A 72,089-nucleotide genomic window follows, 5' to 3' on the forward strand; every position below is an offset into this window, starting at 1 on the left:
AGCAGGGCGAATCAACGCTAGGGGCAAAGTTAGTAGCTATCTCGATGACTTTTTCTTGCCATAACGCAATATAAATCATGAGGTGATACTACGTCTATTTCCTATCGGTTATCAGCTATCAGACTCAGCTGGTTTTCCTCTTCCATATTCAATTAGTCATCCACAGCCGACCACACTGGAAATACCATATTTTTTCAAAAAGCTACCAATACTATACACTGTTTAAATCATAACAAATTCGTACAGTGACGATTATGAAAAAATAAAACTGAAAATCACAATCTGGTATCCATAATTCATTTAGCAGACACCTATACTTTGCCATATTGCAAAAACATAATTGACGTCTCCCGACCGGCTTCTACCAGGGGCTCAAGCTCTAAATCAAAGGAGCTATTCTGTTTGACTATTGCGGAGAAATCAAATGAGTTACATATGCCTGCAACTAACACAACGCACAAAAAGATAAAGTTATTTGCATAGATGGCATTGTCCTATCAATGCTCTTCATTGCCACATCGATATGACTGCTTCATCACCGCAAATGATAGGAACTGGCTATTGAAATTATAAATTTTGGAAGCTTACGACAGTTTGAACCATTTGATCTGTATCGATTGTTAGCTTCGGTGCATGACAGAGTGTTGTGAAGATTTTAATAGAGAGTGACAATGTGGAGCTGTGTCACGTTACTCATATTGAGTATAGCGGTCCATAGAGGTACAGCTTTCAATTCCTCTAAACAATGTATCTTTCCAAAGTGAGAATTATTAAGTGATTAGGAATATTTCTTCAATTTAGTGAATCCTCAACTGATGTGCTACGAGTGTTTCGATTGCGACATAAATGCAGCTATTTTGGTGGATTGCAGTGAAGAATTTATAACAAGTGAGCAACCTTCTTCTCCGGATACTTCCGATTTGACTACTCCTGAACCGACTATCAATCCTACCTTGCCTACCACTCCTGATCCTACGTGTGCTGATTGTGAAACAGATACGTCTGCCACACCTACTGTACCAACAACTCCAGATTTAACAACTGCTTCTACATTACCCACTATACCAACAACGCCGGATTTGACAACTGCGTCTTCATCGGCCACTGTACCAACAACACCGGAATTAACAACGGTTTCTACGCTACCCACCGTACCAACTACTCCGGATCTAACATCAGCCCAAGAGTCAACATGTCCAACGTGTGCAACAGGTGAAACATTTACTCCTACTTTGCCAACCGGATCGGATTTAACAACCATTTCTACTGTTTCTGAAGATACAACTTGCCCAACATGTGCTCCAGAAACGGATACTACGCCAACTTTTACACCAACTCTTCCAACAACTCCTGAGCTTACTACTGAATCTACTTTACCAACGAGCGCCGATCCTACATGTCCTACGTGTGGGCCAGAAACCGATACCACTCCTGTATTCACACCAACATTACCGACTACGCCTACACTTACGACATCAACTGAAACCACTGCAACAGATACCGACACATCTTCACAGTCAACATTATCAATACCAACAAGTCCAGCTCTAACTCCCACGCTTACTGATACAACTCAACCACCAACGTTCACTAGTCCAACAACAGTGACTACTGATACAACTCCTACTCCGACGATTACCGTACCTACCACGCCTGAACCAACGTGTCCAACATGTGGCCCTGAAACAGATACAACCCCTGTTTTTACTCCGACATTACCAACAACTCCAGAGCTAACTACCATATCGACCGAGCCTACGGATACTGTGCCAACCTGCCCAACTTGTGGCCCTGAAACAGATACAACGCCAGTGTTCACTCCCACTTTGCCGACCACGCCAGAACTAACTACTATATCGACTGAGCCTACGGACACTGTACCAACTTGCCCAACTTGTGGGCCAGAAACAGACACCACACCAGTGTTCACCCCAACCTTACCAACAACTCCGGAGCTAACAACCATATCGACAACACCAACCAGCTCGGAACCGACGTGTCCAACTTGTGGTCCAGAAACAGATACAACACCTGTGTTCACTCCGACCTTACCAACAACTCCGGAGCTGACAACCATGTCGACGATAGTAACCGACACAGATCCTACTTGCCCAACGTGTGGTCCAGAAACAGATACAACACCTGTGTTCACTCCGACATTACCGACTACACCGGAACTGACAACCATGTCGACGATAGTAACCGACACAGATCCTACTTGCCCAACGTGTGGTCCATCAGAAACCACTCCACAGTTTACTCCTACTTTACCTACAGGTCCAGAGTTGACCACCATGTCTACACTACCGACGAATCCGGATCCAACGTGTCCCACCTGCGCGCCAGAAACAGGTAAAGTTTGAATCATTTTTGTTTAATGTGTCGAACATTCATCACAAACGCATCCAACCTTGAATCACGGTAAACATTTCTTTTTTGATTATTACATCTGACAAACGTTTGTGGATTTATACTTATGCAATGAATCAAATATATCGAGCTAATGTTTCTCGAAAAATTGGCTTCCTTATTTAAATGATAAATTATTTGTCCAAGGATGATTGGTCTTATCATTAATATTTCAGATAAAATAATCGATTTTTGATCGTTTTAGTTTATGTAAAAAAGTGAAAAATTACCAGATTTTCTTATAGAATTATATTGCTAGTGATTCGACCATTAATGCGAAGAAAACAAGTACCTTATTCATTGTACATATGCGCATTCCCGAGCAAAGCTTGAGAGAAAATCGATAACTTGTTTTGATGTTGGAAAATCGTCGCTTATGATTACTCAATTTTATATCTTTTTGGTCGTCGGTTAAAATTACAGAATGTATAGAAAAAAAAATACTTTGACATCAAAACTATTCCCGCTATCGATAAGATCAAATCGAAAACTTATTTGATATTGGTTCCTAATCTCATACTTGGTTCCTATAACAAAAGAAGTATACAGTTTGATATCAGATCATACAATTTGGAAATCTACAGCAAAATGAGATCAAAATATGTAATCAATCATCATGATTCATATTTGAAAACAAATTATGATTTCTATTTGATGTCAAAATCAAAATATGTTTTCTATATGCTCTCTTTATGTTTTCAGACTTTGCTCGAGTACACATTATCTATAGTTCATTATACACAATGAGTACCCTTGTCTCAAACTTATGGACCGTATCTTACTAATATCCGGCTGTCACTTTTCAGGCGATACAACTACTTCTCAGCTTACGACAGTCTGGTCAACGGTACCTACAAACACTGTTGGACCAACTACGCCTTCTTTCACAACCATTTGGCCAAGGTTCGGAGAAACCATCTTTTTACAACCCGAAGAAAAAGAAAGTCGAACTCTCTTTACAACAATTTGGCCTTCATTTGTTCAATCCACTTCACAACTTACAACAATATGGCCAGACTTTACGACATGCCCAACATGCGAACCGATACTCACAACCCCAAGTTTAACCACGATAACCCCATCAACTTCACAACTTACCACAATTTGGCCAACTTTAGCGCCCACTGTGCTTACCACACCTGATACTACGTGCCCAACATGTGGTCCAGAAATTACTCCATCCACGATAACACCTACGACTCCACAGTTCACTACAATCTGGCCAACTGTGGCTCCTACAACCCAGAGTCCAACGACAATATCGACGACGACTCCTCAATTCACCACAATCTGGCCAACGTTAGCACCTACAGTGCCTACAGCTCCTGATACGACATGCCCAACGTGTGGCCCCGTTACGGAGTCTACACAGACTTTGCCCACAACTCCGAGTCTGACTACGATAACGCCATCAACTCCTCAATTCACTACAATTTGGCCAACTGTGGCTCCTACAACCCAGAGTCCAACGACAATATCGACGACGACTCCCCAATTCACCACAATCTGGCCAACGTTGGCACCTACGGTGCCTACAGCTCCTGATACGACATGCCCAACGTGTGGCCCCGTTACGGAGTCTACACAGACTTTGCCCACAACTCCGAGTCTGACTACGATAACGCCATCGACTCCTCAATTCACTACAATTTGGCCAACTGTGGCTCCTACAACCCAGAGTCCAACGACAATATCGACGACGACTCCCCAATTCACCACAATCTGGCCAACGTTGGCACCTACGGTGCCTACAGCTCCTGATACGACATGCCCAACGTGTGGCCCAGTTACGGATTCTACACCGACTTTGCCCACAACTCCGAGTCTGACTACGATAACGCCATCGACTCCTCAATTAACTACAATTTGGCCAACACTGGCACCTACTTTGCCGACCACCCCCGATCCGACATGTCCAACGTGCGGCCCCATTACGGAGTCAACGCCCGTTTGGACACCGACATTGCCGACAACCCCCAGCCTGACTACGGTAACGCCGTCAATTCCGACAACTCCCGATCCTACGTGCCCAACATGCGGACCAGTGGAAACAGCACCGCAGTTTACTCCAACGCTTCCAACAACTTTTGCTCCAACTTGCGCAACGTGTGATCCAGTAACAGGTATGGCTAAACGGTGACAATTATCTTTTATATTCAATCGACAGCAGTAAACACATTTACGCACATACTCCCACATTCACTGCAAATATGCAATCAAAATTTTTGATTTTGCTTTCAAGCCCTGAGCATCCCATACTTCGGCTTTAATATTATTAGACATAATTGTTAGCATTTTTATCATTCATTTGTTGAGGTGCAGCGCATTCGAAATGTTTTGCTTCTTCTTAAGCTCTGGTGGTTTTCAATTAAGCAATCGCTCATCGTCTATTTTTCCATTTCAACTCATGAGCGGATACGAAACTACCACAACATTTTGAAAAAGCATACGAAGCCAATGGCGATTAATTTGCAGCGGAGATTGCCTTCAATCATGTGCGATAGCCATATAACATTTAACTAGCATTTTAACTAGCATTTTAACTTTGCAAACATTTTGACTTTTCACCAGGTTAGGTTTTGGTCGATCTTTTTATTTCATTATGGAGGCTACATCGCCATTAATCTCTAAGGTTGTCTTTGTTGTGATGTTCTGATGCATTCCAATCTACTAAATTTCCATTCTTGAACATTGTAAACCTAACCTCGAGTCACCACGAGTACGTTGGCTTCTACCCCTCTGTTACTAACTTCATAATAAAAGGATATTGATTGCATATTAAAAAGAACTATGGTTCTGTAAAGTATTATACACGCCTGAGCCTACCAAATAAGCGAAATTGAAAAAAAAAAACAACTTAATTCACCGTGTGGTGATACTGCCTTTCTCGCATTTGGCCAAGACACCAACCTTATATGGCGCTTATATAGTTCGATTCTATTTTCTTCATAACTTTTAAACGCAATGCTTTGTTGTACCAGAAAGTAAAAAATCTTCTAAATAGTTTGCCAATTTCGTTTCTGCCCTGTCCCTGCTCGAACTTTTCCTGAGTCCGGGTTAGATTCATTTTGTAGATTCATCGTTACCCAGTAACTTCGTAAGTAGTTACTTCCGAATTCTAATTTGGTGCTACGCCGACAATATTTTCAAGTGTTAAGGCTCCCGCTGACGTAAGCGATTTAATCGCCGCGACGGCGACAACTAGTCGCCACTATTCTATTATTGTTGCTGCAGGCAGTGTTCTATTTACGCTTCCATACCAACGGCGACAGAATCGCTGTCGCCAAGCGATACAATCGCGTCATGACTTTCTCGTCGCGTGTGTTTGGAGGAACCTTTAGTGGTCTGGAAAGCTTTTGGAAAATAAGTTTAAAGTGTGCGTTTCAATAGTATTTATCTTCGCCAAGTTTGGGTTTCGTGATATAACAGAGTCTGAGTACGCTTACTTGTCCCGTCGACACGAGCACCTCTCGTTTTTATCCGGAGCCCAGGGCTGGTAACGACCGATGCTGCTCAAAATAGTGACTTTAGTGACCAAATATGACGAAAAAAGGGACCAAACAGTGACTTTCAGTTGCAGAAAAAGTGACCAAATAGTGACTTGCAAGTTCGATGAGATGAAATCATGCATTTTTGGGTCAAATGAGAATATTTTTTTCGTAATTTGTGACGGAAAACATCTTTCTCTCACCGCTCTTTTCACTTAGGACGAACTCAGAAGAGAAACGAAAATCGTACACGCTAACTTTTATCTACCCAGTGACTAAGTGAAATTGTATTGCCCTCTCTTTTAATCCCACGGAAATTTTACTCAATATCAGTCAAAAGCAGGACTACTCAAAACTATGAGTAGTCTTGCAAGCAAATCAAATTTTAACGTCACTGTAAGTGAGCGAAATATGGTTATTGCTCATAAGACCTGTTTTTCTTTCCCGAAAAATGATTCCTCGGCAAAAATCTGCGTGAATGAGCGTTTTCTCCTCGTGAGAATAAGTGAAAATTACGATCACTGGATGAGCTGAATGATTTAAGAAAAATGCAGAGAACTCTACGTTTTGTCATAGGTTTCACGGAAGTTTTTGGAATTTTGTAGTGCGAAAGGAACAATAGTACGGATCGTTTTGGTAGAAAACAAAACAAAAATTATGAAGATTGTACTACTGCTTATAATGCAGGACCATGCTCTCTGAACTTTTAAATATTATAAAATACGCAGATTTTCCTACTTGCTGTGCGTATTCATGAACGATTTTTGCTATGGAATTCGACAGCGCATGCGATCTTCAAAATTGGAATGACGTAGTCTTTTTTCTATCCTACTCAATAAATATTTTTTGGAGCAAATCCTTCATTACATCCGTCAATACTACAAAAAAAAGCCGCATGAGAGCAAATTTTTGTATTTTGAGGCAACAAACCAAAATCTAAATTTCCTGAAATTGGGGTGGAATGCTGGCATTTTTATCAGTGAATAATAAGGGTATGCGATAACACACTTTTTCTTAACGAAACGAAATTTAAAATGTCTATGTTGATTCGGATCGATACGAAACGAAATAGAAATTTACTTTCGAGACTTCGAAACGATATGAAATCAAGGTTCATTTAATTCGAATTTTTTCGAAACGAAACGAAACTTTAATTTTTATTAAATTGGTCTTTCATTATGTACGCAATTCTGATTTCACAGTCAAATAACTGTTTTGCGACCAATAGAGTTATAATAACAGAAGAAGCAGTCTTTGGTAAATCACCGCATTTCCGCCGCATATACCATTGACGATAAGGCAATACCCCAGATTTTGTGCCGCTTTAAAGGAATATGATCATTATATCAGTAAGTATAAAAAAATATATATAAATTGTGGGATTTTTCATATGCGGATTCAAATTTCGTTTTAAACCTTAGTTCACTTAAGAATAATGTAATTATGCTGAAGCATACTTCATATTGTATTGTTAGCGTGATTTTATAGTATTGAGCTAAGTCAAAATTAGAAAATGAATGCTTAGAAGAATCCTGTGCAGCTTTCTAAAATCATAAAAACAATCTCAGAAATGCCCACAAATCTTCAATGTTCCTTACATATTGTGCAAATAGTCAAAGAAGAGCTTAGGTTGATTATCTGTACACGTCGTAGTTGCTAATCTTGATTGGGCGAGAAACAGCAAATATGCACAGCTAACCAATTAAATAATATTTTTGGGCTACAAAAAAGTTATTCTTATTGTATACTTGCTTCGGAGTTTCCAATTCATGGCCAATAACGATGCTTTTCACGTCCTTACAGTCAATTTAGGTTTAGGAGAGGAAAATTAGTTTAACACTCATTGTTATAAAAGACCGAGGAATGCTCTGCATATCCGTGAGCGCTACGGGAAAGGAATCATTGGTTAGTAGAGAAGGTAATTCATGTGAAACCCCTTGGTAAGCGACTAAATATTTACAATTAATTGCATATTATTTGGCAACTCGGCCGAACGAAAATCAATTTTTGTTAAATATCTTGGCTGTTATATATGATATTTAACAGAAAAAAATAGACTCAATATTTATTGTAAACGAAGATATTTTAAAAACAAGGAGACGAAAACTGCACACTTAGTTTTTATTTCTGCAGCTTGGCAAAAATCCGCACAGTCATGCGCCAGCAAAATAATAAACTGATATTCTGGTAAAAAATATGTATGTTAGCTGATTTTCAGCAAATCATTTGATGATTTCCAGCAATTGAGCGATTCCAAGCAACAGCATCAAAATTTAAGAAAATTTTTAATTCATGATTTTCTATTGAGTTGAAACTTTGCACAGTTTTTCAATTTCATCTAAATCGTCATTTTTCGATATCAAATCTTCATATTGAGTCACGACTAACTTTTCAAAAGGGTGTATGTGAAAATGGTTCAAAAATATTTAAAAAGCTGCACAGCAAAAACGGAATGTTCGATTGTTATGATTTTTTCAGCAAAGTTTTTTTGCCTTTAAAAATATCATTTTTGTCACAAAAACTCAAATATCTCAAAACCCTATCTTTTTTCGAACGTAATTTTTTTAGGGAAAACGGTCCATTATATTAGCTATCTACCATAAACATTTGGTGATGGTAAACTAATAAACAAAAAAGTTATGACATTTCAAACATTTCACAATTTTCACATATAGTAAACAAAAAAAAATTTCCGTGTATTTTTTCCAAGAATTGCAGTTTGATGCAGATTTTATTGTTAAGGGCCTTGTGTGAGTTAAACAAGTTGTTTGTATGATATTCCATATTTATGTATTCATCGATATTATGTATATTATATGTATAAATATTATATGTATAAATAAATAAAAATGAATTAATATTATCCTAAGTATTAAATTAAATGTGGCAGTTACACAATGTTGTTATAGAAACTCTAAGAGTTTTGGGTTTGAATTTTGGTATGGGTTATGATATCATGAAAACAGTTTATTAATACTTATTTTTTATTTATTTTTATTAAATTTTTTTAAAATATCGAACACTTTTGAATTATTATCAGCACAGTTTGAGTATAGTTTTGCTTTAATTTTATTTTCCGACAATGGAATGAAACAGTGAAATTGCTCGCTGAGCTCTGAAGCCTTTATTTCGTACTCTTCAGTAGTAGTAAAACAAAATGATAATTTGGTTAAATCTTTTTCTTTTCTACGATTTGCCCAATCAAAAAGTTCTTTCGCAGTTTTAATTGGATGCTCACGTTCTTTGGCTAAACTTGCTCTTGTGGCCATGCGCTTTATTGTTCCTCCAATAGCACCACAAGGACCTTTGCCATGTGATGTAGCAAAAAAATGCCATTCTGCATCAATTCCGTACATTGATTTAAATTGACATAGGCTCGAAAAATTCTTACGATTTTTGTACTGCGACGCTGCTCCATCAGACATGAAATATATCTTTTTGACTTCTTTATGCTTATCAACGCGTAAAAAGTTAATCATTTTTTCAATGAACAAGTTTACGGATACTGAATCGTGTCTTAAATCTTCGGAAATTATAATAAAACTGAAGTGTTCAATTTGCGTACTTCCATTAAAATAAATAACGAATGGATGAATTGTAGCTTGTTGTACGTTCCAGTGATGGGACTGCACTTCATCTTGCAATACAAATCTGTAATTTTCAGAAAAATCACAAATGACTAAAAATTCACCATTTTGTAATGTATTTTTCGTATTTTTAAAAAGCTGGATTGTTCTGTTTTAATGAAATCGTGAGGGATTAAACTTTCTAATTTCAAGCAAAAATATGACACAAACTCATCTACAGGTTTTACAATAGTTTCTATGTCACACCTATCCGTGGTCACCCATTGCTCAAATGATAACTGATCAATATATTTTTCTTCAAACTCAGCGAATAAAGTATTTTCCAATGATGAAGAATCTGGACAATCCGAACAAGATCGTAGATAGCAATTTGATGTTGTATTTTCACACAAAAGAAATTGATTCTTTTCAAACTATGTAAAATAAGATTAATATTCTCATGGGTTGTGCACACACACACATTATGTGTTCCTGAATTGGAAAGAAGCTTACATTGCCTTGGCCGAAGGCTTGCAAATGAGGAAAAACCTATTTTAATATTATCGTGAATTTCCTTGAAGCGTGTGTACGCTTCTTTCAAAGTCGTCATCATTAATCGTTTTTGGATTGCTTGACGCTTTCCATCTTTTTTTACTGATACATAATCTTTTTGACCAGGCATAGCTCGAATTGAACTACTATTTCTTTTGTCTCATCTGTTAATGCAGTACTAGACCTAGTATTTTTGGTTGAAAGACAGTTATTCTTCAATTGTTTTGCCTCTTTTACTGTATTTCTATTGGTTTTGAACTCATCAATGGCATCCTGAATAGACCACGAACTTGGCAGCATCGACAAAATCAATAATTTTTCTTTCCTTGTCGTGGCTGCATTCGAGAACCTTTCCTTCATATTTATAATTACCTCATCGTAGTCTGTATTTTCCACATCATCAGGTCCCTAATTTGAAGAGGTTTCTTCGTACAGCTTTGTTTATTTCACGGTATTTTTTCTCCGGGTAATAAACGTAGTCCATCTTCTCCATTTAATCAGGAGTCACTTTTATCCCAGCTATGCCCTCGTTAAAGCGTTCGATGTTGACCTTTTGGATACACTCATCTTCCGATTGATTTGTTGAAACAGATTTCGCTGATGGTACGGTGGCAAGGCTCTCAGCACTTAATACTTCTGGTAATTCCTCAGTTGTTGTCGATACATCTGGCAATTCCTCAGTTGCTGTCGTTTTCGAACTTCCTGCGCTCTGCTCAACCGATGATATACAGATTGCTCTTTTGTCAACGTTTAGACGGCAGGACGTGCAAATGCGTAAATTTGTATTCAATGTGGACATTGGAGCATAACCAGTCGCTTTCAGTTTATCTATGGTGCTTTCGGTGAGATTTCGTAACTCTTTTGAACACTTTTTTTCCATCAAACGGCCTACAACAGTTGAGAAAGCGGCTACTCATGTTGTTTGTAATATTTCAATAAACAAAATCACTTTTAAGTTTTTACTGACTAGTTTGGTGTCATTTGCTTGACTGAAGAAAAAAATTACTATAAGATCTTTAACAACCTTAGTAGTAGTAATTTTTGCTTTTTCGTGAGCATTGTCATGGTATGTACCTATCATGCATTTGTTGTTGTTGAAGATACCTGTTTCCTCCGATCATAAAGTCTATTCTCTAAGAGGTATATTTTTGCAGGTAAACTATAGACGTACACGTGTATATAAATCTTTGATTTTGCAGCTTTTGTCTTAAAAATAACATTTCTGATATGTTTCTATCAACGTTATTATCAACAGGTTTCAACACTATTAAAAGAATTTTTCGCCAGTCACGTGCAATGAAAATTATGACACTATCAATACTTTTGATCACAACACTGGATCGTGTCTAAGTTTCTTATAGATGCTTATATTTTGATCAAAATATCATGAAAACAACTTGTTTAAATCACGTCCCTTAACAATAAAATCTGCATCAAACTGCAATTCTCGAAATAACTTACACAGAAAAAATTTTTTTACTAAATGTAAAAATTGTGAAATGTTTGAAATGTCATAACTTTTTGTTTATTAGTTTACCATCACCAAATTTTTATGGTAGATAGCTAATATAATGGACCGTTTTCCTAAAAAATTACGTTCGAAAAAGATAGGGTTTTGAGATATTTGAGTTTTGTGACAAAAATGATATTTTTAAAGGCAAAAAATTTTTTTTACTGTGCACATTTTCTTAAGAATCACCATTTAGTTGTCTAACTTTGCTGAAAAATCATAACAATCGAATATTCCGTTTTTGCTGTGCAGCTTTTAAATATTTTTGAACCATTTTCACATACACCCTTTTGAAAAGTTAGTCGTGACTCAATATGAAGATTTGATATCGAAAAATGACGATTTAGATGAAATTGAAAAACTGTGCAGAGTTTCAAATATTTTCGAAATGGTCGCTCAGGATCGACTGACATGCCCCCGTGGAATGCCTCAATTTTGACAGAAATCTCGGCAAAAAAAATGTTTGCTATGGCACGGCTGCGCGAATCTCGGTAAAAGTTGAACATTTTGCTGAGATCCCAGTAAAAAAATTTAAGTATGTGTGTTTCAAATCTATCCAACGCAAGATCAATGTGCTTCGTTTAATAAGCTTCTTCAACATGATCGATTCCGCACTAAATAATTGTGTGCTCCTTGATGCAGACATTAGTGTTATCACTTCGTATTCTCCCACACTAGCTAGGAATTAACTGGTTAAACAAATTTTTGCTACGTGAGGTAGATTTTTTTCACTTTGCGTTCTCCCGGACTAGTTGCCGTCCCATGACACGATCGATTCCGCATTCATATTGTGCAAATAGTAAAAAATATCACAAAATATAAATTTGAATATTTGAAACACTGAAGACGTTTTATAGAAGAAAACTACATACGTATTCGTCGACTAAGAATGGGGTTATGTAGTAAGCGTTAACAGAAAAAATGTATAACCTAAAGTTTTGAAAACAACTTAACGGCGCAGCCAAAAATTTTGATAATATAATGTATGGTTTAAGTTCAAATTTGTTTCGAAATTCCGAGGAATTCCGTTAAATTTCGTTAGAAGCTAGTTTTTTCTATCGAAATTTTTGTAATTTTACAAAACGAAACGAAATCAAGAAATCAGGTTTCGCCATGCCCAAATTCCGCGGAATTTCGTTTCGAACCACCTGGAACGAAATTTTTCGAAATACCGCATATGCTTAGTGAATAAGATCACTAAATTTAGCACATTTATGGCTTTGTGCTGTGAAATTAAAATGATAGCATTTGGTCAGTATTGGGAAAAGTTGTAAAATTTTTGCATGGCCACTAAAAAACATCTTTAGGAGGGACAAAACACAGTTAATAATAGAGTAAATAAGGTTAGGCCGATACAAATATTTAAAATCTATTTTGTCTCCCTCCCCCCTCGGATTTTTTTTGGATAATTTTGAGGATTTTCAAAACATTCTTTAACAAATCCGAGGAATTTTTTGTTTTTTTTTTCATTTTATTATTTATTTTTTATTATCCCCCCCTTGACCTTTCGGAGACCAGTAGGACAAAAAATTAATTAAATATTTGTAACGGCCTTATCAATAAAAAAATAGCTCGCTACATAACGATCTTTAGTCTAGAAGATCTATTATAAAAATACACTATAACAATACTACTTTAGTTCTCGGTAAAACAGGCGAGCATCGAATCCCCCAAGGGGTCAAGTCTCTCAAAGAATCAAGTCTCCCCACCTTCCCTTACCGTAAAGTTTGAGTTTAAAAAAATCGAAATCGGCAAGTCTCCCACTTGCATGACTGTATAGCAATTATAAAAATTGTGACGTAGAATACCTTCAATTAGCTACTGGTGAAATGCCAATAAGAGCAGCGAGTTAAATGGCTGGCTAAGTTTCAGAGCGATAATTTTTCCAAGATCCGTAATTTCGTTTCCGCCATCAACAAAGCATCATCTGACGCATACAAAAAGCTTTGTTACAAAAAATCTTAGTCAATAGCTTCAAAATAGTTGAAAATAGTGACTTTAGTGACTTGAGGTCGAAAAAAGATACTTTTTAGTGACTTGCCCGAACTAAAAAGTGACCCGCTACCAGGCCTGCCGCAGCCGAATGTCATTAATACAGACTTAAACTCTGGATCCTCGGGCAATTTAGTTTTCTCCTCGCTCCTCTCCTGTTTTTGCTGGTCGTGATGGAGGCGTTCTTAAGAGTGACCATTGGTGTATTCGACTGGTAGTTCAATAACTACACGCAAAAAAATGTTGCGGTCGAAACTACCATTCCGAGGGTTAATTTAAGAATACGCACCGACGATTTTCAGCAGACAACAAACCCGTTTGATTTTACCATGCGCACAGTAAAAATCAACTGGGGTTCTGATGGAATGTTGTTGCATGAACTGAATCAGTGGTGAATTTGTCCAAATGCGTGGTTAATTTAACTGAAAATTTGTGGTTGTTTTAAAAACATGGCGTAGTCTACAAAATAGTAACCGTTACCATGGAATTTTCTTCTGTGTAGTATTTGGTTCAATGGTCATCCGAATTTCTTGTTATGCCGACAAATCCATGCAATGCGTAGGCGTATAGCCAGTAAAACCAGTTCGAAAATGAAACTTATCATTCGATAGATTTTGAGACAAACTGTTAAAAAGTACCCTACAGTTCAGTAAGTCAAAAAGCTAAATTAGCGAACTTACCGGTAGGTACTTCTGTTATTTAAAAAAAAAAATGTAAATGTCCCATGCTCTAATGATAGTTGTCATATAAAATAACTTTCAGAATGTAAACATGATCTCATTTGAACAAGATTCCACAAAAGTGGAAATAAGACTCCCCCTTGGGGGCATCCGGCACACGGATTTCGGGGAAGGGTCGATTGGTCGAAACTCATTCGACCGAAAGCCACTTGGCCGAATGCCACTAGGCCGAAAGTTATTTGGCCGAACGGGTCGTTTGGCCGAAAGGGCCGTTTGGCAGAAAGGGTCGTTTGGCCAAAAGAGTCTTTTGGGCGAATGGGTCATTTGGCCGAAAGGGTCATTTGGCCGAAAGGATCATTTGACCAAAAGGGTCATTAGGCCGACAGGGTCATTAGGCTGAAAGGGTCATTTGGCTGAAAGTGTCATTTGGCCGAAAGTGTCATTTGGCCAACAGGGTCATTTGGCCGACAGGGTCATTTGGCCGAAAGGGTCGTTTGGCCGAAAGAGTCATTTGGTCGAATAGGACATTTGAAAAGTGATAAATTATGAATGAGAAGAGAGACGACTCACTTCTCGCTCTTCATTTTTCTCTTCTCACTGTAAAAAGTAAGAATCGCGGAATGAGTAGTCAGACGTCTATTTTCTCACTCCTCATTTCTTACTTATCGCTGTCAAAAGTGAGTAGTGTGAAGTGGGTAGTGAGACGTCTCACTACTCATTCCGCGCTTCTCACTTTTTACAGTGAGAAGAGAAAAATGAAGAATGAGAAGTTAGACGTCTCATTTCTCTCTCCTCATTTATCACTTCGCCCTGTAAAATGTAAGAGGTGCAGAGTGAGTAGTGAGACTCACCACTCACTTCGTGCTCCGCATTTTTTACAATGAGAATTAGAAATTAGGAATGAGAATTGAGAAGTTACTCATAGTTTCACACTTTTCAAATGAACTATTCGGCCAAATGACCCTTTCGGGCTAATGATCCTTTCGGTCAAATGACCATTTCGGTCAAACGACCCTTTCGGCCAAATGACCCTTTCGGTCAAATGACCCTTTCGGTCAAATGACCCGTTCGGCCAAATGACCCTTTCAGCCTAATGACCCTTTCGGCCAAATGACCCTTTCGGCCTAATGACCCTTTTAGCTAAACGACCCTTTCGGCTGAATGTCCCTAATGGTCTGTTCGGCCAAATGGTATATTCGGTCAAACAACTGTCAGCCTAGTGGCATTCGGCCAAATGACTTTCGTCCAAATAGGTTTCGGCCAAACGACCCTTCCCCCAACGGGCTTTGGGACAGTTTGTCGAATGACATTTCGTCGAATGACGTTTAGTCGAATGCCATTTAGTCGAAAGTACATTTGGTCGAAAGGACATTTAGTCGAATGGACATTTAGTCGAAATGAAATTTAGTCGAACGTACATTTAGTCGAAGGGACATTTAGTCGAATGGAAATTTAGTCTAATGTTGAAACTGTTTAGTCGGTAATAGGTAATTAGTTAAACGGATAATTCGTCAATAGATTTTTGGTTGAATTTGAATAAATAATCCACAATTCAGTCGACGTGAACAAGTTCAGCACAAGTGCGGAAGAGCGGAAGAAAAGAATGTGGATGTCAATGAGGATTTTTCACCTGAGCTAAAAAAAACTTCTGGAGACTCTGATGTATTATAGAAAAATTGAAAACCTACAGAAAAAGCAACCCTTCATTTTTTTCGGCGCATTATCAAAAACCAATGATATCAATGTTACTACTTCATCGTAGTCGGCTTTGGAACATTTCGTTGATTGACAGCTAGTCTAATGACATTTGGTCAAATGACATTTCGTCGAAAGGACGTTTAGTCGAAGGGACATTTGGTCGAATGAAAATGGTTTTCTTATTCTTTTCATTGAAACACTTTCTTTCACTCAATATTTATACAATAGTTCAGAATGAAATTGTCTTTCAACCATAATTCGTTTATTATTGGCCGAAAATTTAATTCCGACCTAATGGTCATATGAATCTCTGGTGCAATGATGACTGAATTTCTTTTGACCAGGTGGTATAGATTCATCGTAATCGGTTAGAGGGGTTCGCCAAAGTCAATATCCAGTTGGAAATATTCTCGGGATATTCACCGTTTTCGTATTATTTATTATTTTTATTGACCCATCATTCTTTGGACAATATTGGAGCAATAATTATATGACTTTCAGAAAACCCGAATAAATCATTTATTTTTTAAATGTTAATGACTAAAGTTCTTTTCTTTCAAATAGCCATTCGACGGAACGTTGTTAGACTAAATTTACCAAGATTTTTAATCGACCAAATGCACGAATTTGTTTAATTCTAAAATCAGATTTCGACTAAATGTCAATTCGACCAAATGTCCTTTCGACCAAACGTCATTCGACCAAATGTCCTGCGTATCTAGTGGATTAAAAAAACATTTTCGACTAAATGTCCTTTCGACCAAATGTCCATTCGACGTAATGTCTTTTCGACCAAATGTCATTCGACTAAATGTCATTCGACGAAATGTCTTTCGACGAAATGGTATAGATTCCCCCCAACGATACCAGTGGAGAAATGTGGAGACGCCTCGTGACAGGAAATCGTACGTACTTTGTCGAGAAGCGTGTTGCACTCTGTAGGCCAGTGTGTAGCAGAATGTATCCAGATGACATTTCGTGTTCTCCAAAGCTCTGCCAACGGACTTCATTCAGTCAGGATCTCAAGAACTATGCGGTGCACTTCATTGGCCTAGCTTTGCTGGGCATGACTTAACTTAACACATCACATGTTCCAATTATCGTCCATTTTTTGTACTAAAAGTCATTGCCGTAAAATCAGTTCACAATAATTATGAGCCGGTTTCTCGTACATTATTTAATGGTCCAGAGAAGGCAGATTCGCTACCCGTCGTGATGCAGCTGTCATTTTATTATAGCTTCTGAAGAGGAACATTTCTTATTTAGCAGCTGGATAAAAGATAAAAACATTGGTTGCCTTATGTGAATATGCAATTTAGCAGTAGGATTATGGATTATCTAAAAAAATTTTGCCTCGGTACACTTTCTGATTCTCTTGATCGTTTATCTTAAAGTTGGTAAGCCTTCAATGCGTGAGACCGGATGCGACTGCTTGGAAGGGTACCGAAAATTATTATCTAAACTTTTCATACAGGTTTGACAGACAGATGATGTTTGCTGTTGTTTTTGGCGGGTTGAAGGTTTTCTTCTACGCGGCCATACTCAGTAGGGAGACTGAGGAGTAGGGTGTCCCAAAATTGGACAAAGTCTCGAATGTTTGGGGCTCAACCCTCAAATGAAAGCTTAGGGTATAACAAAAGAAAAAACGTTCTACGACAACTCTAGGAAATGACGTTTAGGGGTAGCCCTGACGCATTTTATGAAAAAAGTGCATTTTTTTTAGGGAACATCGAAAAAGGAAAATGGAAAGGAAAAAGTTTCGATGGAATCTATCCATTTCATATTTTTTTACATTCAACTTGGGAGTTTAACTTTATGGTGAAATACTCATACGGCATGTTTTAGGTCTATTTTTTTCCACTGATGCTTTAAATGCTCTGAAATTATGATTTTCTCCATATTTTTTTTCTATTAATGCATCCAAATATTATGGATACCCATCCATAATAATGCCTTCGAAACTAAATACACAAAGAAGATGGGGAATTTCATAAGAAACATTTTGCTAAAAATAACAGCTTTCTATATCAATCCGCTTTCTAAAGGACGAACGCCTTTCTGTGGACACAGAAGAGACGTACTAATCTTTATCATAATCAGTTAATACATTCTTTCAACGTAAGCAGCATTATCGAGATTGGTGAGGTAAGCATGCATTCACTATGACAAAACCATATCATGCTTAGAAGCTTCATGGATATAACCAGTCGGTCAGTTTTTTGACGATACCAGTTGCCTAGTTGATTTTTATCAGGCAATATTCGACGATCCTTTCATGTTGTCAATTTACATAAAGCCTTTCACTATTTGTCATATCGTCATCAAGCAGTCAATTATTTAAGGATGTTGTTGTATCTGTTCGATCACGACGTAACATAAATATTCATGCTTCTGAAGACCATCTGCTATAATGTCTTGACCAACGCTTGAACAGCGCTTCATCAGGGCAATGTGTAGTACAAGTTGGCTAACGCCATTTCATACTACCGTAAACCAATCATCCCCACAAGTCTTCGTTTAACAGAGTCTAACTATTTACCCATAGTCTGGCCTATCTGGCCAAAAGATGCAACAACCTCTCCGACGGTGTTGGCCAAAAATTCAGATGCACGAACAGTGCTCACGACTATATGGCCGTCAAATATTGGTGGATTAACTACTCCTGTACTCACGACTGCCGGTGGGATTCTAACAACACCGATACTCACGCAAGGAACCCAAGGGGGTGGCATTCTCACGACGCCTTGGTTGACCCAGGCGCCGGGAATTATCACAACACCTGCTTTAACCTTACCTTCGGGAATTCTCACCACACCTTCACCAACTTTGGCTTCAGGAATCCTGACAACACCGTGGTTAACTCTGGCTGCGCGAGCTGGCACCACCGAATCACAGGACTCCACAATGTTCGCTCCGACAGTGACTCCGCCGGCAAAAGAAGCAAGACATATCCCACTTCCAACTAAAGTATGCTACACGACCGAGCATCTAGGTTAGTATGACATATTCAACGTAATCCATCCATCAGTTCATATTAATGAAGTTTTATCTATTTTAGTGAATAATCGATTAGTGACTAATCGAGGCTGTGCGGCACGGGATCGCTCACTTGAAACGACATGTGCGAGCTTGACAAACAACCAATCGTTTACGAGATGTTCCGTGTGTGCATGGGGTCTCTGTAATCGGTAATGTGGTGCAACAATTAATATTTAAGGTCATTGATATTAGCTTAATAATTAAGTCTGCGAATAAAACTAGTATCTTCTTATTTTACAATTGTCAAATCGAGATGTGTTCGATTTCTCAGGGCCAATGCTATCTCAAAATCTCTATTGGTATAATTCGCAATCAATCATGAAGATAGCACACTCAATGCGTCTAATTTCCCCGTGTTAAGATCCCAAAAAATTCCCGCCAAACACATGTAAGGTTTCGCATTGCCGGTTTCTCGAAAAAAAAAACTATGTCACCATTGATAAACAACCATCGGAGCATGTCTGACTAATCATTCGTTATCTATCACTCTCGGTGCGATGGTATTCCACCGGCACTGAGAATGAAAATGATGATACGTTATCTAGGAAATCAAAATCGTACCCTCAGTATGCAATTCGACCATATCGTGCATCTGTTACGGAATCTAGTCATTTTTTGGGGGTGTGAAATATAAAACATTTCTGTCCGCGTTGTCCCTTAACTCGTACAGTTGTACTTTGACCGATATCCGAATATCAGGCGACAGCAATTTGCTGTTTCGTCATCACTCGATGGTAATCCATCATCAAACAAATGAACGTAATCTAGTTCGTACATGGCCAATAGGTTGGAATTTCCGTAAAAAAGGCTTCTGTTCTTACATACGCATTTTTAAACAAGATCTGTTCTTATTAGAAGCGTTCGAACTAGGTCAAATTCCAGTTATGAAGTGATTGAAGAATTTAAGTGTGACCACTCCGATTCGAAGCCTGTTAAAGTTTAAGGTTTTCAGGTTACGATTTATGTGTTGGCAAACACTTTTCATATTTACATAGGGGGAAAGACGGCTTTGGCAGGTTTTGTTCTATTATTGTCAGGGGGGTTTTTGTCGACCAAATTTTATGAAATTTGGCCACAATATTCTTTGATATGCAAAGAATGTTTAGGCCAAATTTGAGCATAGTCAGTCATAAAAACCCCCTGTCAATAATAGAACAAAACCTGCCAAAGCCGTCATTCCCCCTATGAATTTGGGATGGAAATATGTTTAAATTCTTGTACGAATATTTAGTCGAATTGAATCCAAATGTACATATATTTTCATAAATTTAGCCAGAGAATAGGCCCATCCGTTTTTTGTTGAATTAAAATAAATTATATTATATATTAATCAAATCGTTATTTGAATGAGTTCAACAAGAAGATAAATTAAATGGGCTTTATTGACAGTGTAGAAATGATAAAATAATAATAGCGTTTCAGACCGCATTGTGCTCTTGTACTGTGCGGTTGTCTGGTCTCTTTGCTGAATGAAGTTTTTTTTTCCTGTTCGGGTGTGCCACTGCGACCAATTATTAGATTTATTGTGGCGTTACCCGTATCATTGGTGTTTAAGTGCGGGTCGAATTTCTTCAGTGCTATTGAGAAGCAATGCAGTATCGGTTTCGATACAGTTGTTGTTTTGTTTTCTCAAGACCACCATTACAAGGTCCCGCTATTTAGACCCTTCATAGAGAGCAATCCCATTGAAGGCGCGCCCCTTATAAATAGTAAATCAATCCTTTCTTGAGAAAACAGAACAGTAATACTGTTTTTGGCCATGCATCGGAGCCCTAGCCGCTAGCCACATCCTTGTCTTGCTTCTAGAGTTTCACCAGTAAAACTCGGGGCAGCAGGGACTATGTCCAAGGGCTTGACGATCCCTCCCCAGGCCATCTGCGAGTTGTGGCGCCTGCCTAGGATGTGGTGGGGTTTGACAGTGGGCCCTGTTAAACCTCTATAAAAAGCTGCATGAATCCGCAAGTAGGCTCCGCCAAAGCGACCGTGTGCCGCTCAAAGCGCACAAGCCCAAGTCCTGGTGTTAGGTGGGACGCTAAACAGCCCTGACACGACGGCCCTCCGACGAGACAGGAGGTTTGCGCAGGCCCAATAAGCCGCCTTTAAAAACAACCATTACGAACAACATAGAAGATAATACGACTCGATACAATCGGCAACGACCTAGGCGACGAATAAAGGATCACGATTGGAAGCTTGGAACATGGAACTGCAAGTCGCTTGGCTTCGCAGGTTGCGACAGGATAATCTACGATGAATTACATCCCCGCAACTTCGATGTCGTAGCGCTGCAGGAAATCTGCTGGACAGGACAGAAAGTGTGGAAAAGCGGGCATCGAGCGGCTACCTTCTACCAAAGCTGTGGCACCACCAACGAGCTGGGAACCGGCTTCATAGTGCTGGGAAAGATGCGCCAACGCGTGATTGGGTGGCAGCCAATCAACGCAAGGATGTGCAAGCTGAGGATAAAAGGCCGTTTCTTCAACTATAGCATCATCAACGTGCACTGCCCACACGAAGGGAGATCCGACGACGAGAAAGAAGCGTTCTATGCGCAGCTGGAGCAGACATACGATGGATGCCCACTGCGGGACGTCAAAATCGTTATCGGTGACATGAACGCTCAGGTAGGAAGGGAGGAAATGTATAGACCGGTCATCGGACCGGATAGTCTGCATACCGTATCGAACGACAACGGCCAACGATGCATAAACTTTGCAGCCTCCCGCGGAATGGTAGTCCGAAGCACTTTCTTCCCCGTAAGAATATCCACAAGGCCACATGGAAATCACCTAATCAAGTAACGGAAAACCAAATCGACCACGTTCTTATCGACGGTAAATTTTCTCCGACATCACGAACGTACGCACTTACCGCAGTGCGAATATTGAATCCGACCACTACCTCGTCGCAGTATGTCTGCGCTCAAAACTCTCGACGGTGATCAACACGCGTCGGAGTCGTCCGCCGCGGCTAAACATTGGGCGGCTACAAGACGGTAGACTAGCCCAAGACTACGCGCAGCAGCTGGAAGTGGCACTCCCAACGGAAGAGCAGCTAGGCGCAGCATCTCTTGAAGATGGCTGGAGAGATATTCGATCCGCCATTGGAAGCACCGCAACCGCTGCACTAGGCACGGTGGCTCCGGATCAGAGGAACGACTGGTATGACGGTGAATGTGAGCAGTTAGTTGAGGAGAAGAATGCAGCATGGGCGAGATTGCTGCAACACCGCACGAGGGCGAACGAGGCACGATACAAACGGGCGCGGAACAGACAAAACTCGATTTTCCGGAGGAAAAAGCGCCAGCAGGAAGATCGAGACCGTGAAGAGACGGAGGAACTGTACCGCGCTAATAACGCACGAAAGTTTTATGAGAAGTTGAACCGTTCACGTAAGGGCCATGTGCCACAGCCCGATATGTGTAAGGACATAAACGGGAACCTTCTTACGAACGAGCGTGAGGTGATCCAAAGGTGGCGGCAGCACTACGAAGAGCACCTGAATGGCGATATGGCAGACAACGGTGGCGGTATGGTAATGAACCTAGGAGCACGCGCGCAGGACATGCGACTTCCGGCTCCGAATCTCCAGGAAATTCAGGAGGAGATCGGCCGGCTGAAAAACAACAAAGCCCCTGGAGTTGACCAACTACCAGGAGAGCTGTTTAAACACGGTGGTGAAGCACTGGCTAGAGCGCTGCACTGGGTGATTACCAAGGTTTGGAGGATGAGGTTCTGCCGCAGGAGTGGATGGAAGGTGTCGTGTGTCCCATCTACAAAAAGGGCGATAAGCTGGATTGTAGCAACTACCGCGCAATCACATTGCTGAACGCCGCCTACAAGGTACTCTCTCAAATTTTATGCCGTCGACTAACACCAATTGCAAGAGAGTTCGTGGGGCAGTACCAGGCGGGATTTATGGGTGAACGCTCTACCACAGACCAGGTGTTCGCCATACGTCAGGTATTGCAGAAATGCCGCGAATACAACGTGCCCACACATCATCTATTTATCGACTTCAAAGCCGCATATGATACAATCGATCGGGACCAGCTATGGCAGCTAATGCACGAAAACGGATTTCCGGATAAACTGATACGGTTGATCAAGGCGACGATGGATCGGGTGATGTGCGTAGTTCGAGTTTCAGGGCATTCTCGAGTCCCTTCGAAACCCGAAGAGGGATACGGCAAGGTGATGGTCTTTCGTGTCAGCTATTCAACATCGCTTGGGAGGGAGTAATACGAAGAGCAGGGATTGACACGAGTGGTACGATTTTCCCGAAGTCCGTCATTGATATCATGGCACGTAACTTTGAGAGGATGGAGGAAGCCTACATCAGACTGAAAAGCGAAGCTAAACGGATTGGACTAGTCATCAACACGTCGAAGACGAAGTACATGATAGGAAGAGGCTCAAGAGAGGTCAATGTGGAGCCACCCACCACGAGTTTCTATCGGTGGTGACGAAATCGAGGTGGTTGAAGAATTCGTGTACTTGGGCTCACTGGTGACCGCCGATAACGATACCAGCAGAGAAATTCGGAGACGCATAGTGGCTGGAAATCGTACGTACTTTGGACTCCGCAAGACGCTCCGATCGAATAGAGTTCGCCGCCGTACCAAACTGACTATCTACAAAACGCTTATAAGACCGGTAGTTCTCTACGGACACGAGACCTGGACGATGCTCGTGGAGGACCAACGCGCACTGGGAGTTTTCGAAAGGAAGGTGCTGCGTACCATCTATGGTGGGGTGCAGATGGCGGACGGTACGTGGAGGAGGCGAATGAACCACGAGTTGCATCAGCTGTTGGGAGAACCATCCATCGTTCACACCGCAAAAATCGGAAGACTGCGGTGGGCCGGGCACGTAGCCAGAATGTCGGACAGTAATCCGGTGAAAATGGTTCTCGACAACGATCCGACGGGAACAAGAAGGCGAGGTGCACAGCGGGCAAGGTGGATCGATCAGATGGAGGACGACTTGCGGACCCTCCGCAGACTGCGTGGTTGGCGAAGTGCAGCCTTAAACCGAGCTGAATGGAGAAGTCTTTTATGTGCAGCACAGGCCACTCCGGCCTTAGTCTGATGATAAATAAATAAATAGTAAAACTCTTAAAACCCGGGATTTAGCTCTGTCTACAAGACCATTTCAAGCAAGAGAATTTGTTCAGTAATAAGAACTTCCGTGTGTTCCTCTCACTACAATTGTTCACCAGTTCAAGAAGAGTTAGTACGTATTTAAACCCCTAACTCGATTTTTCCAGAAGTCAGTTCAGCCTGGGACCGGGTACCGAGGTTTTTAAATAATTGCTTGAAAAGTTGTTTTCGCTGCATACAGTTTAGCCTCAAACAAGAGGAATTCGAGTCTTTCAACTGTCTGCAAGGTAACATTAATTATGTTTTATTTCTGAGACTGCTGTTGGTAGCGTTTTTAATACTACCCGAAGCTGTTTCAATTTCCACAGTGCATCTCAACGCTATTTGTACCTACTGATCCCGTTACGATCTTTGCTTGAACTCGTGCCTTCGTTTTACGTTGGACCCGTTTGTGGAAGTAAAATTCCGACAAGCGGTGGTAATCCTGCAGGGACACCGTTCTGGAAAAAAAAACCTCTTAGAAGGTCACGTCTTCACGCTCAGCAATGAGCATTAATAAAAACAAGAGGAAGGGGGACTCTGAATTCTCCACTTCATTCTAAGAAACAAGGTTTCAAGACCGTCCTGCCAAAGCGCGGAAAAAAAATAGAAGGAAGCTGGAGACTTCAGATGTTCCTTCTAACTCTAACATTGAAAATAATTCTTCTTCTATCGAACTGAGCAATCACAATATGCAGTGCTTTTGCATCCGCAAAACCAAGGCAACCTATCAGGCATGAATTAAATAGCTATTATAACTTTAGCAGATTTGTTTGCTATCTCTGTCACTTTTACCCGTATTGGCATGTTAAATGTTAGGTCATCTAAGGTCATCTTCTTGGCTACAGATACAAATCAACGAGCGTAGCGATGAACTTCTCATCTCATATGTAACTTCATGTGGAATAACCTCATTCTGGTTGCATTGGGTGGTTCATCATCTTTTTGAAGGTTTGAATTTTACATATTAATTGGTCTAGTGCATTCGTGGCTACAAGTCAACACTATGAATGTTGGATTTGGATTCCCAGTCTGCTAGGATTTTTCCAAACTTCCCTGGGCATGGAATATCATTGTGATAGCTTCGTGATATTGAACCGGTGCCAGCGAAAGTGGTACACGTTACATTGAGTAAATTTTACAGGAGACGCATTTTTCCAAAAACTTCGAAAATAAAATTCAAATTAGCAATTTTCTGCATCTATGTAAACTGTACCAACGTGTTATGACTGAAGTGCCTAAAGGTAGTAATGAGAGGCTTAGGGACAAAAGGTCCAAAGACAAAACGTCGAAGGACAAAAGGTCGAAGGGACAAATGGTCGAAAAGACAAAACGTCGAACGGGACAGAACGTCGAACGGGACAATAGGTCGAAAGAAACTAAAGATCAATAAGATCAAAAGGTCGAAATGGACAAGGAACTGAAACGGAGAGAGTCAATCTAGCACCAGAGTTGCCCTACACAGTTAGCAAAAACTCTGCTCTTTTATTTTTCACAATATTTAACAAATAAATAAAATTCATTCAGTGAGTACAATCAATAGATGGATGTAGAGTTTTTTAAATGTCACTTCGATCTGTCAAAATGGTGCATGCCGTACATCTAATACACCGGCGTATATTACCCGCCAGTGTATTTTCAATGCGTGCGCCTGCGTGGCTGTGGAGTGCACTATTTTGACAGATCGAAGCGACATTCAGAAAACCTAGATTTTCATCTATTATTTGCACTCATTGAATGAATTTTATTAAATTGCTGAAAATAGTTTAAAATAAAAGAGCAACTTTTTTTGCCAACTGTATAGGACAACTCTGTCTCGCGCAATACAAGTTTTATTCACTTCCTAATTCAACAATCTTTGTATTTCTAACACAACTATCTAGACATTCATGATATTGTTTCATAGTAATTACTCCTTCTTTGAAAATTGCTCATTCTTCAACTTTGATTGATGTGATGAGTGTGTTATTTCTACTTGAAGTTAAATGCATTTCATAAATTCCTTCGGAATACACCCAACTTGTTATCAACTGTGGGCTTCGTGGCCGTACGGTTAGCGACGTCAATCGCCTAAGCGCAATTGCTATGGAGTGTGGGTTCGATTCCCGCCCTGGTAAGGAGAAAATTTTTCGTGATCGAAAAATTCTCCACTGGTCCACTGGGTGTTATGTGTCCTGTCCGTTGTCTCATGCTAGGTGTTAAGTGTTCAGTCTGTACGACCTCTGGTTGAAGACGGTGTTCCTGTCTTTTCTTTAATTAATTTGTTCTTGATCGACCTTTTGTCCCTTTCGACCTTTAGTCCTTTTTGACCTTTTGTCCTTTTCGACCTTTTGTCCTTTTCGACCTTTTGTGCCTTTCGACCTTTTGTTCCTTTCGACGTTTTGTCTTTTCGATCTTTTGTCCTTTCGACCTTTTGTCTTTCGACCTTTTGTCATAGATTCGTAATGAGAAATATGCAAAGTTTCTTGGCAAATTTCAAGTTTGTTGGAACAAAAAAGTGGTACATGTACATTTATCAAATTATTTTAAGCGGCAGTAAACCATTTTAATATTCAAAATAGGATTAAAATCTGTGGCGGAAACATCCATGTTGTCAAATTTTTTTTTCAGTAAGCTAATTTTAGTGGGTAGAACTGCACATGTACTACTTTTCCTGGCAACGAAATTGCCATTGTGATATATACCAGAAATTAAAAAGTGCATATCTCCAGATTTAGTTGTCAAAAATCACTTTTTCATTATTCCCTTACTAGACCTTTGCTCACAGAAGCAGTTGGTGTAAAAAACACAAAATCGACAAAAATGGTTTATGTACCACTTTCGCTGGCACCGGTTCATATACGAATGCAAAAGCTGCAGCACGATGGGGCATGTGACCCACCAAATTGAACATTTGCTTCACTCCTTCTTGTACTTAAATTGCCAGAAATGTGTTCCTGAAATAATTTCCGAAGTAAGTCCTGGAGGAAGTTTAGAAGAAATACATGAAGAAAATTCTTAGTCTTGAGGACTTTCTGGATTTATCTCCGTATTTCAGGAGGATTTTCTGAAGGAACCCCTGGAGAAAATTTTAAAGGAATTCTTGGAGGAATGTCCAAGAAAATATTCAAGAAATTTAAAAATGTCGATTATTTCTTTAGGAGGGCCATTGGAAATGGCTCTAGCAATTCGTACGGAGATATCCAAAAATGCGTCTTAGAATTTTGAAAGGAAATGGCGGAGAAAGTTCCGAAGGAATTACTAGATGAATTTCCGAGGCAGAGCAGAGACACTTACGCGAAGCCCGCGGGAAAGAGATAATCTCCTTTAAACAGTGTAATTCAACAGACTATTTTATACTTTCTTTTAATAAACAATTCCCTAATAATTTTTCTTGGTTTTCTTGAAATAATTTACGAAGGAAGTCCTGGACGAAGTTCTGCAGGAAGACATAAAGAAAATTCTTAGAGTCTTGAGGAATTTCTGGATCTATCTCCTTAGCAATTTCATGAGGATTTTCTTTCGGAATTCCTGAAGCAAATTCCGAAGAAATTCTTGGAGGAATGTTCAAAGAAATTCTTTAAGAAATTTAAGAACATCGGTAATTCCTTTAGGGAGGAAATTATATTCGATATCTGAAACTTCGTCCTAGAATTTGAGAAGGAAATGGCGGAGAAAATTCCGAAGGAATTACTAGATGAATTTACGAGGAAATGGAATGTCTTATGGAATACCTGGAAAAGTTCCAGTGAAATTGTTAAAATAATTTCCGAAAAAAATTTGTAGGAATTTTTAAATGTATGTAGGGCAAGTGTACCGGTTTTGGCCATCTTAGTGCCTAATTTGGCCAACCCTGAAAAATACCTGTTTTATTTTCGGAGTTATGGGAGAAATTGAGCAAATTAGGAACATGACCAAAACTGGTACAGTTACCTATCTATTTATGCAATTATTCACCATCCTGGCTTGAGTCTTGATCTGCATACGGTTCCACCAAATAGTACAGTCGAATTTAATCACCATTCTGCTTTCAATGCACTGCTGTATGAAGGGTGAAAACGGAGGTGGCAGACCCGTAAGCACAGACACTTACGCGAAGCCTCCGGGTACAAAGAATCTCCTTTGAACAGTGTATTCCAACAGACTAATAAATAGATTCGCAATCCTTTTTGAGCTTTCCGGGAGATGGCTTCTTTAAGGAAGGGTGCGTAAAATCCATTACAACTGAGGGGAAGTGGACCCATCTACATGGGCAGAATATTTTAAAAATGTTTCAAAAAGAATTTCTGAAGAAATTCCTGATGAATTTGTCAGAATTAATCCTAGAAAGAAATTTCCTAGGGTCCTAAGAAGTTCCGAAGCACTGGTTTCATTTGTGGAAACTTTTTAAAATTCGATCGAAATTTTTGAAGGTTTATTAGAATGAGTTCCTTGGTGACTTACCGAAATAATTCCTAAATATATTTCCTAGGGAATATTTGAGGTATTTACGAAAAAAAAAAATCCTTTGAAATTTTCGAAGGAACTCCTGCAGTAAATTCCCAAGGAATTGTTGAGAAAATCCGAATATAGACCGTTCAAATAATTATAAATACTTTTTGTTTATTGAATATTTCCATTTTTTTTTCAAATAATTTACTGTTTTATGGTTACATATAGCCTAACATTCTATTTGATTTCATACAGCATCGAGTTTTCCAGAATGTTTCGTATATTTGTCAAGTGCAATAATTTTTCTTTCGCAATGTTTCGAGGATTTTGAACGTGTTTTTTAGATATTTTCATCAATATTACTACTTAATCCATTCTATCTGGTTTTTATACTCATTTAACAAGCATTATAGATTTTAAAATTTAAATAATTGCTATCGGACGAGAATTAGAACAATTTCAAATTAATAGCGATTAGCCCCAAAAAACATTTAAAATTATTCCGAGCTCTCGTTTTCACCAATGCAACCATTTTTTTTTACTTTTTGGAGCAATGTGGTCTGTGTCATTAGTGTCCAGATGAAGCCCCAAGATAAACCGTACGTGAAAATCGTCTGATTTTAAAGCGATATCCTTACTAATGATGATTATTCATTTTCAATTTTTTTTTTGTGGTTTTTCGAAATTTTCAGGTCATTGAATTTATTTTCCAGACAGATCTCGTCGATAATGCGAAAAGACAAACATTATTATGCGTCTGTATTGAAAATTATATTATACGTTCTTTCTAGGTAATTTACCAAAGAAACACGTTCCAAAAATAACCCATTCTGTGCAAAAAAAAAAATTTGGTCAAGAATCAAAGCTTCATATTTTCCAAAAAATTCAGAACTTATACATCCCGTGAAAGAGTATAGGATGTAATTTATTAAGGTATCGACATTTTCATTGAATCACAAACGGTATTTCAATTGGTGACTTTTTCTTAGTGTATTTATAATTATCAGAAAGGTAGACCTTTCCGCAATTTCGATATTTTGGGAGTTTTTCTTGGCATGTAGTCTTGATTCTAGAGTCAAAATTGAGTTTGTTTTACTGCTGTCCGGATTTTCTGATATAGAAATTTTTATTTATATTCCAACAGCTACTTGTTTGGAAAATCCATTAAAAGTTCCTTTGTAAGTTTCATTTAGAATTCCTTCGGATATTCTTTTAGAAATTAATTTTAAAATTGTGTTGGTTCTTTTTGGTTATTCCTTCAAGAATTGAGTCAGAGATTCCTCCAGGAATTTCTTTGAAAATCTCTTTAGAAAAGCCACCAGGAATTAATTTGCGCATTCATCCAAAGATTCCTTCAGAAAACCCTCCGGAAAGCCCTTTTATTTATTTTTTCTTTGGAACTTCCTTAGGATTTTTTTTCAGTGAACCATACAAAATTCCTGAAGGAATAATTGCGGAACGAATTCTAATTTGGAGCAATTTTTAAAGGAATTTTCGAGAAAAAAGATGTGTGAGTGTTCAACTTATTTTCAATTAAAAAACCCAACTAATTTCACTGAGTGGTGATACTGCCTTTCTCGCATTTAGCCAAGACACCAACCTTATATGGCGTTGATATGGTTCGATGTACCATTTTCTTTATAACTTTCAAACGCAACGGTCGATCGCTTTAAAATTCAATAGTGATCAACTAGGCTTTGCCCCCTGTCGAATGAAACTTGTTGCAAGAAAATCGGTTAAGAATTACTATATGAAAAGTTGTCTAATGTTTTTCTTAGCTTTTGTGCACACACATACACACACATACATACGCACGGACAGACAGACATTTGCTCAGCTCGTCGAGCAGAGTCGATTGGTATATAACACTATGGGTCTCCGAGACTTCTATAAAAAGCTCGTTTTCGGAGTGAAATGATAGCCTTTCGGTACAACTTTGTTGTACGAGAAAGGCAAAACACAAAACTTAAGGAATTTATAACCGTATTTTCCGAATATTTCCCAAAAGAATTTCAGAAGAGATTCCCGAAAGAATTTTTGAAGGAAATTTTCGAAGATCTACATTCTGCAGGAATTTCTGGAAGAGTTGCTAAAGGAATATCCGAAGGAATTCCTAAAGGAAATTCGGAAAGAAATCCTGGAGAAAGTTCCAAATAAATTCCACAGAAGCATTTCGAAAAAATACCAAAAATAACTTTTTAGAGTTACCGAATAAGTTCTTAGAGGAATTACTGGATGAATTTTTATTAGAAACTCCTGAAGAAATTAAAAATAAATCCTAAAACAAATTCCGAAGGTTTTCTTCTAAAGGGATTTCCGAATGTATTCCTAAAACAGTGTCCGTAGGTATTCCTATAGAAAATCTTGGAAAAAAAATTTAGGCCCTCATCAAATGTTACTCTAGACAATTTTTGAAAAACTAAGTACGCAGAGTGGCTTAGAAATACCATATCTTTATACCTACCAAGTTTCATTTGATTCTGAGATGGTACTGCCAGCCCCATAGAAGGGTTGGCGCGAAATTCGTCTTTTAGAACTTGAGCATTTCGGATATCGGGATATGGATTTGTATATCAATTTAGTATTTTCTTCAGTTCCAAACAAGAAAATCCTTGACATCGCAAGATTGAAAAAATCTGAAATGAACTTAATCTGGAAATAAAAATGTCGGTTCCTGCATTAAGTCATTTTATTGACGTGAGGCGTGACCTGATTTTCAGGATATACATGCCCACCATGCCTACCTACGGTTCCGTTCAATCCACTGATGAAATCGGCCAAACTTTGATGGCATCGGAATAGGCAGAAAAAAGTCATTGACTGCATGAAAAAATCTCCCGGAAAACACCTTTTGTCATAAAATATATAACGGCATAGATAGCATTCTTTTAAAAGCAACTCTAATAACATAACATCTCACACCTTTTTGATAAGTTTCGTCCACTTTCTTTGTACTTGGTTTTAGATTCCTGCGTAAAATATTGAATTTGTTAGAATAATATTTTGGAGCTCTCTGGAAGAATCAATGTAAAAACGGGACAAATTGAGGATTTTTTAAATTACGACGGGACAGCACTATAAGGTCTAAAAAACGGAACTGTCCCGTTAAATACGATAAGTATGATCGGTCAGCCTACTACTACTAATAACTCGACCGCGTTCCAACCAAATGGCTTGATTTTTTGTACATCACTAGATATCGACAGAAACTAACCATGTACTAAAAAACAAGTAATTCGGCTGGAATACGCTCGAGTAATGAACGTTGCGGACGGGAATAGGGGGTGCTGCCCAAATGGTTCTCTACCCTATATCCTTTTCCCAAGGTTCCATTCCTCGTCAAAACGGAAGCTCGTGTTATCGCTTGGTACGCCATTTGGAAGTAACGTTTATCCCAGCAAAGCTGTGTCTGAGCTGCTTCAACACAAGAAGGTAAATCAGAGAACAGGTTTATGTTGCCAACATTTGATGAGAGTGCGATAAAATTATCTTTGAATTTCAGAGACGGGTTCCTAGTGGGGAAAACGTCCAGACGTTACATCACTTATCAGTGCTTGACCAATCCTAGTTATCCGTTCATGTGGTTCATTCACTGCAATTTCAACGATTCGGACAATCATGCAGAAGCGACGAAAGATATGTGCAATCCGTTTAAGCCATGCTAAGCTATACTAATTAGCGTTTATCTGAGTTCAACTTGTTGGGACGATGTTCTTCCACAAAATTAATCATTTCCATCCGCCCAGATACATTGTGTCACATATTAATAGCAACCATCCGTTATTTGCCTTTATCGTATACTTAGTATACGTAAAGGCTATAATATCACTCTAAAACCAAAGTTTTGATAAATGTCTCAGAGACCCATACTGTTGTACACAAATCAAATCAGTTCGACAAACTGAGATAGTGTCTGTATATGTGTGTATGTTTTTGTATTTGTACAAAAATATGAGACACACTTTTTAGTACTCAGCATTATCCGATTTGCTCGCAACAGATCATTGCGTTTCAAAGTTATTCAAAAATCATTGATTTTCTAGGGATTCTGATAATAAATATTCATACCTCTAGCGATCATTTGAAGGCTTTTTCAGCTACGACCCTCTGCGACCAAAATGATTGTTAATAAACAGCTGAAATCTTTGGACTGAGTGGTGAGTGTGACTGTAGGGCAGCCAAAAAAATATTCAAGCACCAACCATTCAATTTAGCATTCAACACCACACAAGACACTCTGAATGTGAGTGCCCCATTTAAACGCGTGGTGATTTTTTTTTCATTTGCTGGGTGCATTTGTAAATTTTGCTGTGGTAAATTTCATATTCGTGGCGCAGTGGGTGATGTAAGTTCTATTGTTTACTTCTCTGCCTCTCCAGGAATGTGAGGTTGATTTCAAAGTACGAAGGAATAATAAGTTGAAATAAAAAAAACATCATTTTCATCCAGTGCTGCCGAATATTTACAACCCTGGTACTTACTTACTTACTTACTTACTTACTTACTTACTTATGGATCCTGTACACCTCCGGTGGTGCAAAGGGCCGACTTGAAAGATCTCCAATCTCCATCCTGAGCGTTGCCCGGCTATCGCTTTAACCTGTTGTTGCACTTCTTTTATTTCTTTATTGAGGCTTCGCCGCCATGAGCCTCTGGGGCTGCCTCTGCTACGATGTCCCGCTGGATGCGTTCCAGTCTAATGCTTGTTTACAGATTTCGTTTCCGATCCGAATTTCTGTTGCTATCGGCCTCTGGTGATAACGACGATGGAGCTCGTTGTTTGAGATCTAGTTGTGAGGCCACCAGGCCCGAATTATATACCGCAGGCATCTGTTAATGAACACCTGCAGCCGTTGATTGTTCTCCACTGGTACACACCATGTTTCGCTAGTGTAAAACAGCACAGATTTCACGTTAGAGTTGAAAATTCGTATTTTGGTACGTTCACTTATCTGCCTGTTTTCCAGATATTTCTTAAACTCGCAAAGGCAGCCCTTACTTTCTTGATCCGTGCGCCTATGTCGATCTTGGTACCGCCATTTGGCTACCAAGATGTTGGAAGCCAATGTGAAACTGGAGGGAGTCACCGTATTTACATCCAACGACCCTGGTACTGCCCAAGATGAATACACAGCTAGGTGTTGCAATGTGCTTAGTTTGTGGAAGAGAAGAAGGCGGGGGTGAAAAATTCATTTTCAGTGCAAAACGACAACAAACCGGCTGGCTCTCCCATACTAAAATCCAAGATGGCTGAATCGTGAATTTGGCAGATTGGAACACCTAGTAGTGTATTCATCTTGGTCCTGCCCAAGATTTTTTTATGTACAGGTTATCAGACTTGTCAATATCCACAACTCAGCCATCTTGGATTTTTGTATGGAATTTATGCTCGTTTGTTTACGTTTTGCACTGAAAATGTGATGGCCCCTTCGCCAAACCCTCGTCAGTCATTGGAAGCGCGTCATTGGTGGCTTTTGGGGAACACGGCTGCCTGATGATGACTGACAAAACTGTTCTTCACGGAGGCATTCCTATATCGTGCCTGGATCAGGGTTGGAATATGTCAAAACCAATGCAGTGAAAAACATGGATCTCAGAATATTCTACGGTCAATCTCATTGCTGCAACATCGTGAGTATGGCTGTAGCATCGAGAAAAAATCATTGCCGGCACCAAATTTTAATTTACAATTCATCCACACACAATTCACCCTGACTGGCTGCTCATTTCGGTGCGGTAACATGAATGTGAGTGGCCGATTTAAACTCGTGGTGATTTTTTGTCATTTGCTGAGTGAATGTGTACATTTTACTGTGGTGAATTTCATATTCGTGGCGCACTGGGTGATGTGAGTTCTGTTGTTTACTCCTCTCCCTCTTCGGGAATGTGAGATCGATTTCAAGGAAGAAGGAAAATAAAAAAATGAAATCAAAAAACATCACCTTCATCCAGTGCAGTCGAATATTTACAACCCTGGCCTGGAAAAATGGGAACCAAACAAAGCAACGATCATTGGATAGCATATGGATTAATGGACACAATGAACCCACGAAGAGATGGGCTGGCAACGACAACAAAAACGAATTATGGATATCTAAAAATTGATTCTGTATAGCAGAATACCACATTAGATCACGGCAGAGTAGCGGTTAAGAACACAGAGTGTCTACCGAAGAAATATAGGAATAAAAAATCCATTATAGCATTTTCATGAACAGTTGTCTAGATTTACAGTTTTCCAGCTTGGACGCAATTCGAAATGCTAACGTCAAGTTTGGTACAATTGATATCAACTTTTAAAATTTTGAAAATTTTAATAGAGAATATCAAAATTGGTGTATCTTTTGTACAAACCTCCTCAGGAATAAAAAGTTGGCTGAACCATTCTATATTAGAGTTTAGCTCATTGTATGTTTAGTGTTAATTAGGTTAGGTTTAGTAGTAATTAAAACTATCGTAATTCCTCCATAGTTCAATTCAACCAGTTTAAAAATCTTAACTGCCAGAGTCAGTATTAGTAATTATGATGAACGTCATGCGAAAGCGGAAACAGGATCCATGAATAGAGTTAATACTTAAACTATAGAGGACGATTGTCGCTGCGGTTCCCTTTGTTATCGTTCCGCCATTCTCTTATTCCGGGCAAAAGCATCCCGATGGAAGTTTTATTTCCAATGGAGGAATAACATTTATCATTGCTTCATACTCGGTTAATGCATGCTTTCTTCGAAAGGATTGTGTCTTTTTAACACTATTAACAAGCTGTGTTATATTAGGCTGACCAGATCATTTCGGTGAAAAAACGGGACAAACGCACTTGAAAACGGGACATGCCAAAATTCAAGAGTTGTGGAAATTTCAAAAGGGCGCGGACAAAAACACGAAGGAACAATTTTGGGCTTATTAAAATAAATTTATTATGGGTTGTAGCCCCCCGAATCAGTTCATTATCGTAACAGCTACCGAAAAATATGATAAGTGAGAGATTTTCTCATTCTCCTTTGGATTCAAACCCTGACCTTGCCTAAAGCCGGTCTGGGTATTAGAGAGAAAATATAAAATAATTTTATGAAAAAAAATGTCAAAAGCCAAATGCGAAAAGAGCAATAGGGTGGACTTATTGATTTCCTAACTAAAACCCTTTTTCATGAATATAAGTAATGGAAAATCTGTGGATAAAAATTACAAGAATCCTAACAAGGAAAGAACATTAATAAAATGTAATTTTAATTATTTCTATATTTCGTATGTGAATAAATGTCAAACCTAATCAATTCACAGTTCTTTTAGATCGAAATTGATTCAAATTACGCTAAAAGTAGTTTTACACCTCGGGAATAAGGTCCATTTATGTTGTTCCCATGTGCTGCCCAAAAGGCGGAACTCATAGAATTTCGTCACGAAAAGTAAAAAAAACAAATCCTGGCTACTTTATAGACTGGTTTACGGCTCTGAGTCTCGGAGATTTCCGCCGGATTGTATTTTAAATCGGGCCGAAATTTTGATTTTCTACAACGGAATTCCATAAAACCGGCCCACACATAAGGAAGCGATATTTGCAGACAAGCTCCTGATCTCTGAACTAGCCTTAAAGTATGTGAGGACCGAAATCCGAACAAATTTTCCCTCGATTAGTAAGTGGCCTTAATTCGGTTTTGTTCAGCTGATTTATAAAATATTTTATAAACGATCGAAAAATATGTGGTAAAGCAGATAACAAAGAATATAATTAGAATGTCTGTTTCTGCGCTTCATTTTATTGACGCTGAGGCTTGACCTGATTTTAAGGATATACAAAGTTGCCACCAAGTTACCGGTTCCGTTCAACCCACTGATGAAATTGGCCAAATCTGAATTCCTTCGGAATAAGCAGATAATAAAGTCATTGAAATGAAACTGTATGAAAAAATCTCCCGTTTCACCTGTAGTAATTAACTGTTAAACATCCTTAAAAAAGTCGGTCCATGAATAATACATAACGGCATAGATACCATTTTTTTAAAAGCAACACTAATATCATAACATTTCACACTTTTTCTATGGGTTTCGTACACTTTCTTTGTTTTTGGTTTTAGATTCCTGTTGAATTTGTTTAATTCCTATTGAATTTATCTGAATAATATTTTGGAGCTCCTTTGATGAATCAATGAAAAAACGGGACAAATTGAGGATTTTTTGGATTACGACGGGACAGCACAATAAGGGCTAAAAAACGGGACTGTCCCGTTAAATACGGTACGTATGGTCAGCCTAACCAAAAAGAATTTATTTTTCTATTGATTTTGCTTTCTCACGTTTTATTTACTTCAACAGAAATAGAGCACGCTGCTAGAAGTTCTGCGTTTGACAGATGGGTATGCTGAAACTCGGTAAAGTTTCGATCTACCGATCGCTATGGCAATCTTGATTGTCGATTTTCAGTAAACCTGGGAAACGTCATATTTATCAACGAGATATCAGTAAAAATAAGCTTTAACGATCATGTTCGTCAATTTATTTTACCGAGAAGAAAAACGTCAATTAAGTGTGTAGACCCCTGCGCGAAAATTATTTGCGTGAATATTATCCCCGTGTCACTCATACAAATGAATTAACACTGTTTGCTGTCTTTCGAGTAAGCAAAAACATTTATTTTACCGAGAAGAAAAACGTCAATTAAGTGTGTACACAATTATTTTTTTCACCGAGGCCGGCAAAATAAATTACCGAGAATCCAACAGCTTATATCTCGGTGAAAGTTCAGATTACCGATTGGTCGTAAAATGTGCGAAACCACCCATCTGTCAAAAATTGCCGTTCCGTTCGGTAGTTCATTGCCGAATAGATCGGTAATGTGCTCTGCCGAAATTCAGTGATTTTTTTATTTACAGATAGACCAAAATAAAAAAAAACTAAAAGCGTAAATTCAATTGAAAAATAATATATTTTGCTAATTTTTGTTGCTGTTTATATTCATGAATCGAAACAATCTGGTACCTATGTAATACGTGCGAACATGGAAATAACTTCCAAATTTATGGTTCAGCACAAGGGGAACGGGACAAGTTTTTCCAAGCTGGAAAATCTTGAAAAAACGGCACAACGCGCAAAAAAGACGACAAAACACGCCGTATTAGCGGGATATGCAATCTTTCTCGGGATTTTTCGAAAAAAAAACTTGGGTCGGGGACTGGTTCAGCATAAAGTTTATGCGTTTTGCACAATATACGTGGTCACGTCTACTCTGGTAGTCATCTAGCAGCATCATCTTGCTGAAAAACAAATCCTGGCTACTTTATAGACTGGTTTACGGCTCTGAGTCTCGGAGATTTCCGCCGGATTGTATTTTAAATCGGGCCGAAATTTTGATTTTCTACAACGGAATTCCATAAAACCGGCCCACACATAAGGAAGCGATATTTGCAGACAAGCTCCTGATCTCTGAACTAGCCTTAAAGTATGTGATGACCGAAATCCGAACCGAACAAATTTTCCCTCGATTAGAAAGTGGCCTGAATTCGGTTTTGTTCAGCTGATTTATAAAATATTTTATAAACGATCGAAAAATATGTGGTAAAGCAGATAACAAAGAATATAATTAGAATGTCTGTTTCTGCGCTTCATGACCTGATTTTAAGGATATACAAAGTTGCCACCAAGTTACCGGTTTCGTTCAACCTACTGATGAAATTGGCCAAATTTGAATTCCTTCGGAATAAGCAGATAATAAAGTCATTGAAATGAAACTATATGAAAAAATCTCCCGTTTCACCTGTAGTAATTAACTGTTAAACATCCTTAAAAAGTCGGTCCATGAATAATACATAACGGCATAGATACCATTTTTTTAAAAGCAACACTAATATCATAACATTTCACACTTTTTCTATGGGTTTCGTTCACTTTCTTTGTTTTGGTTTTAGATTCCTGTTGAATTTTGTTACGTTTAAGTTTTTGATATGCGATCGTCATAATTTGGTCTCATGCAACACAATCATTATATCACAAAATGAAATAAAAATACATACTGGCCCGTCAACCATGATTCGAACACCCCTGTTCAACATCTTTGGAGCTGCACGCATCAGCCTCCGCAGCCAGCCAGCCACAGAAGTATCTCCATCGCGTCAGTTGCAACTGGCATACACAACACAAGCACATAGCTCGCACAGCAAGGCGTTCGTCGCTAGTACATAAGCGCAACATGAGAAACCGTTCATCACTCTGGAACCGGGACGATACCAATACATTGTGAGATAATTTCCACTTGCGTTGCGAGACCACGGTTGCTCGTCAGACTGATACGGACATCGGAATAAAGTGAATGGGCGGCCGACATCAAGAGTGCGCGACCAAAAAACTCTCTCGCTCACGACCACCAGTACAGTCCTGCTCACAGTTCGAGTGAGTCTCTAATGAAGAGAGCACCAACACAATTGAAGCCGGTTGCAGATTGGCAAGTGCGACATAGGAGCAAGGCAAACAGTTCGCACTAGGCCCCGCGACAGATCGTGCGATCAAAAGTCCGTGCGGTGAAATAAAAGTAGCAGTTGTGCAATTTGTGCTACCAGACCGGTAGCAAAATAAGCAGAAAAGCTTGGAAAAGGTGGTGTTTGGCACATTAGCATAAAGCTGGGTCAACTAGCGGTGACGACTGTGCGGAAAAATCAGGGAAATTCGTCTGACGGCAGGTGAGCAAAAAACTTCTTTTGTTCTCGAGCTGGAACTAAGTGTCGGCCATTTTATTCGTCTTCTATAGGGTAAGAACCCAGAAGCGCGTGCTTTTAAAGGCAGGAAGCAATCAAAAGGAATTGATTAGCATACTAACACCGGACATCCATAGCAACATCAGACCAACAGGTGAGAAAGCACAAAATGTAACGAATTGTTCCCCACTGAACACCAATTTCTGGACTTCAGGCTTTCCCACTCACCATCCGCCAAAGAAAATACCGACACGCGTGGCATTAGCGATCGCCTCGATTACCGGTCAGTCGTAGGCCGATCTGTAGCAGAACGTACCGGCGCCAAAAAGCAACAACTAAACAGGTGAGCTGACGATGAAAGGATTTTGGTAAAATTATTCCTCTACAATTATGCCTTCTCCAAACACAGTGCTCGGGCAAAGATTGCCAGTGGCCGGCGAGCGACCCAGTCGTGGGTAGAAGCGGATTCGGAATTAGCTTCGTTGGCAGAAGAAGGAGCCCTGACTAAGGGTAAGACCATCACAATCAAAATGGGAGGCAACCCAATAACGCTCCATCGCCTACAGGGCTTCTTTTATAGATCGAATTTGGCTCCTGAATCCCATCAGTCGCGGGCGAGTCGGACGGCCTTTGGACACGAGTACTGTCGACGAGTGAACCGAGGAGACGCCTACGGTGCAGGGTGCGTCGGCGCAAAAGTCATAGGTCGAGCTGCTGGCTGTGCGAGCGCCTGGTGGCGATTACTCGAATCAGTCGGCCACTCATGCAAGGTTGCTGAACGGTGGCTGAGAAGAAGATGATCATGCAGTCCGCGCAGCGTCGGTCCAGCGGCGATCAGCAAGGGCGATGCGGCGAACGTGAGTCAGTGCTCTTAGTTTAAGACTTTAAAGCAAACAGAATAGGGTTTAGAGCAGGGGAAGCATGAAAATCATGTTTAATATAATGTGTTGATATTTGAGACGTTTTGTTTTATTTGGTTGGTGCCTTTAGCCTTCAGTGTTTGTGTTTGATTCACCTCGGTAGCTTTTCACCTTGCTCTACCATAAGGGAACTTCATAACACTGGCGCCCAACTAAATATCCCACGTATTTGTCATTACCAATTAGCTAAATTGAGCGGCTTTTTGAGTTTTAAGGATAGTTCAGCTCGCACGAAGTTTGTGCAGCTTACATGGTTGGTTAGGATTAAGATTTATATAAGCTCATTTGAAGATGGACTTAACACACTTGAGTAACGAGGAAATTGATTACGAGCTAGCACTTCGTTTCGTAGTTAACCTCGGACCTTGTACCCACCGAAACAAGGTCTTGAAACTAAAAGATCTGATGGCACAAGAAGGCCAGCTTCAAGAACCGGCTTGTCACAGCTCAGAACATGTGATGAGCTCGACTTCAAATTTGGAAATCTGTCAACTCAGGATCGGGGAGCTAAGAAAGCTCGTGGATGAAGCGGTGCAAATTAAAGACACTTTTGCCATCGCACAGTTACGTTCGCGTCTCATCCATTACAAAACCAGGTTGGAAATCATTCAACCCCTCGCGGCTTTCGTGAGCATAAAAGATACGTTATGCTCGCTTGTCAAAGTGCTATTAGACGAAGTGGATTGTGCATTGGTACATTATGAGAAGCGAACAGATCGGGGTGAGAGTGCAGTGATAGTGTCAATCCCACCAGAAGAATTTGGGCAGAAAGACAACGAGAATCTCGACTCAGTGCAACAGAAAAACTCCAACGAAGCGTACTCACTCTTAGGAATGGACAACATCTTGCACCAGCAGGGCAATGCATCCGCAAACCTCATCGACCCTGGTTTCGCGGAAACAGCCCAAGAAGAATTGCCATATGAACAAAGAAGTTTCGATAACAGAAGAAGCACTGTTGAAATCCCGTTTTCAAGAGTGAACGGTGACAAAGACAACCAACATCCACACAACACCAGCATTAGAGAAGAGCATGAACCGCATTTGTCAGCAACTAGTTCCCCACTAGCAGTTGGTCGAGGAAGAGGATTAACGATAAGAGGCCTACAGGACGCGCGATCCAACATTAGCGGGAGAGGAAGATCTACGCAGAGCACGGAAACGAGGCAACACGGTAACGAACACATACATAACAACAATGACCTCACATTCCGAAACATCATATCCAATAATGCAAGCCTTTATGCAGACCTGGTGGAACGGCTGGCTCGGAGGGAGCGACGAGAAAGGGCACCACGACCAGAGCGATGGGAAGACCGAAGAATGATGAAAGCAGTTCACAATTGGCCGTTCAAATTCCGTGGAGAGAAGGACACCACGTCGCTGAATATCTTCTTAGACCGGGTAGAGACTTTTGCTGGATCGGAAGGGATGAACGACGAAACATTGCTGTCTTCGATCAAACATCTTCTACTAGATGACGCCCTGGATTGGTATGCTCGGGCCATGTCTCAACGTCGGCTTTATTCATGGCAAAACTTCAAGAATGAAATCCGGAGGGAATTTCTACCAAGCGGATATGCTCAAATACTACGACTAGAGGCCAGCTTCCGCTTCCAAGGACAGAGTGAATCTTTTGCCAAGTACTACCGGGATATTGCTGCGCTCTTTCGATTCATATCACCACCAATGACCGAGGAGGAGAAGTTCTTCATTGTGAAGAAAAATATGAACGCGGACTACGCCGCGATAGTCACAGCAGCACGGCCGAGAGATCTGCAAGACATGGTCGAAGTATGCACGAGCTATGACGAAACCAGGATGCTGTTACACCGACAACGAAGGATTCCAGTCCCACATACCTCCCTGTTAGAACCAAACTTCGCGACGCCGGGAAGTTCAGCAAAGACCTTCGCCCAATCGCAACCTCCAAGATACTCAAGAGTGAATGCATTGGAACGCACCGAGAGATATGAAGACCAATCCACGATGTTATACGCTACAAATTCTGAAGAAGGCACGGATTACGACGAAGAAGAGGAATTGCAGACGAAGATGGACCATCTTGTACAGCAAGTCAATGCCCTGAAGGGCCAATTCGACCGAAGACCTTCCAAAACATTAGCGGGTTTATCCCAGAACCAGGGGCAATACCTCCCAGTGCGACAGTCAACAGCGTCCAATGCACAAAGTCAAATCCAAACGGGCCAGCAACAACGATGGCGTTCAAGCCAACAATCTAGTGTGAAGCAACAACAGGACGCTGGGCGACAAGAGGAAGTTCAGACACACCCCAGTCAATCGGCGCAAGCGACACAGCAGCTTCAGGCTCCGCAGCGCCAACAAACATGGATGGCAGAACATCAACAGCCAGCATGGCTGCAGCAAAGTCAGTCCCATATAAACCAAAATGGAGGCCAACAAGCTAGGGAGAACGTTGTTCGTCAAACTATGACCTGTTGGAACTGCGACGAAGAAGGCCATCGCTTCATGGACTGTTCGAAACCGCAAGCGGTGCTATTTTGTTATCGTTGCGGAAGGAAGGGGTACTCTTTGCGAAGCTGCTTCACGTGCCGTACGGACGCGGGAAACCAGCAAGCGGGGAATCAATAGAAGAGGGGATGGATTCTCCGCTCCGATCGGCACAACCCCCAGAAGACATGGACGCACAACACATAGATACTATAATAATTAATCCTGGTAGTGACAACAGGCCGCATGCGGTCATCAGCGTTTTGGGACGAGAGCTCACGGCATTGCTCGATAGTGGTGCGAATTGTTCATTACTCGGAGGAAATCACACAAAGTTGGTGGAAGATCTCGGTTTGCGTACAGAAGCAGTCACAGGCGGAATAAAGACAGCAGATGGGACGCACCACCCTGTTAGCAGTTACGCGAGGATTCCAATAGCTTACAACAATAAACACGAAACACTGCCTACTCTGCTAATTCCATCGATTCCAGATTGCATCGTCCTAGGCATGGACTTTTGGAATAAATTCGGAGTTATGCCAATCTGCTGCATGATGCACGGCACAACGAATGAGGAAGAAAAGCGATCGACAAAAGAGCCAATGAAGGAGCTTTCTGCAGAAGAGCGCAGACTATTGAACGAGGTGGTAGCACGGTTTCCAAAGGCAGGCGATGGCACACTGGGTAGGACGAACATCTATGAACACCGGATAGACATAGGAAACGCGGTGCCTAGAAAGCAAAAATACTACCCAATGTCACAATACGTGTTGCAGGAAGTGAACCGAGAAATTGATAGAATGATTGCGTTAGACGTAATCGAAGAAGCTGTGTTCTCACCATGGAACAATCCACTAGTGGCAGTAAAGAAAAAGACGGGACAGTACAGGGTCTGCCTCGATGCTCGACATCTAAACTCAGTTATGGTAAACGAAGGATATCCGATTCCGCAAATTTCAGCGATTCTGGGGAACCTGGGAGGCTGCGCATACATTTCCACGATTGATCTGAAAGACGCCTTCTGGCAGCTACCATTACATCCATCATCTAGACCGCTCACGGCGTTTACAGTGCCGTCCAGAGGGCACTTCCAATTCAAAGTGGTTCCTTTTGGGTTATGCACCGCCAGCCAAGCACTCGCACGAGTAATGACACACTTGTTTGCCGACATGGAACCATTCGTTTTCCACTATCTAGATGACATAGTGATATGCTCTAGGACATTTGAAGAGCACTTGGAGGTGCTGGATGAAGTAGCCCGTAGATTACGTGCGGCAAAGCTCACGATATCAGCAGACAAGTCGATATTTTGCAGGAGAGAAATCAAATACCTGGGCTATGTTCTTAACGAGAAAGGATGGCAAGTAGACCATGATAAAATCAATTGCATCGTGCAGTTTCCAGTTCCAGAATGCCGCAAAGATGTCCAACGGTTCATTGGGTTGTGTAATTGGTATCGACGGTTTATCTCGGATTTCGCGGAAGTCGCAACACCGCTCACAGAATTGACGAAAACGAAGATAAGATTCCGCTGGACAGATCAGGCGAACGAGGCGTTCCTAAAATTGAAGTCGGCATTGGTCTCGGCCCCGGTGCTAATCATGCCGGATTACGAGAAATCATTTAGCGTAGCATGCGACGCAAGCGACGTAGCTATCGGCGCGGTGCTCACACAAGAGGTCGACGGGGAAGAACATCCCGTATGTTACTTCTCGCAGAAACTATCTTCGTCAGAGCGGAAGTACTCGGTGACTGAGAGAGAATGCTTGGCAGTGATAAGGGCGATCGAAAAATTCCGCGGATATATCGAAGGAGTGAAGTTTACGGTCTACTGTGACCACGCTGCTTTAAGTTATCTGAAATCGTTAAAGAACCCAACAGCTCTAATGAGCCGCTGGCTGCTTCGTTTGAACGCCTTTGATTTTGAGATCAAATACCGTAAAGGGACAATCAATGTAGTACCAGACGCTCTGTCCAGAATCTGTATCAATGGCAATGTAGCAGCATTCACTATGGACACCACGACGGACGTGTGGTATAAGCAAATGATGGAGCGGGTGAGCAAGAAACCGGACTGTTTTCCAGAGTTTCGTGTAGTGAACAAGGAGCTGTATAAGAACTGTCGAGGAAAGGATGAAACCGGAATCGTTGTGCACCGTTGGCGTAAAATCATCCCACAGGAACAGCGCAAGGAGATAATGCAACGCTACCATAACACACCAGCGGCGGCGCATCTGGGAATTCACAAGACGCTGCAGAAAGTACAATCGCACTTTTACTGGCCAAAGATGCACGAGGATGTTTATCACCACGTACGCAACTGTGACGCTTGCAAGGCCAGCAAGGCAGCAAACGGGAGGCTGATGCCGCAAATGGGCGCAGGGAAGCCAGCCAAACTACCCTGGGAGCTAGTGTCCATAGACTACGTCGGTCCATTCACACGTTCAAAGCAAGGCAACACAACAATGTTGGTGATCGTGGATTGGGTGACCAAGTATGTCGTGATCCACCCAATGCGTACAGCAGATTCGACGAAAACTGTAGAGTTCCTCGAGAATGAAGTGTTCCTCAAATTCTCGTATCCTCGCATAATTCTGTCCGACAATGGGAAACAGTTCCAATCGGTGGTCTTTCGCTCGATGCTAGCACGCCATAACATAGAACATATGAAAACAGCGTATTACTGCCCAATGGTCAACAACGCAGAACGTGTCAACCGAGTTTTGATCACATGTATTCGTTCGCTAATCGACGACGACCATCGAAACTGGGATCTACATCTACAATCCATAGCGGCAGCGATCAACAGCGCAAAACACGAGGTCACCGGAGTGAGCCCACATTTGGCGAACTTTGGTCGAGAGTTGGTGCTGCACACGGAACAATATCAAATACAGGACATGAACACAGAACAAGAGGTCAAGAAAGTTCAAGATAGGCGATTGGCAGGCATACGGAGAATCCAGGAGTTCATTGTGCAGCGAATCAAGGAAAATCACGATAAATCTAAAAAACGGTATGACCTACGGAAGCGAACGGTGGCATACAAAGAAGGAGACGTTGTTTGGCGGCGTACGTTTGAGCTTTCATCAAAAGTGGATAACATTAACCAGAAGTTGAAACCTAAATTCACGCCAGCAGTCGTCAGAAAGATCCTGGGAGTAAACCTTTTCGAACTGGAGGATGTTGTCACCGGAAAAAGAGGCCAATATCATGCCAAGGACATAAAAACGGATTAGTTTATAAAGCTATGTACACAGACTAAGTCTGTTGACCAAGAGCGTAACGCTCATTAAAATCCGTCGCCAATCGGGACAAATGGCAAACGTCAGGTGTGATGAGCAAAAACTTGTAAAAACTACCTCTCCACCTCGACAACAAATCAAGCCATGCAAACAGGATTCCTGCAGACCACAACTCTTGCAAAGGAAGAGAAGAAAACATGCCTCGCGGTCAGAACGTCCAAAGTGCAGTCAACAATTTTCGTAGCAAGTGAGAGCATCAAGCGGTAGCCAATCGTGTCTCTAGGTGAGCCGCGCGCCGTTCGCGATACGGGAGAAATCGCACCCTGCGGCACTGGAAACGGGGCGCAGGGAACTCTTCAGAGAAGTCAACAATACCCGTAGCAAGGTTTAAAATCAGGCGGTAGCCAACGCTTCCATCGCGCCAGGAAGTGTACGTGCCGCGCGCCGTTCGCGATACGGGAGAAATCGCACCCTGTGGCACTGGAAACGGGGCGCAGGGAACTCTTCAGAGCACCAGATGTTTTCCTTGGTAGGAGGAACGGAGACCCGGAGATCGGCGACCAAAAATCGTGGCGACGCGGAGTTGAAGTTTACGGCCACTACTAGGCGCAGTGGGTTATCATTTGGACAGTTCTGGGAGTGTGAAGAAGGAGACAGACGGAAGACTAGGGAGAAGACCAAGTTAACCGCAAGCTATGGGCAGCACCAGCCACTAAACTTCCCCGGAAGAAAAACACGCAAGGCGGAAATAAATAACAAGGGCCTGGATTGGTGACACACAAAAGTACGTCTATAGCAAGCAGTGTCCAGAGTTAGCTAAAAATTCAAATAATCCATCCATATCCGATGTCTTTAGGGGGTCGTCATGAAAGTCATCCCCTAAAAGTAACGCGACCCGGGGCGCGGTAAAGCTCCATACATGGGCTCATGACGATTCTAGGGGAGGAAATGCCTCTTGTCCCTAGGCCAGACAACACGATATAGCCAACCAAACTATCCTCATAGCAAATTTATGTTTTATGTTTAATCCATTAGTTTAGTCAACAACTAAGTAGGATTAAATTAAATGTCTGCCACGGCGGCGCGAAAGTCAAGAGAAGTGGGATCAAGAACCAGGTCAGAGACAATTTTGCCAAAAATCAGTTGGTAGGCGGTCAAATTTGCCAGAAATAGCTGGTACTATGATGTTCAGATTTGTGGATTTGTGTTTTGTGCGTCAGAAAATGTCGCAGCCATACATTGCTAGAGCTCGACTCTAGAGTTTCCGTGACTGGATCCGTCTCTGACCGACTTCTGAAGGGAAGTTGTAAGAGTTTTCATGAGTCTCTTATTCATCGACTCATGAAAACTCTGCCGTTTTGGTAATGCTGTGTTACGTTTAAGTTTTTGATATGCGATCGTCATAATTTGGTCTCATGCAACACAATCATTATATCACAAAATGAAATAAAAATACATACTGGCCCGTCAACCATGATTCGAACACCCCTGTTCAACACCTTTGGAGCTGCACGCATCAGCCTCCGCAGCCAGCCAGCCACAGAAGTATCTCCATCGCGTCAGTTGCAACTGGCATACACAACACAAGCACATAGCTCGCACAGCAAGGCGTTCGTCGCTAGTACATAAGCGCAACATGAGAAACCGTTCATCACTCTGGAACCGGGACGATACCAATACATTGTGAGATAATTTCCACTTGCGTTGCGAGACCACGGTTGCTCGTCAGACTGATACGGACATCGGAATAAAGTGAATGGGCGGCCGACATCAAGAGTGCGCGACCAAAAAACTCTCTCGCTCACGACCACCAGTACAGTCCTGCTCACAGTTCGAGTGAGTCTCTAATGAAGAGAGCACCAACACAATTGAAGCCGGTTGCAGATTGGCAAGTGCGACATAGGAGCAAGGCAAACAGTTCGCACTAGGCCCCGCGACAGATCGTGCGATCAAAAGTCCGTGCGGTGAAATAAAAGTAGCAGTTAGGTGCAATTTGTGCTACCAGACCGGTAGCAAAATAAGCAGAAAAGCTTGGAAAAGGTGGTGTTTGGCACATTAGCATAAAGCTGGGTCAACTAGCGGTGACGACTGTGCGGAAAAATCAGGGAAATTCGTCTGACGGCAGGTGAGCAAAAAACTTCTTTTGTTCTCGAGCTGGAACTAAGTGTCGGCCATTTTATTCGTCTTCTATAGGGTAAGAACCCAGAAGCGCGTGCTTTTAAAGGCAGGAAGCAATCAAAAGGAATTGATTAGCATACTAACACCGGACATCCATAGCAACATCAGACCAACAGGTGAGAAAGCACAAAATATAACGAATTGTTCCCCACTGAACACCAATTTCTGGACTTCAGGCATTCCCACTCACCATCCGCCAAAGAAAATACCGACACGCGTGGCATTAGCGATCGCCTCGATTACCGGTCAGTTGTCGTAGGCCGATCTGTGTAGCAGAACGTACCGGCGCCAAAAAGCAACAACTAAACAGGTGAGCTGACGATGAAAGGATTTTGGTAAAATTATTCCTCTACAATTATGCCTTCTCCAAACACAGTGCTCGGGCAAAGATTGCCAGTGGCCGGCGAGCGACCCAGTCGTGGGTAGAAGCGGATTCGGAATTAGCTTCGTTGGCAGAAGAAGGAGCCCCGACTAAGGGTAAGACCATCACAATCAAAATGGGAGGCAACCCAATAACGCTCCATCGCCTACAGGGCTTCTTTTATAGATCGAATTTGGCTCCTGAATCCCATCAGTCGCGGGCGAGTCGGACGGCCTTTGGACACGAGTACTGTCGACGAGTGAACCGAGGAGACGCCTACGGTGCAGGGTGCGTCGGCGCAAAAGTCATAGGTCGAGCTGCTGGCTGTGCGAGCGCCTGGTGGCGATTACTCGAATCAGTCGGCCACTCATGCAAGGTTGCTGAACGGTGGCTGAGAAGAAGATGATCATGCAGTCCGCGCAGCGTCGGTCCAGCGGCGATCAGCAAGGGCGATGCGGCGAACGTGAGTCAGTGCTCTTAGTTTAAGACTTTAAAGCAAACAGAATAGGGTTTAGAGCAGGGGAAGCATGAAAATCATGTTTAATATAATGTGTTGATATTTGAGACGTTTTGTTTTATTTGGTTGGTGCCTTTAGCCTTCAGTGTTTGTGTTTGATTCACCTCGGTAGCTTTTCACCTTGCTCTACCATAAGGGAACATCATAACAATTTGTTTAATTCTTATTGAATTTATCTGAACAATATTTTGGAGCTCCTTTGATGAATAAATGAAAAAACGGGACCAATTGAGGATTTTTTGGGTTACGACGGGAAAGCACAATAAGGGCTAAAAAACGGGACTGTCCCGTTAAATACGGTACGTATGGTCAGCCTATGTTATATTAACTATTCCCGTTTTTTAGCACTATTTGGTCTAATAACTAATTTCATGAGCACAAAAAAATGCCATATGTCCGTTATGCCAATTGACCCTCACTTTTGTCGATATTCTCAATTATGACAAATGACCGTTATGCCAATTGACTTTATCCCAAATGACCCTCTCCCGACAATAATTATTAGGAAATTCACTTTATAATACGTATCCTTCAAGTCCTTAGTAGCTAAAAGCTTTGGGGCTGCAAATCTCTACATTTATTTATTTGTCGTCAATCAAGCTTGTAGACCGTATTGTTACATTGAGTTACATTGTTACATAATAATGGGGCGTGAAACAATCAGCCAGGCAGTTAACGGAGCCTGTAATGCTGGGTAGACACTTTTTCGCGGTGCATTACGGAGTAAGATCTACCACACTGTGCTCCAGTTCTAACTATTCTTGTTAATACTTATGAGTGATGGTCGGAAGAGTATGGAACGACTATAATTTGCTTCTAGATGACCCATTTTTTGCTCCTTTTGGATGGAGTCAATGGAGTAAATTATAGAAACGTAACTCAATCTTAGGCTGGTTTCGAAGCCGACAACATGAATCTTCAAGCTCCAGAGCGCTTATTAATTAGGAAAGAAACGGATACGAATTTGGTGGATCTGCTGAACCCTCTGACTGATTAAAGCTCTGTGTAAAGGTGAGATTCAGAAATGCCAAACGCAATGAAATCAGATCTCTATACAAAAACGAATTCGGAACTCATAAGAAGAAGCAAAAATATGTTTGAACTTCAGTACCGACGCATGGTCAAAATCAGTATTATCCCACTTATTGTTGAGCCTAAACTGATTGAGGGGCGCGCCCTTGAGAGTTGGTATAAGCCATTTCTCGAAGGGTATAAATAGCGGTACCTTAATCTAAAAAGGCCTTATATTAAGCTTGAGAAATATATGAATAAAATGACTACTTCATTTTTTCTCAATAGAAATGGAGCAGAAAGACATGCATTAAACAAATGACACGAGTATACTACAAAAGTTCAATGAAATAGACGCAGTGGTTCATCCCGAACAAAAAAAAAAACAGCCGCGATGGGGTGTAAAAATTTATTTGTGTTAATAGTTCACCCAACAAAACCGCATGTTGATTAATCGCCCCAATAATTAGTACCGTGCAAAATCAAACTTCGGACGCTGTGAAATCAGTCTGTTAACAAACATTTTAAGTCTCACCGTTCTAATTACCATCACAATCATAGAGCATATCGTTTATCCTTGTAACATGGGATTAACATGTACGAATTATTGTGTAGAACCCTTCCAATTAATAAAAATTTTCGGCTTCTGTTTACTCAAACTCCGGACAGCAGCAACTTGGATTCATATTTCGGACACAATGTTTCAAACTTCGGACAACAAATTACACAATATTGAAAATGAATATTGCAAATGATTATCACTACATAGCTCAGACTGACATTCAATTATTTCGTCACATTGAATTAACATGGATTACTAGAATGAAACTATCCTAAATAAAGCTAAAACTATGAGCCCTTTCAACTCAGCTAGATGAAACATTTTAATGACATATTTCTGAAAACATCCCATACAAACTGGAGTGTCCGAAGTTTGAGTATGTCCGAATTTTGATTATCCACGGTACTCTATATCGTGGTTTTCTGGAGGTAATTGCATAACTCCTCAACAGGCAACATTGCGGCTCGTGGCGCGAAAGATAGCACACACAAATTCAGGCTACTATGTTGCACTGCACATTTCAGTGATGCCCTCAAAGAAGTTTAACGATCATGACTAAAGATTCTCAACCTGTCTTAAAATCGATTACAAATTATTGGGGCGATTAATCAACATGCGGTTTTCGTTCTAAAATTGACCAGACATAAGCAATGTATAACGTTTTTATTGGGGGTATATGGATCACGGAAGTTATAACAAGATCGTTTAAGGAATCCAAGCATACTATTGGCTCTATTTATAATAGTGTTGTAATGGTCAACAAAAGTAAGTTTTGAGTCCAAGATTATTCCTAAATCCCTGATTCTGTCACATTTTTCTATGTTGTGGTTATCTAGAGTAATAACGATATCTTGATCATTTCTTTTTCTACTGAAAGCAATTGAGTATCATTTTTTTCACATTTAGTTGCAGTAGGCTTTTGTTAGACCATGTATTGAATAATATAATAGGGGTATTTACTTAACAGCGTAGGTTGCTGCGTATCTGATTATAGAAATGTTTCACGCACAATCACAAGGGACATGTTTCAAATCACCTATGAAACATTTCTATATACAGATACGCAGCAACCTACACCGTTTAGTGATGATATCTTCAGAATTTTAAATTTTTAAATAAAGTTTAATATCGTCAGCATACATCAAAATTTTATTTTTTTATAATGTAGGATAAGTCGTTAATAAATATAATGAATAGTAGAGGACCTAGGTGCGAGCCCTGTGGAATAAAGATCGACATAAAAAAGTTTTTTTTTGCAATTTTTGTCAGATTAATGACTGATCTGACGTATGCGTCAAATCACAACATTCAAGTTCATCATTTTCCTACCCGCGCATACGTCACTTTTCACAGATTATGGCATGATTCACTGTGAAGCACAATAAAAATAAAGCCGGGTCATGGATAAAAAGATATCCATAAGTAGACTTCTTTGTTAATGGCTGTAGGTTCTCGCAGGAACTTGGCCTGTTTTCCAAGTGTTCTGAAGAAAGTTTCCTCAGATAATAATCGAATGCTTTCCATGAGCCTAAATTTGTATATTATTAGAAGAATACGAGGCAAGAATCAAAAACCATTCCCATTCGAAAAGTCCCTAGATTAGAAGTTCAACTTCCGATTTGGCAATCTCATACCTTTGCTCGCATCGCTAATTGGTATGCACCGTATATCTAGATAGGGATTAGGAAATAAATGATAAACATTATCCAATGCTTCAACAAAAACCATTTCGTACAGTTCGCGGATTATCAGTTGATATTTAGCCATTGAAGTGCGACGACTAAACATTCCGAGTGCCAAATTTTATTGATTCATAATGGGACTGAAATTATATATTTTTGTTTTTGGGCTACTGATAGCAAGTAAGTATATAATTTAAGAAAAATAATTAATTGAATATAATTCTATTCTATTATTCTATTATCTACGTAGATACCAGGGCTCAGTTACTGTGTTATGTTTGTGATGATTGTGAAGTGAATGCAGTGACCGTTTTACCGTGTGGATCAAACTCTCTACCGGGAACCACGTTACCTCTTCCAGGCACAACAACTCCGATAGTAACAACAGAAGTATCGCCAACGACTACAACTACACCTGAGGCAACAACAACTACTACGTCTGTGCCAGAGACATCAACTACGCCTGAGACAACAACAACAACTACGTCTGCACCAGAATCAACAACTACGCCTGAGATAACAACAACTACTACATCTGTGCCAGAGACATCAATTACGCCTGAGACAACTACAACTACTTCGGTTGCTCCTGAGGCAACAACTACACCTGAGATAACAACAACCACTACATCTGTTCCTGAGACAACAACTACGCCTGAGATAACAACAACAACTACATCTGCGCCAGAGACAACAACTACGCCTGAGACAACTACAACTACTTCGGTTGCTCCTGAGACAACAACTACGACATCTGTGCCAGAGACAACTACGCCTGAGACAACGACAATCACTACATCTGAGCCAGAGACAACGACAACTACTACGTCTGCTCCTGATACAACAACTGTAACCCTTCCAGATACGACTACCCCGACAGATTCCAGTCCTCCGGTCAATTCGCCAACGCTACCAACAACCATTGGCACGACAATAGCAGGTCCAGATGATCCTCAAATGACCGGCCCCCCAATTCCAACAAACACAATTCCATCGGACAACCTCCCAACGCTACCAACCACTATCGGAACCACATTCGGTACTCTAGCAGAACAATCAGCATCCCTCATGTCCCAATCGACGCTAAACAGAACCGAAGCCAACTCTCGATTGGTGATTTCGTTGCAGCCGCCCAGTCAACCACACTATGTGTGTATCGTGCTACGAACCAATGGTACGTGTTACAATCCATTATCACCTGTGGTGAAAAATATTCCAAGTGTTTATTTGCATTTTTACAGTGGAAAATAGGCAAGTTATCAGGCGAGGATGTGCTCAGATGGACCATAGCGTGGCCGAGACTTGCAATCGTGAATCAGGTGGTCAACATACTCACTGTTCTGTGTGTGTTACCCACCTTTGCAACCATGGATAATAGTCAGCAAGCAGCCCACACTTGGGAACCTCAGTGATAATTCTCACATTGTGAATCGTTTTTATAAGTACGTAATTATAGAATATGTTGTTTGATGTTTGTTATTGGCTCGCAGCATTGCTAGGAATTAACTAGGGGAGCGAGACGAGCCAGCCTAGAGCTGAATATTTCGTAAATAAAAATATAAAAAACTAGGGTGGGTATACCGATGGCCGCCATACTTAAAAGCAGCTTGTTAAAATTTTCAAAAACTTTTCTATCTGTGTATTGGTCTCGGCGAGGGGTTTCAGTGTATACAATATCCTTACCAATCCTATTTATTTAAAGAAACAGTCCGAAAGTAGATCAAATGCTGCACTCAAAATTCGGTTCGACAGGGGTTAGACAAAACGAATAGGAGTTTTATTTTTCAGGGACTTTTTTGACGACCGGCGGCTGATCAAAGGGTACAGTAGTTTCAACAAAACTTTACACTTCGTCACCGTCTTGTCAACCTGTTGCCGGAAAATGAGCTTGCTGTCGAGAGTCAAGCCAAGGTAGTCGGCCTCATTGGCTCATTCCACAGAGGATGGTTTTACAGTCCCCAGGCGAAGCAAGTTTTAGGGATTTAAAATGATGACCTGTGTCTTCGCTGAGTTGATACAGATATTTCAGCTAGTGAGGTACGTTGTCAGGACATCCAGGCCTCGTTGGAGTATTGCCACTCTATCATTGAAGACGATGAAGGTGTCATCTGCGAGCAGAGACATAATGCCACCTTCTGGAGGATCTGACATGTCGGAGGTGAACATATTGAAAAGGAGGGACCCGATGATACTGTGCTGGGGGAAGCCTGCGACGATGTTGTGCGCATTGGAGCTCGCTCCGCTGGCTGATAGAGATCCGGAATGTCCTTGCCGACAGGTAATTGTTGATGATTTTCACCAGGTAGCTGGAAAGATTGTAACGTTGTAGTTTGAACACCAGGCCATCATGCCATACATTGTCGAACGCCTTCTCGACATCGAGTAAGGCCATGGCGGATATTTTTGAGACAAGCTTGTTCCGTCTGAGGATGTGGTAACTCGGGTCAGTTGGTTTACGGTTGATCGACCGACCGGAAAGCAAACTGTTCCTCGAGTAAGTTGCTCTGGTGTTCGGCAGACTCAAGTAACAGGCTGTGAATCGCTTTTTCAAACAGCTTCGATAACCCGGAGAGAAAACTAATGGGGCGATAACTTCTCACCTTCCCAGGCTTCCGGATGGGGTTGACTTTGGCTGACTTCCAGGACGATGGGAAGTAGCTGAGACGGAGACACTGAATAAAGATCAGCGAAAGGTGCTCGAAGAATGGAGCACTCATATGTTTGAGTTCGACATTCAGGATGATGTTAAAGCCTGAGGCCTTCATGTTTTTCGATGATTGGATATAGGCCAGTTCGGAATGACGACCTTTTCGGCGACCTTCTCTGCAGGAGTTATCAAGTGATATTTAGAGCCATTGCTGTCTAATGGGATCAAAGGTGGGATGGGTCGATGCTTGGATTTTATAATTTTGGTCAACTTCAATAACGGCCTAGCACAGTCTGGGAAAGCGCGGATCTTATTGGAAAACCACTATTTCTGAGGTCCACTATTCTGACCTGGATTACTTTTGTCAAGCGATTGCAACGGTTTTTGAGTGCAGGCAGCTGTTTGGGAACCACGTTGCGAAGACGAATGAGATCTTTGGTGAGGGTGTCAATGGTTAGGGTGTTGCTTACCTGACCAGCCGTTGAAATATGCTGCTCTCTGGTCACCGTGATTGCACCTCGTAGAAGATGGTGGTATCAACGCACTGCTGTAACCGTTGCCAGTTCACTGGAGGTTGTTTCTTTTGAAGAGTTGGTGACGGTTGATCGATGAACCGATTTCGGCCACAACCGGATAGTGATCTGAGCTGAGCTCCTGATACACGATCGGTTGTGAGATGTGATAGTCCATGTTGGTTATGTACAGGTCTAACGTTACGTGGACTCCAGACCGACTAAGCCGAGTGGGGCGATCCGGGCTCAGGATCGTGAAGTGACCTTCCTTTATGTCGTTGGTCCAGATGGCACCGTTTCGATTGTCGCGACTGTTGCCCCAGGCTTGATGCTTCGAGTTCAGGTCACCGGCAATGATGTACTGACCTTCCAGGCGCGTAAGCTTGATAATGTCCCCCGAAGGGCGGCCGATGTACCATCGATCACCTTGGCTTGAGTTGATGAAGGCCACGTCGATCTCTCTCTCGTCGAGGAAACCAGCCAGCCCAATGATTTTGCTCTTAAATGAGCAAGCGTTCCAATTGACCAGACCCACCCTAGCAGCCATTTTTAATGACGAAAATGCCCATGGTGAAGATCTTGTCGAAGCGTGTTTTGCACCCGCGTTGGGTGAAAATCGGAACTAACTGCTCTGATATGTAGAGCGATGGGTCGCCCTCGGCCGGAAAAGGCTCATTGTCCTGACGACGGAATTCAGAGCGAGGAAGTGGGGCTCATTCGCTGGTGGATGGAGCGTGTGATGTTGGAGCTTGAATCGATTCTGCAGCGGCCGCTAGCCGTTTGTGAGGTTGTAAAGGTGGAAGTATTGGTGTCGATAGTTAGGAAGCCGTGATGGCCGGAAAGTTCGCCTCGTTGAGAGCAGGAACACGGTTTTTCTTCAGCAGGGTCCTGGTTGAGGCCTTCTTCCGGATTTCCAGAAACGTTGCCTGCCTTGAACAGTCCTTGTTGTAGCCTGATGCTTGTCGCCGCAGTTGGCGCATTTGGGATCAGCCAACTCCATCTTGTCGCACTCTTCGGTCGGATGGGGTTCGCCACACTTGTTGCAGCGTGGCTTCATGCGGCAGTTCCTGGTGGACCAGGTTAAACTGGTCGCGAAATCTCCTCGTCGTAACAAGAGATTTTGGGCACGGCCACTGGCTTCAGGTCGCAGCTCTCGAGTTCCGCAATGAGATCTTCTTCCTTCATGTCGTGAAGCCCTCGCAGCAAAGCCTTGAGCGGCTTCGTGCTGGGGTGGTCATGAGTGTAGTACTCATACTTGTGAACCTCGAGGAACTCCACGACTGATGGTCCGTTTTTGCAGGCATATTGCGATAGAAACGCTGTAGGAAAAGGCCACTAGAGTAAGTATGATATTGTTAGACTGAAAACGGCTATATGAAACGAGCTAATGATGATGTTGGACGAAAATATCGGTGTCTTGGACATCGGTAGAGTTCTTTCAAATCATTCAATTATATATGATAAATTAGCTGAATTAACTTCAGAAATTAGTAAGAGATTTTTTGGAAATGGGAATTTAGAAGAATTGGAAACCATATGAAAATTTACTGGCACGGCAAATACTGGGTAAAGCGTACCATTGGTACTTCGCGTACCTGAAGGAATAAAATAGACGCCATCTCGCGGTACTTAGCCTCTTACCCAGCAACTCCTATACCTACCTCCTCGTGGTGCTGGCCGGGGTACAAGAAACCTTAGGGAAGATCGGGTAACCAACCCCGGTGGGAACTATGGTCGTATGCTGACTGGGAAGGGTGGGCTTGCTCCTCTCCGGAGGTGCAAATCTTACTGAGCGTCTGTACTCCATGTCAGGAGCGGCTCACAACACCGTCTGTTCTCTATGTTAGGGGCGGCTGATCATAGTCCGAATGCCAGCGAGGGACTCTATGCAAAACTGTGCACCATGATCCACCGGAAATTAAGGGGAATGGTTCTCCGGAAATTTAGGTAGTATGGTGTCAGGCCCGGCAAACCAGCCTTAAAAAAACATAAGCAACGAACAATCAACAAGAGAGTACGGACCGGAACCATCGGCGAAGACCACTGCGACGAAAAGGGACTAGCGATTGGAAACTCGGTTCGTGGAACTGCAAATCTCTCAACTTCATCGGGAGCACACGCATACTCGCCGATGTGCTTAAGGATCGTGGATTCGGCATCGTAGCGCTGCAGGAGGTTTGTTGGAAGGGATCAATGGTGCGAACGTTTAGAGGTAATCATACCATCTACCAGAGCTGCGGCAACACACACGAGCTGGGAACAGCTTTCATAGTGATGGGCGATATGCAAAGGCGCGTGATCGGGTGGTGGCCGATCAATGAAAGAATGTGCAGGTTGAGGATCAAAGGCCGGTTCTTCAACTTCAGCATAATCAACGTCCATAGCCCACACTCCGGAAGCACTGATGATGATAAGGACGCATTCTACGCGCAGCTGGAACGTGAGTACGACAGCTGCCCAAGCCACGACGTCAAAATCATCATAGGAGATTTGAACGCTCAGGTTGGCCAAGAGGGGAGTTTAGACCGACTATTGGAAAGTTCAGCGCTCACCGGCTGACGAACGAAAACGGCCTACGACTAATTGATTTCGCCGCCTCCAAGAATATGGCCATTCGTAGCACCTACTTCCAACACAGCCTCCCGTATCGGTACACCTGGAGATCACCACTGCAGACAGAATCACAAATCGACCACGTTCTGATTGATGGACGGCACTTCTCCGACATTATCGACGTCAGGACATATCGTGGCGCTAACATCGACTCTGACCACTATCTGGTGATGGTTAAACTGCGCCGAAACTATTCGTCATCAACAATATTCGGTATCGACGACCACCGTGGTACAAACTAGTAGAACGACTGAAGCAACCTGATGTCGCCACTGCATACGCGCAGCATCTCGAGGCAGCGTTGCCGGAAGAGGGTGAGCTCGATGGGGCCCCTCTTGAGGACTGCTGGAGTACAGTTAAAGCAGCCATTAACGACGCAACGGAGAACAACGTCGGGTATATGGGTCGAAGTCGACGGAACGATTGGTTCGACGAAGAGTGCAGACAGATTCTGGAGGAGAAGGACGCAGCGCGGGCGGTCGCGCTGCAGCAAGGTACCCGGCAGAACGTGGAACGTTATAGACGGAAGCGGAGACAGCAGACCCGCCTTTTTCAGGAGAAGAAACGCCGCCTGGAAGAGGCGGAGTGCGAGGAGATGGAACAGCTGTGCCGTTCTCAAGATACACGCAAGTTCTATCAGAAGCTCAACGCATCCCGCAAAGGCTTCGTGCCGCGAGCCGAAATGTGCCGGGATAAGGATGGGAGCATCTTGACAGACGAACGTGTGGTGATCGAAAGGTGGAAGCAGCACTACGAGGAACATCTGAATGGCGCTGAGAGTACAGGCAGTGCAAGTCAAGGCAGCGGAGGAGATGACTACGTCAGTTCAGCGGACGATGGAAGCCAACCAGCCCCCACCTTGAGGGAAGTTAAGGATGCCATTCAACAGCTAAAGACCAATAAAGCAGCTGGTAAGGATGGTATCGGAGCTGAGCTCATCAAGATGGGCCCGGAAAAGCTGGCCACTTGCCTGCACAAACTGATAGTCAGAATCTGGGAAAACCGAACAGCTACCGGAGGAGTGGAAGGAAGGGGTTATATGCCCCATCTACAAGAAAGGCGACAAACTGGAGTGTGAGAACTTTCGAGCGATCACCATCCTTAATGCCGCCTACAAAGTGATATCCCAGATCATCTTCCGTCGTCTGTCACCATTAGTGAACGAGCTCGTGGGAAGTTATCAAGCCGGCTTCGTTGACGGCCGCTCGACAACGGACCAGATCTTTACTGTACGGCAAATCCTTCAAAAATGCCGTGAATACCAGGTCCCAACGCATCATCTATTCGTTGATTTCAAGGCGGCATACGACAGTATAGACCGCGTAGAGCTATGGAAAATTATGGACGAGAACAGCTTCCCTGGGAAGCTTACCAGACTGATCAAAGCAACGGTGGATGGTGTGCAAAACTGTGTGAAGATTTCGGGCGAACACTCCAGTTCGTTCGAATCGCGCCGGGGACTAAGACAGGGTGATGGACTTTCGCGCCTGTTGTTCAACATTGTGCTAGAAGGTGTCATGCGGAGAGCCGGTTGTAACAGCCGGGGTACGATTTTCAACAGATCCAGTCAATTTATTTGCTTCGCGGATGACATGGACATTGTCGGCCGAACATTTGCAAAGGTGGCAGAACTGTACACCCGCCGGAAACGTGAAGCAACAAAAGTTGGACTGGTGGTGAATGCGTCAAAGACAAAGTACATGCTTGTGGGCGGAACCGAGCGCGACAGGGCCCGCCTGGGAAGCAGTGTTACGATAGACGGGGATACCTTTGAGGTGGTCGAGGAATTCGTCTACCTCGGATCCATGCTAACGGCTGACAACAACGTTAGTCGTGAAATACGAAGGCGCATCATCTGTGGAAGTCGGGCCTACTACGGGCTCCAGAAGAAACTGCGGTCGAAAAAGATTCGCCACCGCACCAAATATGTCATGTACAAGACGTTAATAAGACCGGTTGTCCTCTACGGACATGAAACATGGACAATGCTCGAGGAGGACTTGCAAGCACTCGGAGTATTCGAGAGACGGGTGCTTAGGACCATCTTGGCGGTGTGCAAGAAGACGGTGTGTGGCGGCGAAGAATGAACCATGAGCTCGCCCAACTCTACGGCGAACCCAGTATCCAGAAGGTAGCTAAAGCCGGAAGGGTACGATGGGCAGGACATGTTGCAAGAATGCCGGACAGCAACCCTGCAAAGATGGTGTTCGCTTCCGATCCGGCAGGTACGAGACGGCGTGGAGCGCAGCGAGCGAGATGGGCAGACCAGGTGCAGAACAACTTGGCGAGCGTGGGGCGTATCCGAGGATGGAGAGATGCGGCCTCGAACCGTGCATTGTGGCGTCAAATTGTTGATTCAGTGTTATCTGTTTAGATGTTAACTAAATAAATGAAATGAATGAGGTAATTTTATGCTAGTTTAGCGCAGACATAAAAATATTTTCAACAATTAGATTTTGCGTTGAGCGATGTACAAACCCATCGATCTGACGTAAAAATACGTAAAATCCATTTTTACATAGAATTTTTGGGTACGTCTTGAGAAGTTGCGTCACGGCATATTAATATTTTTTTGCTGGGGAAGTCGCGTTAACTTAAAAAAGGCATCTCCTTTATCTGCCGTATAACGGGCAAAAGCGTTCATTTAAAGAAGGCATCATCTTCTCTGTATGCCTGCTACTGGGAAAACGCGTTGTTTAATAAGGCAATATTTCCCCTGTGTGCCTTGCTTCGCCTTATACCGAGCAGACGTCTTATTTTCAAGAAGGCATTATTTCCTTATACCGGGGAAACACGTTATATTGAAAGAAGTCTCTTCAGAAGCCAGCCAGGATAAAATGGAAAAATCAAAAATCAAAACTGTTGGTTAAACCGAATCTTTACTTTTTTAAACTATCATTTATTAGGAAGGCTCATTTGCCATAAAGCGTTACGGAACCGTAATCATGTTTTTGAATACAGTTTTTCATGATTCTTATGGGGAACCGAAAGACTTGCGGTTTGGTTGAGGTTAGGGAATACAATAATACAATAGGAAAGGAAGGGAATTTAGGGTGCTTAATTAATTACAATGCTGATGTTCCCACAGTTGAAATCCTTGGCAATGTTTCACATCTGTAACGAGACAAACATTTTTTTGGGAAGCAGCAACGAGGTGAAGACATTCGAATGGGGTTTGACGGTAGACAACAGGAGGAAGACATTCTTAAGGTATTACGACAGCAAAAGGGATGGATGGTCGACGATTATAATCTAACATCAGCAACTTTCAAAAATTGGTGGACAAGGGACATGTATTGAGGTCAAGACCAGCCAACACTTCCCTAATAGGCTTTGGCTGCTTTCCTCGGACTCGAAGGTGTTAGCGTAGATCTGGGGCCACGATGCTCCTCGCACGCCCATACTACATGGTCAATGTCCTGATAATCTGCGCCACGAACATAGACATTAGACAACACATGGTTCGAATAAAATCTCGTCTCAATTTCAATTTTTTGAACCATGGTCCCTTCAACACCTGTTGGCGAATTGAATACAGCCATCTACCCATCTCCCCATCTGTCCATTTTTGTTGCCAGCTGAGAATCTTTACTGTATTTCTTTAAGTAAATCCATTTTTTTGTTCTTTGCAAAGATTTTTTTTTTTTATTGACTTTATTAAGGAGACTTTCAGCCCGAGGCTGGCTCGACTCCGGCTTTGCAAAGATTGTCATTTTGCGATTTATGGATATCTGTTGGTGTTAAACATAATAAAGAAATACTACAGATTCGAATTGTTTTCAGGAAAATGGCATTTCGGGGTACTATTCCATTCGGGGTAGAGGCCTTCGGGGTAATGACAAGCGGGGTAGTGGAGTGGAGCCGTTTGGTCATTAGTTGGAACATATGCAACAGTTATGAAAGTGTTTTATTAGCACTAGTTTATATTTAATGATTTATGAGATGAACATCATCTAACTGAAAAAAGTTTATATTTTATACACAGCTTTTCTTATTCAATATGCACCGTAAAGGAATTAATTATTGTGTTGTTATAATAATTCTAACACACGCGTGGGTTTTGCTCAAATCCATTTCGCTTCATATTTGACGTTAAACCGTCTTGAACACAACCTTCTATGATATGTCCTTTCGACGATGAGGTAACTAATCACATTTTGAGTGAGTTTGATGGCAAGTCCAAAATTAGTTCAGTATGATATTCACTTCCAACAAAATGCCCACGTTTGTTAACCCAAATTTTTAAAGTGGTATAGATTCTGCCCATAAGTGAAGGTAAAAATTTTCCATTTGAAAGTGAATGTGCTTGTCTGATTCTCTGGCATCTGATTGATTGCAAAGAGACGGCAGAATGATAATAATATTGAAAGTATTGGGTAGCTTCCAGTGTAGGCACGAACACGCCTCAGAAAATATTTTATAAATTCAAGTCTGTGAACGTCCGGTAATTCTGTTACGCTACCAAGAGCAGAAGACGTGTTCAATGCAAAATATTAAAAGGTTACATATGAAAGCATGTTTTATAATTTAAATTGATTCATGTATGAGTGATGCCAGACTTATTTAAATTGTATATGAAAAACACACAGAAAAACAATGCAACGCACGAACAATTTTCACAAAATTATATGCTCAATGTTAAATAAGTCAAATGAAGATAAAAGATTTTGGTTCAGCTACATTTTGTTCAAAATGGGCAATTTGAATCATTCACTCAATCATCAACAGAGTACATCTCTGGATGATATTATTCAGCAAACCATTGTTGAGCTAATATTAATAGATTTCTATTGCCGATTCTCTTGCCAATATGCCAATTTAAAGCAAATGTTAAATTACCAGATAGCATATTCTATAGAGCTGCATGTCATTATAAAAATCGATGGTCGCATGGGCATCGCTCATGATAATAAGCATCATTGACATTCTGATAAGAGAATAGGCGCCAGGGATATATAAATCTTGTGAACATCATCTGATTCGGCACTTGACAAAGCTGGACTCAAGAGTTCATTTCATCAGCCAGCAGGAAATTATAAAAAATGAAAACGAAAGTTGCTTTACTTATTTTTGCGACACTGACTACGGGTAAGTACTCACATATCTAAAATGTTCAAAATAATAACATGATTTACATTTTTTAGCAATCGATGGCCACTTACTCTGTTATTACTGTGAGGATTGTGCCTTGACCGATCCGGTCATTCAACCATGCGATTTCACAAATCCCATCCTTACTACTGTATCGCCGAATAGTGTGAACGAGATAACCCAATTTCCTGATGTTGCTCTAACTACTTCATCAGGTGGGGGAAACACCATTAATACAAATAATCCCGATAATTCTGGTTCTGTGCTAACTACACCAGCAGTATCGGTTAATACTCCAGGGTGGAATGATGGTACGGTTGGATCTAATAACGGCGGAGGTATTGTTTTGACAACAGTATGGCCAGGAATGGGTTCCTGGTATCCGGCAAACAAAAAGTTGAACAGTGGTAAAAGTATGTCGCCTACGGCTTTGAGGCCAGGTAAATTCAATGGCAAAGCAACGAGTGCGAGTGCACCTGCATGTTTCGTGACGGAGTTTATCGGTGAGTTTTCAAGATTTATTAATCTCAATCGAATCCAAGTCAGTTTTAATTAACATGAAAACTTTGTAGTCAACAATCGTCGCGTCGTTCGTCGAGGATGTGCCAAGCAAGGTCGAAGTAGTGATGGAGCCTGTGGGCTCCAGAGTGAAGGAAAACAACAACACTGTACGCTTTGTAGTTCATCTCTCTGTAATAATAGAAATTAATTTATAATAGCTAAACTATCTCATAGTACTAAAAAGATTCTGTTATTTTATAATAAAAAAAGCCTACTTATATAATCCTATCTAGTATTCAACTTAACTTGACGAATCAAGCAAATACCTGCCTGATCTTATGTAAGTGTGTGAATGTGTGCATATAGTACAAAATGTGTACAGTATTTTTTGCCTTTCTCGTATACTAAGTATACGTAAAGGCTATAAGATCACTCCAAAACCAAACTTTTGGCAGAAGGCTCATAGTGTTATATACCAATCGACTCATCTCGACGAATTGAGGTGATGTCTGTTTGTGTGTATGTATGTATGTGTGTGTGTATGTGTGTATGTGTACAAAATTTTGTAGAACTTAACTGAACTTAAAATTTGCCGAATTAATCGCATTCGACTGAAAATCCTGTTACATTGTTTGCTATTGAAAATTGGTCAGATTGGACTATGGGATCAGAAGTTATAGTCAAAATACTGTTTTCTATGCGCAAAACATGCTGAAAAGCACTCACTCATATTTTTTAGTAATTTTTTTTTGCACGAGAAAGGCACCAACACCGCTGGATTAATCAGGGTTTTCACTTAGGGTCGTTTTCTTCACCCCGCTTAACTCGTAAGCGGTGCTTACCTATGTTTAAACCTGGTTTAAGCACTAAGCGGAGGTGAAGAAATTGACCCTTAGTGACAGAAAGACAGAAAGTGTTTGTGTGTACATGAAAACCTAAAAACATTAGCCACTTTTTCATAAAATAATTCTTAACCGATTTTCTCGCAATAAGTTGCATTCGACAGGGGACAAAGCCTTGTTGATCACTATTGAATTTGATAACGATCGACCATTGCGTTTAAAAGTTATTAAGAAAATGGAATCGAACTATATAAGCACCATATAAGGTTGGTGTCTTGGCTAAATGCGAGAAAGGCAGTACAGTCAAACCTCCATGAGTCGATATTGAAGGGACCATCGACTCAGGGAAATATCGAGATGTGGAAAAGAAAATCCTTGGGAAGTTGTTTGAAGGGACCATCTTAGTAGTCCATAAAATATTTTTTAATATGGCATAATTTGCTTCCATGAGTCGATATCGAGTCATAGAACATCGACTCATGGAGGTTTTACTGTATCACCACTCGGTGAATTAAGGTGGTTTTTTTAATGTTTGTTGTTCAGACTAACCTATTTCATCCAAAATCCTACAACAATTTATTTTGTCTTGACGCAAACCAGCACTGTGGCACATAGGTAACTCATTCTCACTTTCATTCTTATCACCTTTTGTTGTTTTCAAAATTTGATAAAGAGGCCATTCAAGCAATTTAACTGTTGGTTATCATGAAGCTGGTTGTGATTTATGTGGAGAAGGGTGGTTTGGCCGAAACCCATTTGGTCGAAAGCTATTTGGCCGATTACCACTAGGTCGAACAAACCATTAGGCCGAAACGCATCTGGCCGAAAGTCATTTGACCGAAAAGGCCGTTTGGCCGAGAGGGTCTTTTGGCCGAAAGGGTCATTGGGCCGAAAGGGTCGTTTTGGCCGAAAGGGTCGTTTGACCGAAAGGGTTATTTGTCGGAATAGGACATTTAGCCGAATACGCCATTTGGCAGAGTAGTCTCTCTACCCACTTCGGACTATTCACTTTTCACAGTGAGAAGTGAGAAATGAGGAGTGAGAAGTGAGACGTCTCACTTCTCACCTCTAATTTCTCACTTCTCACTGTGAGAAGTAAGGAGTACGAATTGGGTAGTGAGACGTCTCACTACTCACTTCACGCGTTTCACTTTTTACAGAGAGAAGGGAGAAATGATGAATGAGAATTGAGACGTCTCTCTTCTCACTCCTAATTTCTCACTTTTCAAATGAACTATTCGACCAAATGTCCCTTTCGGCCAAATGACCTTTTTGGTCAAATGACCCTTTCGGGCAAATTATCCTTTCGGCAAACGACCCTTTCGACCAAACGACCCTTTCGGCCAAATGATCATTTCGACCTAATGACCCTTTCGGCCAAATGACCCTTTCGGCCAAATGACCCTTTCGGCCAAATAACTTTCGGCCTAATGGTCTGTTCGGCCAAATGGTATATTCGGCTAAACAACTTTCGGCCTAGTGGCATTCGGCCGAACGGTATTTGGCGAAACGGCCCTTTCCCGATTTATGTAAAACAAATATTGTGAGCTACTATGAATTTAATACCCATCATTTTGACATAGACCTCACTACTTATGTTTCTTTCCGATCCGGTTACACGAGGGTTCGAAAACATGTTTAAACAAGAGAACTGTTCAGAAGTAAGTAATGCAGTAGAACTGGCAACCAAACATCATCCACATTGTCGGAGTATTCATACTCTTTTTGCTTTTATTACTATCATTATACGTACTCCTACCTATAGATGCTAATATAGCTAGGCACCGATCGTCCGCGATTGGTTATAGGCGCGCAAGATATTTACCACGCTGACCCTGCGTATCGTGTTATATACTCAGGGCAGCTCAGTTAGGCGCCGATCGTGAATGCAAAAGCATCTAATTAAAATTGCAAAGTGTCAAATCTTCGTGGGAAACTGATTAGTGATTTGGATGAAGACCGAGAGAGTTTTGCAATATGAAAGAACTGGTGATTGCATGTTTATTTAAAAACTTTCTAATAGTTCAGGTGGTAGGTAATCTGCACGGTTTCAGGACACGCGGCAGAATTGATTTAATTTCAGCATAAGTCAGTTGCGATCTTGAAACCCTCAAACTCGAATACTCAAAGGTTACAGTCGGGGGTGGCATTGTGCATCTGGAATCGAATCACTCGTTTCGTACGTTTTTGCATTCGTTTCGAAAAAAATCTGGCATTATGTATTTTGTTCGATTCCATTCAGTCGCAGTACAAGATTTCGAACGGTGCTGTACTAGCTCAATCGAGTATGTTCTGTCAAACGATATGTAAACAGAGAGAATAAGAGACAGCTGTCTCCGTGTTTAGTATGCCGCCCGCTGGAGAGACAACCTTCAGCGCATGGCGAATGTGAGTAAACAGAGAGAATAAGGGTCTGTCTCATTTGGAGAATTAAACTTAAAAGTGACAGTTCGAAAATTAAAAAATCACCCAGTTATAAGAATGGCTGGTGCTACCCAGCAATTCCAATAGGACATCGATGGAAAATGATTCGATATCTGTCAAAAGTAATCTTGCTCTGTGAGCAGGGTTATTCGATAATTATTGAAATGTCACTTTTAAGTTTAATTTCAGTTTAATTATCCAATTGAGACAGACCCTAAGAGTAATTTAATCTGCGTGTAGCATGTTGCCTGTTGGAAGAAGTCATCCTTCAGGGCATGAATTGGCAGTTAATTTATAAACAAGCAAACTTTGCTCAATGACTATAAAAATCAAAATTATTTGTTGAGTATTTGCAACCGATTAAAACATTCTGCCGATACGATATGTTTTGCAAGTTGAGATATTGTTACGACACAAATTATAAGTCTTAAGTTTATTCGAGTTTATACCACAGATATATTCGAGTTTATACAATTTTTAACTAAAGAAAGCTAAAGAAGGATTCGATCATAAATTACTTAGATATTTCCATGTGTTTTAGTTAAATGCACTTGGGTCATCTCTTGCGCGTTTTTTATTTAACTCAACTATTTTTACGTAGATCTTGGAATATACACTTTTTAACGCAGATTTTCTCCAAAGATTTTTCACGCGGTTAATCAAAATCGTCAATAAAAACATGAAAACTGCAAAATACCGATTTTAGTTGAAGTCGTTTTTACGCGGATTTTATTAATTAGAGATAATTAGAGATAACATGTTGTCTGGAAACTATAAAAGTAGGTATACTAATGACATTCTTTCCATCAAGATACAATAATGAAACATTTATTCTCTTTCCGTAATGAAAGACTCTCGAACAACATTCGAAAGCTATAAAGGGAACGAGTGTTTTTCATTCGACTTGAGTCGTTTTTCAGTGTGCTATCGAGTTTCCACAATGCCAAAACATCTCGTCATTCTTGTACCTCCTCGAGCATACTCGAACGATGAGTCGTTTTTGAGATCGAATCGAAACCCGTAATGCCAAACATGTTCGACTCGACAGAATTACGTTCGAATCGAGACGCGCAATGACACCCCGGGATTCGCTGGTTGGGATTTTGCAGAAAGCAGCTTTCTTGTATTCAATAATTGAAGCCCGTAAATGTGAATGGATGGAATAACTAACAGAAACCATGCTTCTACGCCACACGCCAATGCCACTAGTTATGCATGTACATTGTACGTGATTTGTTGGTTTAGTTATTTCTAAACATTCTATATATTATCGATTATAAATAGTTAAAAATCAGTATTTTCATATAAATACAAAGAAGCGTTGACTCATCCTTGATCGAATGGTCCGAAAAAAAAATCAAAATCCATCGAGAAACGGCTGAGAAATTAAAGTTTAAAGTCTATCATATGTTCGTGACGGTCGTTTACTTTGCTCGTTTGGTACCGCGTTTGACGGTTGGTTTGGTACTTTCGGCTTCACTCTTTGCGGGTCTCTATCTATAAACAACGTCTCTGGTGCAAAGGTTTATTCATGCGCGCATTCAATTCTAGGAATGGGCCAATGGGCTAGAAAAACCGGATGAATGCTGTCATCAGAGAAAAAGTAGAATCACTAAAATTTACCACGGCAAGGTATAGCCAATGGAATTCAAAATAATTTTAAAAAATACAAGAGAGGTTTATTGCACGAGATTTGAAATTCAATAAACACCAAAAATAGTACCTTTCCAGGATCCATTCGAAAAAAAAAAAACATTTATTATCATAAACAATCAAATAAATGTATGTACAATGTAGATAATAAAAAGTCTAGCGCGATGCTCAAAATTATTTTCAAATACATATCATTTTGAAATTTTTTAAATTATTTAAAGAATCCCATATCTCGCTGTGGATATTTTTTTCGTGATTCTACTTTTTTTCTTTTTCGACATTTCTCGTAGCGTATGATGCTTACTTTGTGCAAAGGTTTATTCATGTGCGCATTCAATTCTAGGAACGGGCAAATGAGCGGAATCAATTCTGAGGTCGAAATACGTATATGTAAAAGTATTACGAGGTGGTGGAATTAAATGGAATTGTGCTTAACTCGTCTTATGACAGTGAAAACATTCCACAAATAAGAGCTAAATAATTTTCTTGAGTATATTCTGTTGTGTACATTATGTACATTATATGGTAAATCAATTGTTTATACTATTGAACCAAGGTACATTTTTATCCGGATGGGTGCTTAATACGATTTGACAGTTGTAAACCCCACATATTCTTAAACGTGTTTCTGCGATTCAGCTTATTGCATACGAGTCGTACCATACTACTTGTACGCATATTGATGAGGCATATAGGCAAAGCATGGAATAAATTAAGCTCAGAGGTTAAATTCTCACTCACTTCCAAATGATAATGACATACGCAAAGCTTCCGTAGCACAGATATGAGTTAGCTTTGCCAAAAAATGGTCTCTCCTGGGACAACACATAGGCAGTGTTATCACAGGAAAACAGACATGAAACGCTCGAAAAAATTTCAGTCAAACATAAACATCTTATGGGGAAATCACCAACACCATCTGTTGCTCACACTGTGTTATGTTGGGCCAAATGGCAATCACATCCCTAGCAGCACGCATGTTCCACAACGGTTACTACAACTCATATGTGACCAGCTTCAGTCAAAATCAAGTTACTTTAACCATTTTTGCTCAACATGTGCTATCGAAATGTCAAAGCAGAGTAAAAACAATAGGAGCAGTTGTGCACCGCTTGGCAACTCAAAACGTATTTACATAAATTCATTATAAAATCAGGAGTTTGTGCACTGTGCAGTCATCATCAAAGTAAAAACGGTCGTAGGAGCTAATCTTGAAATTTAATCTGCAAACAAATTCATCTGTGTGTTATAAATGTTAAGGGACGATTAAAATATGATGTCTATTTTTTGTGATTTCTAGACCCCTCCTCCCCTCTCTCTTGTTTTTTTGTATACCTGGTAGCACACTTCAACCGTCAGGCATATGGGCCCATGATTAACAAAAAAAAAAAAAAAAAAAAAAAAAAAAAAAAAAAAAAAAAAAAAGTGTGAAATTCCATTTAGGTACGACGACAACGATGACCCTGAACATATATAGGCCTCCATATATAGATGTGCTCGACTTGCGGTTAGCGACAGTATATGTGCTGTCACAAAATCTTAGACCCTCTTCCCCCTAAAACCGGTGACGTCATTTTTGAGTGACCCCTAAGCGTGAAGACGATAGAAAAGGAACAATCGAGTACTAGTTATCTTATCGCAACCAGATAAAGCAAATGGGAGCAAAACATAATGAAAACCTAAATAAATTCCCCTAGTCACTGCACTGTCTTTCTCGTACTTTACCGAACATCGTCACAACTTTTGAACGCAGTGGCCGATTGTAATTCTGCAATAATCAACTAGCCACCACCCCGCCCCTCTCGCTGTGCGCACAAATCAACACATGCATACATTTGTTCAGCTCGTCATCTGAGTCGAGTGGTATACCTCACTGCGGGGCGCTGAGCTTTAAAAAAAGACACTTTTGGAGTAAAATTATAGCCTTTCGGTACAATTTCGTTGTTGGAGAAATGAGTGTGAAACAATATATGTAGATTTCATAATCCGATGTTTTTTGTTATGACGCTCATAAAAACAATATTATTGTTGGATTAAAGTCATAAATCTCGTAAGCCTATTGAGTAATTTTATTTCATATTACCACGTAAAAGCCTTCCTAAGTTTGTCTGGATTCAATTCGGTATGGGAAATTTTCTGTTTGGAAATGAATTAAGATCATTGAGGTACCTATAATTGTGTTGGGCTCAAATGCAAAAAACGATAGCTTGGCTTAGAAACCTCATAGTTAATAACTATGGAAGTGCTTGAAGAACACTAAGCTGTGAAGCTGCATTTCCCAGTGGAGATTAATTGAACCGTTTGTTTGAGAAACTGCATATGTAACATTTTTGGTCAAAATAAGATTTTTATATATTCTGAATTCTCGTCCAAAAATACGTATTCTGGCAAAAAATACGAAAAAAAAAAATTTTGTTCAGAAATGTATGAAGAAAATTTCGTTTTTTTGAGAAACTACATTTATCCACGTACTTTGAAGAGCAATTGTGGAGTACTGCTTAAATTTTTTGCACTGAAAGTGCCCCAGGGTGTTGAGTTTTGCCAAAAACTATTGATCTGTATGGAAGAAATCGAAAGATTTGGTGCAAATCTGTTAAAAAAAAAAAAACAATTTTTTGTTGTTTTCTCGAAAAAGTGTAAAATGGACTTACTTCTCAAACAAATGATTCAATTGCCATCAAAGACAAGAAAGAATACTTATTATTAGCCATGCTGCTGACATTGTATTCTATGTATTCCCTGGAAAATCGTCGGCTAAATTAGTTTTGAAGCGTTTTCATGAAGTTCTGCACAGACAAAAGCCTGTAAAATGTTGATAATAAAATACCCAAGCAGCACACTTATTATTGACAGGTTTTCAAAATTTATATAGCTTCTTTTTCTATATACATAAACATGAATTTCTGTCTGTCTGACCCTTATAGACTCGGAAACTACTAAATCGATCGACATAAAAATTTGTATGTTGGGGGCGGGAAAGGTTCTTAAGATCTGAGGGAAGGGTTTTCCGTTAAAAAAGCACGTGGTAGCACTCTCTGAGAGAGAAAATTGCCCTATTCAGCCCGCCAGAATGACGCCAGCAGTGTCGCCAAAATTATTTCATCATTATGCAGTTTACAATTGCTTGAGAATTTGTCGTAAACGGAGAACAAAAGGAATTGGCAACAATGGGGAAGAAATTTATCACTCATGCAGTGGTTCGGCGAGAGAACAGCAGCAGCACCGACCAATCACGCAATGAGGAAATCAAAATAAACAAACTCCAGCTGGTTTTGGAAAATGAAAACATGAGCCGTTTCTAGAACAACATTAGAAAATATCGTCAGAGGATTTCTGTACAAGGTTTCCACACAAGCTTTCACAAGTACAGTGGTGCTGGTGTAAGTAAGACAAATAAGACAAATAAGACAAATAAGACAAATAAGACAAATAAGACAAATAAGACAAATAAGACAAATAAGACAAATAAGACAAATAAGACAAATAAGACAAATAAGACAAATAGGACAAATAAGACAAATAAGACAAATAAAGACAAATAAGACAAATAAGACAAAATAAAGACAAATAAAGACAAATAAGACAAATAAAGACAAATAAGACAAAATAAGACAAATAAGACAAATAAGACAAATAAGACAAATAAGACAAATAAGACAAATAAGACAAATAAGACAAATAAAGACAAA

At 40.9% G+C, this 72,089-nt stretch overlaps 4 protein-coding genes and 1 long non-coding RNA gene across 6 annotated transcripts; all 5 read left to right on the forward strand.

Annotated features, from left to right (window-relative positions):
- The first annotated feature begins 619 nt into the window (after positions 1-619).
- On the forward strand, positions 620-19,181 carry LOC134217194 (mucin-2-like). Of its 2 annotated transcripts, XM_062695980.1 has the most exons (7): positions 620-720; positions 802-888; positions 1,180-1,212; positions 1,279-2,352; positions 3,216-4,532; positions 18,732-18,887; positions 18,954-19,181. In XM_062695980.1, exons 1-7 carry the CDS (start codon positions 672-674, stop codon positions 19,085-19,087), a joined length of 2,850 nt encoding a protein of 949 aa, XP_062551964.1. In that variant the 5' UTR covers positions 620-671; the 3' UTR covers positions 19,088-19,181. The 2 variants fall into 2 exon arrangements, with proteins under 2 accessions (XP_062551964.1, XP_062551963.1); XM_062695979.1 differs by having other exon boundaries at positions 802-1,212.
- Positions 19,182-38,508: 19,327 nt separating this feature from the next.
- LOC134217195 (uncharacterized) lies at positions 38,509-39,461 on the forward strand. The gene is made up of 3 exons (XR_009980939.1): positions 38,509-39,154; positions 39,223-39,323; positions 39,384-39,461. It is a non-coding gene; the product is annotated as an uncharacterized LOC134217195 (long non-coding RNA).
- Positions 39,462-39,510: 49 nt separating this feature from the next.
- On the forward strand, positions 39,511-42,702 carry LOC134213028 (uncharacterized). Its single transcript, XM_062691495.1, has 2 exons — positions 39,511-39,679; positions 39,736-42,702. The coding sequence occupies exon 2, from the start codon at positions 40,381-40,383 to the stop codon at positions 42,700-42,702; it is 2,322 nt and encodes a 773-aa protein (XP_062547479.1). The 5' UTR covers positions 39,511-39,679; positions 39,736-40,380.
- A 9,500-nt stretch (positions 42,703-52,202) lies between these two features.
- Positions 52,203-53,719, forward strand: LOC134217196 (integumentary mucin A.1). Its single transcript, XM_062695981.1, has 3 exons — positions 52,203-52,297; positions 52,368-53,291; positions 53,359-53,719. The coding sequence occupies exons 1-3, from the start codon at positions 52,252-52,254 to the stop codon at positions 53,490-53,492; spliced, it is 1,104 nt and encodes a 367-aa protein (XP_062551965.1). The 5' UTR covers positions 52,203-52,251; the 3' UTR covers positions 53,493-53,719.
- Positions 53,720-62,843: 9,124 nt separating this feature from the next.
- Positions 62,844-63,764, forward strand: LOC134217198 (uncharacterized). Its single transcript, XM_062695982.1, has 3 exons — positions 62,844-62,977; positions 63,034-63,483; positions 63,553-63,764. The coding sequence occupies exons 1-3, from the start codon at positions 62,932-62,934 to the stop codon at positions 63,687-63,689; spliced, it is 633 nt and encodes a 210-aa protein (XP_062551966.1). The 5' UTR covers positions 62,844-62,931; the 3' UTR covers positions 63,690-63,764.
- The last annotated feature ends 8,325 nt before the right edge of the window (positions 63,765-72,089 follow it).

This window comes from Armigeres subalbatus, chromosome 2 (genome assembly GCF_024139115.2).
Source record: "Armigeres subalbatus isolate Guangzhou_Male chromosome 2, GZ_Asu_2, whole genome shotgun sequence".
Classification (NCBI taxonomy): Eukaryota; Metazoa; Arthropoda; class Insecta; order Diptera; family Culicidae; genus Armigeres; species Armigeres subalbatus.

Bases quoted from the DNA above. Each gene is read 5' to 3' on its own strand.
- LOC134213028 (XM_062691495.1), top strand. From the start codon at position 40,381: ATGGACTTAACACACTTGAGTAACGAGGAAATTGATTACGAGCTAGCA.
- LOC134217194 (XM_062695979.1), top strand. From the start codon at position 672: ATGTGGAGCTGTGTCACGTTACTCATATTGAGTATAGCGGTCCATAGA. The intron at 1,213-1,278 runs GTGAAACATTTA...CTGTTTCTGAAG, and splicing joins ATGTCCAACGTGTGCAACAG to ATACAACTTGCCCAACATGT. The intron at 2,353-3,215 runs GTAAAGTTTGAA...GTCACTTTTCAG, and splicing joins CACCTGCGCGCCAGAAACAG to GCGATACAACTACTTCTCAG.
- LOC134217196 (XM_062695981.1), top strand. From the start codon at position 52,252: ATGGGACTGAAATTATATATTTTTGTTTTTGGGCTACTGATAGCAA. The intron at 52,298-52,367 runs GTAAGTATATAA...TTATCTACGTAG, and splicing joins TTTTGGGCTACTGATAGCAA to ATACCAGGGCTCAGTTACTG. The intron at 53,292-53,358 runs GTACGTGTTACA...GCATTTTTACAG, and splicing joins TATCGTGCTACGAACCAATG to TGGAAAATAGGCAAGTTATC.
- LOC134217198 (XM_062695982.1), top strand. From the start codon at position 62,932: ATGAAAACGAAAGTTGCTTTACTTATTTTTGCGACACTGACTACGG. The intron at 62,978-63,033 runs GTAAGTACTCAC...TACATTTTTTAG, and splicing joins TTTTGCGACACTGACTACGG to CAATCGATGGCCACTTACTC. The intron at 63,484-63,552 runs GTGAGTTTTCAA...AAAACTTTGTAG, and splicing joins TTTCGTGACGGAGTTTATCG to TCAACAATCGTCGCGTCGTT.